A 72,089-nucleotide genomic window follows, 5' to 3' on the forward strand; every position below is an offset into this window, starting at 1 on the left:
CGTGGCCACAGCAGCACAACATGGACGACAACTAAAATGTTGCGTCGGTATGACAGCTTTTGGCAACAAAAACAGCAGCAACTCGTGTTAGACAACGTGTGTTGCCCTGACCGCTAGCTGAGCGAATTTCAGGCCGGCAACACGACAACACAGATAGCTTCGATGGCAGAGATAGTTCCCTATCAATAACGTCTTACTCAAATAAAGGCTTGGAAAATGTTAGTTAATAATAATTAAGGCTGGCATGCAGATCAAATATTTTTATGAATGTTTTTACTGTGTAATTACGGAAAGCGATTGTCGAATTGGTCACAGCCAGAGTCGTGAACGTTAAGACTGGTGTTGAAATTAGAACCGCTGAGAGACCAGGTCACATTAGTGCTAGTGAAATAAAGTGGCATGCTTACTCATCCGCTGATAAAGTATAATGAAGTAATGCAGGAAAGCGAAGATTAAAAAATCGAAGGCGTTAAAACGACCTCTGTGATCATGATTGTTGATGCTTGGAATTTGAAAACAGCCGCTACCAGACAACTGTTTTTTTTCAAAAATACCCAGGACGTTTTGGGGAATGAAGCGATCATTTAGCAGGGAGTAGGCAAATAGACAGCGTTGAAAAATATTTATTCCACCGATTGTTATGAAGGCCTATCGTATCGGTGTCGCAGTTTTGAAACGCTGTCAGTTCAGCTCAACACCACGCTACAGAAGACGCTTTGGGTTACTGCCGGTGGTTACTCAATTTTACAGTAAAAATATGAATTGCATGAAAGAAGGAACCGGGGAGAAATATTTCATACTGGGTGGCGTAAATCCCGAACATATACCAGCGATCTCACTTACCTCGGTTAGGGCTATCTGTTTTGTCAGCGAACGAAGAACATTTTGATAAAATGAAGGGCGGAAAATACTCCCCGTGACAAGTTTTCTAATCACAGTCACTGGTTGATGCCGTCCCGTCGTAATTTCCAAGCTTTCGAACGCACCAGCACTTTGCAGAACCACATTTCCAGCGACGCCGCGCCGCACACAAACGAAGGTAAACAATCAAGATGGCGGATTGTTCCCCGTGTTGTCCCCGCCGTCAGCGCGATGTGACATGGTTGTCGGACAACAAATCGGGCAACACGGTTGCCGGGCGGCAGCAACATGTTGCCCAACTGTTGTTGTTGCTGCCGCGATGTGACAGGGTCGCCGGCAACACGACTTCCTTATGTTGCCGGACAGAGTTGTCCAACTGTTGCCTCAGTGCTAACCAGGCGGCCCCGACATGTCTTTGCGGGAAGTGTCTTTCTGGTATTGGGCCTTTCAATAGAACAAAGCCCTCGGAAACGGCACGTAGACGAATGGGCTTTGTTCGCTGCAAGGGACTATTTACGTGGTACTTTATTGCTATAAACTATTGATTTGGTGATTGCTTTTCCTGTCGCCCGCAGGCAGACCAGCTTGTGCATAGAATCACATGAAGCCGTTATATAGCCAACCCAAAATTAAAACAGGGAGTCTCGTCACACGTACAGGATGGTCTGGTTGAAGAAGCAGGCCTTGTTTTGCGCACGGAAAGGAAAATAAAACGATCAAAAACAAAACATCTGCTCAGGATGTAGTACTGTAGTGGTTATAATAGCATGCCGATGTTTCAGCGCTCACGCGCTATTTCAATCCAAATTCACGAATGTTTGGGGGAAATATTTAATGAGTAAATATCCGCCAGCTGAGCCCACCGTTGCGGGGAGATTGGCGACTGTTAGCCTTAACTCCCCCCTCCCCTTTCAGAGTACCCTTTGGCTCATTGAGCATTTTAGAAAATCTCTATTACTTTTGAATTAGGTAGTGTGCTAAGCTCCCAAAACGTTGGGGTCTAATCCCATCCCTAACGCAATATTGGGGGCGGATTGGGCGTTCCGCTGAATGTAATTTATTTGCGCAGAAAAAAAAAAGAAAGACTTTTACTACGCCCTGTAACGCCGAATTAGAGCGCAGCTCTTGAGGAGGATGAGGGACGGGTACTGAGGGGAGGGTTTATGCCTCCTCCCTCCTCCTCACCTCCTCATCCTCCCTACTGCATCTCCTCCCCTCCTCCCTCCTCTTCCTCCTCCTCGTCCTCCTCCTCCTTCCCTCATCTCTCTAGCTCCTACCCTTCTCTCCTCCCTCCTCCCCCTCCCTCCTCTCCTTTTCCTCATCCTTCCTCCCTCCCCCTCCCCCTTTCCTCATACCCCTCTCCTTCCCCTCCTCCTTCCCCTCCTCCTTCCTCCTCGTCACACGTGACGTCACGAGTAACGTAACGGGGGGTGCGCGGTGCATTATGGGACATATCCCATAATGCACCTCGCGTTACGCCGACGGCGACGGCGACGCCGACGCCGCTCAAGCCGGAAAAAGGCGCCTAGGAGCTGCGCTCTAAAAAAGAAGAAGCTTGGTGTACTTTTTTCTACTTAAACCCTGTATACGGGGAGTCGCCCACACCTGTTGCGGGAGTTACACGCCTCAACGACGCCTTCGCGCGTTTACGGTTGCCGACGAACGTGCTCCGAAGTATCACGAACCGACTGAACGGACGCGACGCTGGTTCACACGGTTGCGTCGACTGCGTTGCACAGCGTTGCGTCCTGCGGCACGGCGCCTCCCCACTGGCTCGTCGTAAGGGTCGCCATAGCAACAGCTTGACGCGAGCAGTCTTAACACAGTCAAACGCAACAGTGTAAACGGGCCTTCAGTCGCCTGGGTAAGGCGTTCGCAACGCGTCTGCGACTGGCGTTGTTCACCGCTTCCTAAAAAAGTGCTCGGTCCCTCGATTTCCACCCGATGGCGTCATAAAAGTATCATGCTCTCGCCGGCCGCGACAACAGCCGTGGCGAATGTGGCAGACTCCCGTTCTGCCGCAGGTCGATCTTCAGCTCGATCTCCTGCTCGATCTTGAGCTCGACAGTCCATGAAACTTTCGGCAGCCAGGAGTTAAGGGCGTCGCGCCGACAGCGACACTCGGATTCGCTCGTACCTTTCGCCGGAACTTCGAGAACCAACCGCCAGGATGGCGGCATTCGGCGGCATGACACGACGGCTTCTGTGACGATGTTTGTCGCCACTTCGTGACAACTTTTGATGTGTGAGTTTGATAGGACGCTAAGCGGACCCTTCGAAACGCGTTGCAGGCATCGTGGCCGCGAACCTTCTTTTGTTAAAAATAGCTGAGTTCGAACATTGATATGAGGTTGACGCACTTTACGGTGGTATAAAAGTTGAATATAGCGTGTTTTTTTTTTTTGTTTCAGTAGTTTGCTTTTCAATCTCAACTTTTTCTAGAGCAGAAGAGAGTTCTTCCGAACGTTTTAAACACAAAATAGTGAGAACAGCAGCAAACATAACGACGAAAAAAAACCACACGATGCCAGTCGGCAGCGCATTGCGCTACTGGGTAGGAGCTTGCAATGCAGCTGTCAAAACCAGCTACGCGGTAGCAAGCCATGCCCAACTCCAGCAGACTCCAATTGGTCTGTGAGGTTGGAATACGGGAGAATCGTTCGCCGTACACTACGTGGCAAGCAATGCAAGAAGTTGCTTCGTGAAGCAATCCGAAGTCCCGGTTGTCGCGCTCGTCGCTGTTTTTTTTGTTTTTTTTTTCGCTGTGAACGCCACCGACGTTGATTTGTGAAGCAACGCCTGGTTCAGACAGTTGCGTTGGCTGCATTCAGACTAGCTGCAACGATAGAGTCGATGCGACACGTAATGTCAAAAGTAGTGTGTCTCGAAAAACTCTTTTTACAGTGCTAGTCTTCACCACAGGAAGCAAAATGCAGCGTTCGGGAACCGGACCAGAGGGCAAAATGTCAGAATGAACCGTTCCCTTATTCAAAAGTTCAGGTCATTTTTCGAAACTTGAAGTTGGAGAAGAGGACTCGTTCCCAAAGTTGACGCCATCCATCCCCATGAATTCGAGGGTTTTATCGGCCGCCATTTTCCCATTGAAAGTTTTCGAAAATCGTTTATAACTTTGGATACTGGTTCGTTTGAAACTCTAGCATCTCTCCCAGACCACTAGCGCTACATTTGGACGAAGGCTGATCGATCGGTGGCGCGTAATTTATTTTTACGGTCAAAGGAAAAATAAGACACAGAATAGTTTTCGGGAACAATATCGCTTCGTCAAACGATCATGTGTTACGGTTCTCCCGGGGGTTGCTTCCTGTGAGTGCAACCGAATTATGGCATTCGTGGAAATGCGGCGGCGTTAATAAGAAGTTATTTGAGCTTCCGTTTTCAGTGCATTCACCTCAATGGCTACTTCTCTGATCTAAAACAACTACAGGCAGGTGTACCACAAGGAAGTGTTTTGGGACCTATATTATTCAACCTATACATTAACGACATCATAAATATTTCACATAATGCCCAGATAATAACGTATGCGGACGATACAAGCATATTTTTTCAAGGAACGGACATAAATATTATTTCATATGAAGTGAATAGTTTTCTCAATGTGCTTAGTTCGTGGGCAACGGCAAATTCGTTAAAAATCAATAGCAATAAAACAAAGGCCGTTCTATTTCGCCCTAAAAGTTATGTCGGGCAAATAGATATACCACTTAAGCTAGATAGATCAACCATACAAGTTGTTCCAACGGTAAAAATACTGGGGGTGTTCTTTAACCAATATATGAGTTGGAACGAACACGTGGAACATGTTATGTCTAAATTATCAAAAATAACAGGTATGATTTATAAACATCGTTTTTGTTTACCAGAAAGGGTCAAGATTATATTATATAACACATTTTTTGCTTCACATTTAAAGTACTGTCAACTTGTATGGGGCAATACGACAAAATTAAACCTGGACAGATTATATATCCCACAAAAAAAGATCGTACGTTTAGTAGCCAATGTACCATATAGTAGTCATGCCGATATTTTATTCTCAAAATTTAAGGTAACAAGTATTTTTGACTTATATACACAGACATTAATAAAGAAATATAAAGCTAGTATTTATTATAATAACAAATCATTCCTTTCCTTAGCTTCGCTGGAAGAAAACTCTCTGTTTTATCATACGCGTAGTCCAGAGCACTGGAGAGTGCCGCATCCCAGAACCAATTACGAATTTCAAATGCTCCAGTATACTGTACCGTCTACCATTATTGAACTCATAAAAATAATATTTACATAGAAAATATGTCAAATAACCAAATTAGACAATTGTATTTTAACAACAAATAATATTTTAAAAGTGCTGTGCTGTTCAGCATATCAAAAGCTGTATAATGTTCTGTATGTATTCTTTTTTTTTTTTGCAAGTGCCGACTAATCTGCCCAAGTCTGTATGGGAGGCAGGGACTTGACAAGCTACGCAATGTAGCTTTTTTCCCTGTCTCCTTCTCCAAACTGGAGTCAATAAAGTTGAATTGAAAAACTAGGGATAAAAGCGCACGGAAATTTGCGTCATAGTCAGAACTAGCCAATGGAAACAACGCAGCGTTCTGAATCAGACTTGAGTCATACTTAGTCTTTGACATTTTAAGAAACGCAGAAGCGATCCCAATATCGCTTCGTGGCCAATAAAATTTCGGCATCAGCCAAGGCTGAAGAACAAATTTCGAATCAAGACGCGTGACTATAACACCTAAATGTCGATTAAAGTTTCTTTTTGAAATAATTGCGATCGCTTTCTTTAGTTAACGCCATTATAATAAATAACTTATTTTTTAACTAGCAGCTGTATTTGGTAGTTAACTAATTTTGAGGTGAAGTATTTGTGGTCCTAATTAAAGAGAAAGGTGGCGGAATTTCTCGCTTCAAACATTTCTCGCCCTCAAAACATCATCTTGGCAACAAAAAAAGAAAGAAAAAAAAGAAAGAAAGAAAGGGTGTTTGCTTGTTTTTTTTTTTTTTTATTTTGCTTAACGCGTTTCAATGCGGTAGCGTTATAGGGAGGCTGGTGGCATGCAGGATGACCCATAGTATTTCAGTGCCTGTTGTCGGTAGAGTTCTGAGTTCAGGTTGCGCCTAGGTCAGGGTTGTATACGGAAACAGATGACGTCACACCATTATCTGTTCGTGACGATGCGCGCACTTCCCTTCATCACCCCGCGGGTACAAATTGTTTACGTTGAATTTTCTGGGTCATCAAAAGGGGGGAAGCGCTTTTTTCTGCCTTTTTCAGTCGTCGTTCCGCGTGCTCTTTTTTCACCACTTGTTTCTAATCCTTTCTTATCTTGCCCTTTCCACCCCTTCCCACTACGCGCGCTTTCTCACGCCACCTGCTTCTGCTCCTCCCGTTCCTGCGTGCTGGGTCCGTAGCTCAGTCACACTCTAAAAAAAGCCCGTGCGCCTACTTTCCCGCACAACACTCGGAGAGCCAATCACCGCTACTTATGGAGGCAGCTCAGCGAACGACGATGCCGAAACATATGTTTAGACCAAAAAACGCAGTCTGAGTTGTGACATTAAGCAATGCAAAACGTCACGCTTGCATTGCTTAATGTGACAACTCAGACTACGCTTTTTGGTCTCAGCATATGTTTTGGCATCGTCATTCGCTGAGCTGCCTCCGCAAGTAGCGGTGATTGGCTCTCCGAGTGTAGTGCGGGAAAGTAGGCACACGGGCTTTTTTTTTTAGAGTGCAGTTTAGGTATCGTTTGACTTTCTTTTTTTTTTCAAGATCCTTTCGCTGTTCCGGTGTGACCGACCTGCACACTTTGTGCTTAGGCGGCTCCTGAAGTTGGTTGGCTCTTTAAGCTACGGTTTGAAAAGCCGCCGTGCTGAATTTTCCGCGTCACCTCAGGAAGGCCACCGTAGGCTGCAGGTTGGGGAGAATTCTGCATCTGTGTTCGGCGGTAACTCGTGTTCTCACTGCCTCCGCTAGATGTCGTAGACAATCCAGTATTGTTTCCTAGGAGGTCTAGCTAAGTCCATCGCTCAAGGTGATACTAAGTGCTGTGCCCGTTACGAAAAAAAAAAAAAAAAAATCGCGTTACTCGATTATCTGTTAAAATTAACGCGTTACTGCGATTCGTTATCTCTCTCTAAATGTGACGCATATCGCTACCGTTATTTCCATAAACTCACGAACGTCACTAGAAAATTCATCGTGTTTTGGCTGCGATGCGCCGCGGATGCGAACATGGACGACAATAATACCTTTACAAAGTGATTCCACAGTGTTTATTTTATTTGTGATAATAGTTGTAGAACATATTCTGTTTTTAATGTCTGATTGGATCGAATTTACCTTTTTCACGAATGGTTCCTTGACCTTCACGTGCTACCATAGGCTATAGCAATAAAATTTATGTTTTAATAAAGCATACGAGTAGACCCCGTCGCAAGTATATTACGGAAAGCGTCGCTTAAATTGCAAGCTTCACCTTTGTTGGTGTTATACTGGTGGCAGCTAATAAAACCCGTTTGCTCTACTGTCGTCTAGTCTAACCCCTGGTTAGCTCAGTTGGTAGAGCGCTCCACCTGTGATGGAGAGGTCCCGGGTTCGATACCCGGACCAGGCGGTTCTTAAGTCCCTCACCAGTCACCTAGCTGTGTTTGGAGGTTTGTGTTAGTCCTTCGTACCACTTGTTCCCCTTCTCCAGGGATTATTATCGACAATCAGGAGAAGGCGCTCTGACAGACTCAACTCGAGATTCGATCACCAATGTTTCATTTCCTGAAGGAGACTGGGTGATTTTATATGTGACGAAGTAATAAAGCATTCAGGTAGTGACGAATTGTAGACGATTGTTCCTTACCGCGAGGCGTCTTTATCTTTATAGTATGGCGGCAGCATTCTTATGGAAGGGTTTTACCAATGACGTTGCGGCTTCAGTGGTGTGGGGTGAACATTCCTACGACTTCTTTTGGCAACTAGCGTGGGAACATTTAACTTTCTTTAGCTAAGGATATGGACTTGATTACGCGTAAAAGAAATTTATTATTTTGTTTTTTTCGGCGCAGTTAAGTAAATTCCAATTAGTCTGTTCTCGAGCAAAACCGAACAAAAATATTGACGAAAAGTAACGAATACCGAGCAACGTAATTTGACAGGCGATACTGTGAAATAGCAAAAAAAAACAAAAAAACCTGAACATGTTAGATATTTAAAAACCTCACGGGTACGTTATTGAGTTACTAAAAATATACAACGCGTTACCAGCAACGTCGTTACTTGTAACTAGTAACTTCCAACACTCGTTTGAGCTGTCCTTGCAAGCTCGTTGCGTTTGGACGCCACGAAAAAGTGAAACATGACTTCATTCGTCGTACCTTTTTTATTTGCGGTTGAAAGTCTGATATTGATTGTTCCAATCGTCCGGCCACGCCGTTGGGACGCGCGAATCCTTTGCGTTCTGCGGTGGTTGTTTCTTTACGCAAGGAGAGGGAGGTGGGGCGACAGCGGCTCAGATCTTGTCTTCTAGATGACATTGCCGTCGCACGTTCGGCGTTTTCGTGGGTGGTCCGTCCGGAAGTGGGACAGCAGTCTTTGAGTTGGTGGCAGACAGGGTCCCAGGGGAAAGGGGAGAGGTTTGTTTTGACCCCCTTCCAAGGTGGACCTTGCGCTGCTTGGACGTATCTTGGCCCACTTCCGCCGCGCCCTGACGAATTCTTTCTCCGGATCGTCTCGTTGTGTGCGTGTCGCGTGGCACGCGACGTCGTTCACCGCGACCGAAGTTTGACGACTCTGTTCTTTTTTTGTGTGTGTTGATGGCGTTGACCGGCGGCTTGGGTATTTCATTGGGGGCGGTCTGGTATGTGCTGTCGCGGCTTGAAGTGGGGCATCTTGTCGCGACCGTAGGTTGGGTACGCGGGAATCAATTTCAAACGCTTTCGCTTTGCAGAGAGAGTACTCTTCTATGGACCCATGATCCTCATGATCTGCCGTGCTCTCCTCCGATATTCGTTTACTTTCCTGCTTTACTTTTTGTATGTTTTTATTAATTTTTAATTTGCTTCATAATACATTCTCCCAACGCCTTCTCTAGCAGTTTTTTTTTCTCTCATTATCTCTTTCTTGCGCAGTGTTCCAAAGCTGTCAAACTTGCGGGAGCGTGCGTCTTTGTTCGGTTCTCTCTTCGCACCGGAGCACATGCGAATGAGACGCATTGCACGGTTGCAGCGCTGTGGGGAATCTATGCCCTTGACAACATAGAACAAAAACGTTGACGCCGAATCTACGAGTTACATGCAGGGAGAGTTAGGTTGCTGAATCGCAGAAGCTCGCCTCGATCAAATATGCATTATGTTGATAGTTCTACGAAGAGTTCTGGAATGTATAGATTTGACTCTGACGGGTGACGTCATCATGTCATGCTGGTGGTCACTCCTACTCTTTCTTGCCGAGAACAATATCTGGTGGTGTGAAATCAGAGTTTGACGGTACTCGTTGCAAGTAATGAAATTACTTGTAATGAATTACTTTTAGGAGGGGTTTTGTAATCATTGAAATACATTTATTAAGGAGTAATCGCAAAAACAATTTGATTACTTTTGAAAGTACAGCGCTAAAGTTACTTGTAGCCCTTAGTATTTCCCCTCCCCTTTTCGAAGGCGCCCAGTGTTTCTTTTTACGAGTTTCCTTCCATGCAGTCCTCGATCGAACCAAGTCTCTGACAGGAAGATGGTTTATCAAATTTGGTGGATTAAAAAGATAGGATAGCTTTTAATTCGGCGATTCTAATTCAACATTGAACAGCGCAAAATAGTTTTTTTTTTAACCCGGCGGAGAAATCGGTCGTTCCGAAAATCGGAAGTAATCAGAACTGTAATGGCTCTCTTTTGCGTGCAATATCAAATTACTTTTCTTCTCGAGTAATCGAGTAATATAATTGAATACCTTTTAGGCGAGAGTAATTGTATTTGTAATCGATTACTTTCTTCGAGTAACGTGTACGAGATTACGCCATAGCGAAGCCATGTTTACGAGTGCTCGTCGCTAGAGGTAATAATGTACACCATGGTATCCCCGAAAAAAAAATTACAGTGTGTCTTCACGTTCAAATTACAGTGTGTCTTCAAAAACGAGGCATCACCGAACGCCCAGCTAAGAGCCAAATGTAGCGCTATCGATCTGGACCAAATGCAAAAGTTTCGGAGCTTGCCGTTCGTTGTTTAACTCAAAAGTTATAAGCGATTTAGTGAAATTTTCAATGAAAAATGGCAGCCGACGAGGCCTATATACGCGGGGCTAAATGGCGCAATCTGTCGCAGGAACAGTCCCTGGTTTCTCAATGAAAGTTTCGGAAATTCACTTCTAACTTTCGAATAGGATAACGGTTAGTCCTGAAAATTTTTGGCACGTGGTCACGACCGCTAGAGCTACATTTGGATGGAGATCATCCCCTTCTGCGATGTTTTGTTCATTTCTGCGGCAACATAAAAAAAGAGAAACACATTTGTTTTTTTCTGGGCACGTTGTGTTTGTAAAGGTACGCTAGCTTCACTGTCTTTGGTTTTACTCAGCAGATAATTGCGCTAACGCTTCTTTATCTATGTACAGGGAGTCACAAAAAAAATTACAGTTTTTTTTTTTACCGCAAAAATAAACTCGGCATCGCCGAACGCTCATTCTCCACCCAAAGATAGCCCTAGAGGTCACAACCAGATGCCAAAGTTTCAGCCTGATTCGATACCTTATTCAAAAGTTATAAGTGATTTTCTGAAAATTTCAATGGGAATATGGAGCCCATTTTTGCCCGTTTTCGGTTTCTGGTGCCCATAGAGCCCCATGTATTCGAAAACTCCATCGGCCACCATTTTCCCATTGAAATTTTCAGAAAATAACGTAACTTTTGATTACGTTATCGGATCGTACTGAAACTTTGGCATCTGGTTGTGACCTCTAGGGCTATCTTTGGGTGGAGAATGAGCGTTCTGCGATGCCTAGTTCATTTTTGCGGTAAAAAAGACCGTGTAAACTTTCTTCTGGGACACCCTGTACTTCGTTCCAGCTGTAGTCCATACGCAGCCGACGCTACGAGGTAACGGTACCGATCAAGCAGCTTCAAAAGTGCAAGTCACCAGGCCTTTTTTATTTTATGACTGGTTCAGGCGATGACAGAACACGTACGTACATTAAACGTGACGAACACCACGATGGCGCTCTTTTGATGCTGTCTGATTTGTCTCATGAGCTCGTAGCGTCGTCTGCGTCTGTACTTGAGGTGAAACCAGGTGTAGCAATTGAATATAGGGCGTAGTGCGTCCTGAGCTTATCATGATCGCTCAGCGAGCCAACGAGATTGCGGCATCAACTAATAAGTACGCAGAGGCCACTCCCCGCCTTTTTTAGTCACTCCGTTCGTGTCTTAAATTGCCGGCGACTGTAGGCACTTTGATAGAGGGAAGACGTATCGAAGCAACCTACGCGCTGAGCCTCTTTTTTAGATCATTGTTTCATCTCAAACTCGCTTAATTATCTTCGGGAAAACGTGCCCCGCAATTAACCGACGACAAAATCTTCCTAATGGAATCAATGACACGGGGGAACACACACAAAAAAAAGCGGAGTCTTTCCTTGGTTGATATCCTCGGCGTCCTTATCCACGTCGGATTTGATTTGCACCATCTCTCCTTCCTTCGCACGGCGACGACCGGCACACAATCGGCGGTCTTTACCGAAAGTCACAAATTAATGGGGAAAGACGATCACTTAATTAGACTGGCGGCGTCTCCTTCTTAAGCCTAGTTCACATGCAGCGGTTTTCGCCCTAGAGCAGCGCGATTTCTGCCGTCGCGGCGCTCTGGCCAGCACCAGCAATTCTGCGGCACGAGCGCCGCGACGGCAGAAATCGCGCCGCTCTAGGGCCAAAATCGCTGCATGTGAAACCCGCTCTACGCGTCTGCTTTTTGCGCCTCTGCTTCTCGCGCAAGGGTTGCGGTGACATCAGAACGCAGGGCTCTGATTCGCCCCGATTTGAAGGATAGTGGGAGGACCTCGAGGGCAGCCAGCATTGAGGTATACCCACTATCCTTCCAATCAGAGCTTGATGTTCTGATGTTACCGCAACCCCTGAGCAAGAAGCAGACTAACTTGCGCTCCGCATTATTGCTATGCCAATGAGAATGCGGCATTAGCCGATAAAATCTCCGAAGAACCAATCAGGAAGCAAGAAGTGTGAACATAATAGGCTTTACTCTGCGCTCCTGAAGCTCTCAGTGAATATAGACCATACCATATGTGACAAGAAGCGCCATCTTGTGTACTTAGGATCAATTATCGAGTCTTGGACATATTGCAGGACCCCGTACCGACAGTTTCGCACGAGGCTCATTGGCTCTGGCAGAGTGTGTGCCGTAAATTTAAAATATGACGACGACGTACTGTCAGTCTGTTCCGAAGCGCCTTCGATAAAGACAGTTCACTTACCCGGATGGCCCAGTTCATTGTTTCAAACACGAATCTGGCGACCTTGTGACAATTCCATCTTTTGTTTTCTTCGTTGCACTTAAACTAAAGAGCAACCCAATATGTCTACAAATAAATTCGTCTAATGCCTCTAAACCCGAGTTGAATGCAGATGCGCCTCGTCCACTGATGGAAGATGGCAAACGAAAAAAATCCTGCAAGCTATCATCATCAGGCCCCTCCGAAACCGCCATACTGCAACGCGCTACCTACTTGGCCAGCTGCGCGCGCGGCATATGGCGGTTCCAAAGGGCATGATGATGATAGCTTGCAGGAATTTTTGAATTTGGTGTTATGCGAAACGAAGTCTGCAGACACTCAGAGACTGTCTAAGGCGTGCTTCTTCCTTGTAATATGGTCCTATAGAGCGCGTCTTCGACCGGTGTGCTCCAATGCTGCCCATACATCAAAAGTGGTCCCGGAGTGGAAACAAATGACGTCACAGAAGCCGAATTGTCATGCCGTTGCATGTCGCGATCTTGGCGGTGGGTCGTAGAAATGCTAACGAGAAGGGCTGCGAGTAGCACGAGCGAACGCGAGTGTCGCTGTCGTCACGGCGTCCCAACTTCTGGAAGTCGAAGCTTCCATGGACTGCCACATTGGAGAGAGACCTGCAGCAGAACGGGCGTCGGCCACATACAGCGCAGCTGTTGGGACGCCTAGAGCATCGCGACTGGCGACAGCATGACAGTTGTATGACGACATCAGGCGGACATCGATGGACCACCTTTTGGGACGCGATAAACACACGAGTCGGAGACGCGTTCGAGGCACCATATTGTATGACGGTCACATTGGTCACACCGAAAATGTCCGCAAACAGGTTCGAAACATACGCCGGTATGAAGAAAATATGCTTGGAACCTGCTTGGGGCGTCTTCGCATATAATTCTGCTGTCATGTCTGTAGTGAACGCCGTTGTCTTTTGCATGATGTATGAGCAGCGTTACTGCGGCTTTAGGTTGCGCCAGCCCATGTGTATCATAATAACATTTAGTGTTTTCCAACGGGTGTTTTAACATTTACCGTTTAATATTGAACCGCAATATTTTTTAATGTATGATATATCTGAAGCGACCTTAGAGTTATTATAATGTACGCTAGGGGTTTAAGTGGCGCTAGTGTGCTGATGCAAATTGAAGCAGACAGCAAGCAGTGAAAAATTGACTTCCGGTAATGCATTTCTATGGGAAAAAGTGAGTGCATTTACTCCCTGCGCTCGATCAGAAGAGAAAATATCCCCAGGAATTCGTACGTACTAGGTACCTTGGAGCATTTCTCAGACAGGCAGACGAAATAATTAATCATGTAGGACATTTTTCTTTCAAATTCGTTTAATTAAAAACGGTGCTAAAACGGCTTTGTACGTGTATTTATGTGCACTGTCAGACACTGATAGCGCGAACAGGACATCGGCGCTTTCAAGCATGGGGGATATATGCAGTCTTGGGTAGTAACGCGTTACTAGTAACGCGTTACTGTAATTTTGTTACTTTTTTGGTAACTTGTAACTGTAACGAGTCACTTTTTAAAAATGTTACTTGTAACTGTAGTTCTATTACCCTTTTCTGAGGTAACGATGAAAGTAACGACGTTACTTTTGTTGTTACTTTCCAGTGTTTTATGAATAATATATCACTGAACGGAGGTGCAATTTAGCCATTCCTTGCACTTTCCAAATCGTCTATTCCGACATTTCGAGTGTCAAGCTGGCCTTGCACAAAGTTGTGATTACGTTCTTTCTCGCGAGTCACGACCCGAAGATAGCCACGTGTAAATTTTATGAAAAAAAAAAAATCTAGTTATCTTTAAGCACGCGCTTGTTCTTTGTGACTGAACACTTACATCTTAGTTTCTTGAAGCACTATCTATGTTGTGGTTTTTCTTTTTTCCGTGCAAACGCTTTTAATCGGGTGAATCATCCGTGAAACAACAATACACGTGGAGGGCACTGCGAATGTCTCGTATTTTGATTTGCGCCACTACTCTGGCATAGAAACTTTCAAACACTAACTTCGAGACGGAACTGCAGCAAAGTTACAATATGAAGTAAAAAGCGTACTTTTTAATTTTATGCAATAAAACGTCGTGAGGGGCGTTTTCTAGTTTTCTTCTCATTTTTTTTTTGTGTTATAGAAAAGTAACTGAAAATTAACGTCGTTACTTTTTAAAAGTAACTGTAACTGCAACGAGTTACTCTTTTGTTGCGGTAACTGTAACGGTAACTTCGCTACTTTTTTCTGAAAGTAACTGTAACTGTAACGAATTACTTTTTAAAAGTGACTTACCTAAGACTGGATATATGTGCCAAACGAACGAAGGACATCTGGGAACCAAGGGAGACGGCAAGAACTGCGCAGTAACACTGGATCAGTAACTACCCGTGCACGTACGATCAGAATGAATTGAAGGCCACGTAATATATTCCTATTTTAAATAAGTAAGTACCGCTTTATTCTTTCTGCTCTGTGCGAAGCTGCTTGTTCCACGTACAAAATATCCCCCGCACGCTCGAAATCTTTGAGAACAAGTGCCCGATAAAAGCTGCCCGGCAGAGAAAACCGTATGAAGAGACACCTCTCATAGCCCACGAACTTTGTTGTTTACGATTTGAATGTTTTTATCCGCTCATGCATGACGGGGTCATTTTCATATAGTGACAGGACTGGCATATTATCAATATATAAGCGTCACCGAAATGCTGACCAACCTTGAACACGCTCTATATTCCTTTCGATTGTTATTTTGCTTTGAATTGTCGCTTGTTTTTTGTTTTTGTTTTTACACACCTGCAGCTGAACACATGTTTGGGACTGAAATGTAGCGAAGTTAAACATCGTTCACTGATGAAGAAAATGGTGCTAGCTAAAACAATTACATTTTTACAATGTTAATCAAGGTACATACTATTCGGTACGACCCAAATAACCAAAGTGTTCCGTGTTATTTCTCGGCGAAAAGACAAAATGCACGCGCGTTTTCCCATAGGAATGCACAAGAGCACCGCAAAAGTAGACTGGTTGCTGTCTGTTTCAATGTGCGTCACGGAAGTCGCATAGACACTAGCACCAGTTGAACCTCTAGCGTACATTATGATAACTCTATGGGAGCGACAACCATGTAGCAGCCTTCACTGCACGAGGCGAAAACAGCTCATTTGTTTCGTAACAGCGACGAACCGGGGCTGCCGATAATTGCGGGTTAAGTTTTTTAACTATCGTTAACTGTGACTGAAATTAAGAGTACCGTTTTAACGGTAGTATTAGCTTTCGCTAGAGAAACTAAAAGAGCTACGGTTAAAGTATCGGCACCCCATCCCCCGATTTTCTTCCGGGCGCCGCCATCTTGGTGCTCATAGGTGCCGTCATCTTGGTGCTTGTGGGCACCGCCAGTTTAGTGCTTGGCGCCTGTAAGCGCCTCATCTCGGTACAGAGCAGAAAGAACTGGTGATCGTTAAGATTCGAAAATGCGGTTTCCTGAGATTTTGATAGTGTCAGAATGCCTCAGGCGATATAATTCAGCTCCCTCGCGAACTGTTTTAACGATTCAGGGAAACGGAAAACCGTTTCTTGCGACTTCTCATGGAGCTTTAGGTAAGTGACATCAATTATTTTTCGCACCAAGATGGCTGATGTGCAATTACTCTCAGGCATGGTCTATTTAGTGGTTCTGCTGTCGACAATGGATTACACTCTGCTGAGACTTGCATGGTACCTTTTACAAGTAGTCAAATTACTTGTAATTTATTACTTTTTGAAGTAATTTTGTAGTCATTTGAATTCACTGCTTTTTCCGTCCTTTCATTTTGATTGGCTCTCTATTTTTTTTTACATATTTTTAATTAAGTAATTTTGGAACCAAGTCTTTTGCAGCACGATGGCTTACTGAAATCGGCGGATTAAGGAAATATGTATAGTTAATAATTTGGTAATTCTAACCCTATAATGAACAGTCTGAAAGACCCGTTTTCAAACCGGCAGAAAAATTTGTCGTTTTCAGAATTTGAGGTGATTGGCAAAGTGACGGTTACTTTTTCAAGTAGCGGCCATTTAGTTTTCTTTTCAAGTAACGGCCATTTACTTTACCGTTCGTCTTAGGCAGTCGAGTAATATAATTGAATATTTTTATAAGCGAGAGTAGTTGTAATTTTAATCGAACACTTTTCTTGACTAGCGTGTGCCACACTGCCCTCTGCCCAGATTAGACTAATAACCTGAAAGAACCGGGCGTTGAAAGCGCGCATCGTTGACAGGTGTGGAAGGCGGAAGCCGGAAGCCTAACGCGTTCTGCTCGTAGAAGAGGTTAGGGATAGAACCATCGCTCGTTTGTTTACGTTGCGACGTTTTTGGAGTTCCAAACGGCCTGACAGCGACTAGTGCGGACTTTATAATGGGACGAGGAAAAGTCATTAGCAACCTTCGCGCGCTGGCTTTGAGTTGCCGCGTCCCACTCATCGCGTTGGGGCTTGTCCGTTGCAGGCCTGTGTGTCGATGTCGGCGTGGAGGTGATCGACTTATCGAGTTGGGAAGAAGTGTGGCTCGTATCCGGTTATAGTCACACCTTTGATAAGAACTTCGAAATGTGTTTGGCTTTCGTTATAGTCACACCTACAATAAGAGCTGTGAAATGTAACTTGTATAAGTTTATAGTCACACCTCACCTCCCTGCCAGGGGAACTGTGGTTTGCGTCCGGTTATAGTCACATCTCCTATGAAAACTTTAGTGCGGCTCGTGACCGGTTATAGTCACATATCCCTGTTTTGAGTTTCAAACACGCGAGACTGAGGGATGTGCGGCCATAAATAAAATGGCGACTAGAAAAAAAAAAAGAGAAAGAAGAAGAGCATATCGATGTTTGAAATGTTTACCCAGGCACAAAGCACTGGGCGGCCTCGGATACCACAGTAAACAGTGCAGACGCATTCTTTTGTTTACAGTTGCCCTCTAGGAATCTCGCGTTCGCGTGACATGTTAAATCGAGTGGTGCACAACACTGATGTACAGACGCAGTTTTCTAGATTCTTTTTTTGAAAACTGGAGAGCTGTCGTCGAAACTACCTTAGTGAATGACAGGATGAAAACGACAGGGTATCTCTGTCAGGTTCCCGGCCGTCTAGCAGCGCTAGTTGCCTTCCGTCGTGCTTTGGCTGCGCGTGCACGTTAGTCTCACGAGACGCCGAAGCGTTTTAGAACGTACGGTCTGGAGACGGGGCAGCTAAGAAAAACAAACTTTTCTCCCTCTCTCATTTTGTCACTGAATTTAGTAGTCTGACGTATGAAAGCTGAACGTTGAACGCCACACCCTGCGCGAGGAGAAACACGATCGCTCTTGTTCGCTTTCATTGGAGCGACACAGTTGATAGAGACAGGGACAGCTATAGCCCTATGGATCTACCGCCTAATCCCTCCAATCAGAGCGCGGTGCTCTGACGTTATCGCGCCCTCAAATCTCCTCCTCTCTCTCGGTTTCTTTCTGCATTGCCCATTCTTTTAATCAGATTCTTGGTGTTGTCACCTTTTGCCTCCTGTGTTTTGGAGCGCCTTCTGACAGCATGCTCAGTTGGTCTCTCTCCAGAACAGACTTGTACGTAGTTCAGCTACTTTACTCAAGTTACTGTAGTTCAGCTACTTCTCTGAATAGTTAAGTAACTTTCAATTACATTTTTATTTCGGTAATTAGTAGTTTACTTTAATTACTTTTTCTGAGTAACTTCTACTCAAGTTACAAATTACTTTCGATTTTTAGTGGTTGTTTTGCCTAATAACAAACATTCCTGCACAAAGGAGATGAGATGTTGGAAGATCAGCGGATATTTGCAAAGAGGGGGAAGCATATGGCGTGTAGAAATGGAGGGGGGGGGGGGGAGGGCGGGAAAAAATGGTCTGGAGAGCCCGAAACACCCCCAAAATTTTCACAAGCCCCCCCTCTTTGCAATAACACTGCTAACAGGCGCGCCCGGTGAGCGAACAGGCACGACGCAAGAGAGGCTGAGTAACCGCGTGATTACCGCCCAAAAACTGGCATTTCTTTGTGTCACGAAGCTCAAGGAGACTTGACGTATTTAAAAAAAGGGTTTATCCCCGCTTCTTTCCAACGTAGAAACTCTCGCCCACTACAGGAGGTGTACGGAATGCAGCCTCACTTAAAGGAGGCAACAAAGTGCAACACCAGCTCTGAAACTCATCTGGTGTTCCCGTAGTTTGTGCTGCACTCGAAGAATAGCCTGCTAAAGGGCAACGCAAAGATTACCTGTTTGCGTTGCCTATCCTCCCAAAACTCAGAATATGCAGATTTTCAAAGATTCAAAGATCGTTCGAGAAACCTGTAGTAATTCCCCCGACGTTTTTATATGAAAAATAATAAACAAGCAGGTGTTGGGAAGTAATCTATGTAGGTGGTGCTTCAAGTGCTACTGTTTAGAAAAAAAATTACTTTACTCTAAGTAAATTCTCTGAACATGTACTTGCATTTTTCGAGGAAACTAAAACTCCCGAATTAATGTTCATTCCCCGAATTTGAAAACAAAAAATGGCGCTATCGTCGTGTGAAAATGAGGTCTTTCGAGACGTCATCTGGTAATTTCTCTGAGCGAAGTAATGGCGGCTGTAAAACCGATGGAAATAAGTGCCTTATAAGTTGATTGTGTCAAATAGCTCGTCATTGAGTGTAAAACAACTACTCTGCGGCGACTTGACCTTATACAATATTTGCTGTCATTTCCGTAAAGCACTGATGCTCCTCCGATTACACCTGGAGCAATGCATACCAGTTAGAAAAAAAACTGTATAGGGAGTGAAAGGTCACCATGAAACATTGTGTTAAAAGTGCTTGAACTTTACCTTGAAATATATTTTATTTATATACGTTACATCAAGTACATGCATTCGGTGTACTTACTACTTTAGTTTAAGTACATAACCTCTCATTTACTTTGTACTTTACTTCAAGTTCTTTTTAGATGTACTTTTCGCAACACTGTAAACAAGCAAACACTGTCTAAAAAATCAAGCTCAGACAGTGCTATACCTCAAAGTAGAAATGACATATTCGCAGTACAAGATACATCACTGACCAAACAAACAAAAAAGTAGAAAACAAGTAGGCACGCAGAAGCAGTACCATATATTAAAGTATTTCTGTGAAAAAAACAAGGCCGATTCATATTTTGGCTAGCACAATTTAGCTAACAGATCAAAACCTCTGGACTTTCTTGTTGCAATAAAAAAAACATAAAAGTAACTTCAAAAGTAACTTCAAAAGTAATTCGATACTTTTTCACGGTAATTAGTAATTTTCTCAATTACTTTCCATTCGAGTAATTTCTACTCTACTCAAATTACTTTTGACGTCAATACTCAGTAACTTAACTTAATTACTTTTTTGAGTAACTTGTACATGTCTGCTCCAGAATATCAAGCGTTGCGCAAGCGCTCGCAACTCAGCGACTCCCTATCTTTTGCCCGGGCGATAAGCGCTAGAAATGTGTACAATGGCTTTCGTTGTTTAAGGCTAATGATAAACTAGGCGGAGTCACAGTGTGCTACCGAAGCCGGTGTCACTGCAAGAGGCTTCAAAGTGTTAAATCTTTCGGGCGCGCTCGCTCCCACACGGCAACCTCGACACGTGCGCAAGTGTCGGAACGCGGAAACGGGTTGATTCAGTTCGTCGGGGTGGGCCGGGGCTAATCGAGACCGGCGCCGCAAGTTCGCTCTCTCGCTTTGTCTATGGTCACCGCCCTGCTGTGAGTGCTGTCCCTTTCTCTTAAAAAGGCCGGTGGGTGCTAAGTGGGAAGCAAGGCCGACTGGACGCAGTACCTCTTGGACAGCAAGGCCGAAGGCCTGGATTTGTCTACGTCATCTCTCGGAGGCCAGCTGGGCACACAGAGTGGAAGCTAGCGCCACTTTAGTGTTGGGCCGGGACACGCGCTTATGGTGCATGGAACGAGCCTCCAACCGATGTTTAATTACGTATGATCGAGTTCTAAATGATGACGTCATAAAATTGTCGTGCAGTTGCCTGCCGCGATCCTACCGGCGGCTCAGCAGCGCAGCTGGAGGCGACAGACGCCTGTTCAACTGCGATTGCCGCAACAACAGCGACACTCGCGCTCTCTCGTCCATTTTGACGAAGCTTGTACTACCAACCACCAGGGTCGGTACATCCGACCAGCACGACATGTTTGCCCCCATGACGTCATCCGCTGTTAATTCTGGAGCACGTTAGATCCATGAGCGGGATAGGAAGGTAAAGGCCCCAGTCGAAGACGCGCTACAGGCCTTGTTGAATTCGTGTTGGATCAATGAGAACACTAGTCCAAGCTGAACGTCCGACGCAACGTTCGTGTGCAGTTCGTAGTTCGTTCTGGCTTCTTGTTAGTGACGTGGAAAATCGAGCTCCGAGGCCTTGTATACTGAATGGCTTTTGGCCGTCTCCTTTCGAATCGAATTTGTTCGAGAACTTTAGGTCGCCCTTGTGTGCTGTCTGCCTGTTTAATCTCGTTCTGCTGCGTTACAACTGTCTGACTCGGCGTAATGCTTTCCAAGCAGTTTCAGACTGGTTCTTAAGAGGCGGAGAGGTGTCTGTGCATTGTCCCGCTTCCGACGCCGGTCGATGTTGGGTCGTCACGTGGCACGCTCGTGAGCTTGGCCGCGAGTGCCAGAACGAATAGTCCGTTTTTCCGCCTTGTGTACATGGTTCCCGTCGCCGCTTTGGCGACGTGAGCTACCAAAAGCGTCGCCGTGGCCGGCCTTATAGGGAGTATTCACTGGCGGCCATAGCTGTGTGTGCGAATGCTGAGCGCGTGCTGACGGCGAGCCTCCACAGTTCTTTTGCAACGTGCATTCCGCACCATCAAGAGTGCCCGTCTTAGCAGCCTATTGATGTGAGCTCGTTCTGAGCATGCGCTCTAAACTCTAAACAGCCCCCACAAATATGGCGTCCAGTGAATACTCCCTATAGGATTCTCCAAGAACTCGCCATGACATGTCTCGGGGTATTTATTCCACAACAGGTATAGGTAGAGTGCTGAAGAAATAAAGGACGGCTGATTTATTCGGCTTCTATAGACGGAGGAAACGGGTCCGTGCTTCTATAATGTTTCGCTGGAGTGTACTATCGGGGAAAAATGAAATACGAACAGAGGAGTGAGTGGCTCGCGGTACAGGCTGCGCCGCCTGGAAGTGAGCCTAGGGGCGAGGGTACGTGGGGCCTACCCTGATGTGTATACCAAATACTTTACTAGGGGGAATACATTCCACTCCTCTTAAATACAATAGCCTCGGCGCGGACAGGTTTTCTAGGCTTGGCGAGAGCCATCTATCGCCGTGGAGGTCTCGGCTATCGATGATATTGATGTTCTACATGCGAAATTCATTGTTGTGGCAATGCGCGAGACACGTGCCGCGCGCCGCTTCTAAGAATAACATGGCGTCTAAACTCTAGCTCAGTGGTGCGCTAAATACTTTGCTGCGCTGTGCCGCCATGATCTTCCCAAGGGTCGCACGTTCCACGTGCCTCGTGCGTCGACGCACCTTGCGCTACTTTTGAAACATGAAGGGCCTTTAGGTGGAAGCGGAGACGACACCGCCGCAGCCGCCGCGAACATTCACGTGCACTTGCGCGTGGACTGACGCGGACCTCCAATCGGTCAGGGCTGGATTCGGCGCTGTAGGCGTTCTGTCTAATGCAAATGAGCAGAGTGGAATGTATTCCGTATAGACGCTTTACACACGCGCCAAATTACAGCCGCCACAGCCGACCTTCTCTTGTCTTACCGAGATGCCCAGCAACTGAAACGGTAGTTGACGATCCTCTACAAAGGCCGATGCTTTAGAAAAGGACACAGTTGAATATAATGTGGCAATAACCTGGCCTGCCATGGTAATAATGAAGTGAAATAAACGGAATAAGAGAAAACAAAAACTGAAGGTCAGTTATGGCGGCGTCTATGCACAGCTGCTGCGAAGCGTCTATACGCCCTTCGCTCGGCGCTTCCCAAGCTTCGGCATTGCGCCTCTTAGTGCGCTGAAAGCTATCAACGCTATCGTTGCTCGCTCGGCGCGTGCGGTGCGAGGAGGCTCGCGGCTAGTACCAGCGCTGGGCGCGCTCCAGCGCTGCCACTAGCGGCGAGCTTCCACGCACGACACGCGTGGAGCGAGCAACGATAGCGGTGATAGCCTTCAGCGCGCTAAGAGGCGCAATGCCGAAGCGTGGGAAGCGCCGAGCGCAGGACGTATACACATTGAAGTAGGCCACACTAAAACCCCTTCATGTTTCAAATGCAGCGCAAGGTGCGCCGATACATGTTGCACGTGCAACGTGCAGCTCTTGGTAAGATCATGGCGGCACAGCGCAGCACTGAGCTAGATTTTAGACGCCATGTTCTTCCCAGAAGTGGCGCGCAACACGTGTCGCGAGCATTTCCACAACAATGAATGGCGCCAAGGTTTTCAGGATAGAGGGGCTTTAGGACAGACACCCTCGCCCCTAGGCTCACTTGCAGGCGGCGCAGCCTGTACCGCGAGCCACGCGTTCCTCTGGTCGTATTTCATTTTTCCCCGATAGTTCATCGATGTGCGCTAGTATTGCATTTCTTCATTTAATGACGTTCCCTGCAAATTAAGTTCAGGCGAATTATACAGCCGGTACCTTGATAAGCATCGAATGTCGCAATTAAAAAAAAAATGAAGATGCTTTATTTTTGTATCTTTACTGGTTCACACTCTAAAGAATATTGTAGGCATGGCGACGGCATATGTATTTCTTCTTGTTCTAATAATGCAGAAAATGGTGTAGACGTTTGTGCAATTCACGGTCCCATAGCTTTTGGTGTTAAAACATGCTTGCATTCTTCGGACTCATGAGCGACCATGAGAGGCTCTCAAGCCAGAGGCTTGGGACCATGCTTCTGGTGTGCACGAGTGTTTCCGACCCATACCTCCCGATGCGGTGATTTCGAAAAATTGATCTCAACTCCTGATCGAGCGACTAGCTTTCGGTTACGTAGGAAGTGCCTGCATGTGTCAGTAATTTGTGACATAAATAAATGTTTTTCTTTATTTTTTTTTTTTTTATTTTGTGAGGGGAGTGGAAAAAGCGGCTATCCCAGGCTGGAGAGCCAGAGATAGCCAGGGGAATATACTGGATTTTGCCATCTACGAAGATACCCTCGTTCGTAAGTACGACGAATAGGTTTCCTGCATAGATTAGAAGACACTATCTGAAGGACAAGAACAAACGACATTGTTTGGTAAACGCACTTTGAAGCACAAGTTCGCTAGAACGGAGAAAAGAAGACGACTGTTATATGGCCACAGGAAATAAAGTAGGCAAAATGGATCACACGAGTGGTGCAAATCTTTAGGTTAGCTCTAGGATTGAATGGAAAATGCGTAGAGCTAAGACCGTTGGGCAATGAGACAGGCCGGGTGGTCAGGCCTTTGAGTATGACACGGTGAACACCTGGAGGTATTTGGCCAGAGCAAAGAAGGCGGATGGCCATGGCCGTGATGAAGTTCTAAATCGGGCGGGTTGTCAGTGTCTCAGTGTCTTCCAATAAGCACAACGATGATGCATGGCCTTGGACGTTCTGTAATGCAAGGATAGTGCAGAGGGTAAGCCATCATAGCTGTGTAAAGATAGCCGATTGCGATAACTGTTAGATTGGTGCAGAGATGGCTGATAGCGATGGTCATTAGATGGCTGATAATCTGGAGGAGGAGGAAACTGGGAAAAAACGACATCGGCTAGTCTAGCCACTAGCCAGAATAGATCCAGCCTTTCTGAGATCCGCCGGTACAAACGGGTTAACCCTAAATCGAGTCCAAGCCAACCTAGATGCGGGGGACTCTAATTCTTGTAAATAAACAGCTGATATCGATGGAGCAATACTTGGGCAAAGAGAGCCCGATTGTGATGGCTTTCATAACTGTGCAAAAATGGCAGTTTTTCGCTGTGTTGGTGCAAAACGTCCGGCTGTTCCAGAGTACCTAACAGTGGTTTGAAAGTTGAAATATTGCGTCTAAAGTTATTTCTGGTCAAGGTGGTACTCCACAAGTCTGCAGTTGGTGCAGTACCTCCACAACGAGGAAATGAAAAATAATTGATTTCCACGAAAAGGGATGACTAGGGCGAGAGCACAGACAGATATCGTACCAGCTCATTGGTCGGAGCTCGGCGTCAAAACTGTCTCCTGTGCAGGCTGTTGGTCGGGAGCTCCTACTATGTTCTGCGACAGTTCATCGAGTGAAGCAGAAACACTGTACGAGAGGCTTTTCAACAATAAGAACAAGTAATTTATTATCCTATTTGGGGAAGGGGGATGCGGTGGAGCGCTGGAACGATGACGTCCGTGGTTGTGTTCACACTCCGAGCTCCGTCATCCCATACCGAGAGCTCGAGGTCGCTTCGGGGAACTTTTGCCTGCAAGTTCCAGAAGGTCCCAGCTTGCACGTGGCTGTTGTCTAGTTTAGTACTTTCCGTATCCGTGGCCGTAACCAAGACCGAGACCGTAGCCGCCGTGTCCGTAACCACCGTAACCACCGTGGCCGACGGCAACGACTGGGGCGGCAGCGACGGCGACCTTGGCGACAGCGGGAGCAGCGACAACTGCGGCACCATGTCCGTAGCCTCCGTAGCCTCCGTGTCCGTAGCCACCATAGCCTCCGTGACCGACGGCAACGACTGGGGCAGCGGCGACGCCGACCTTGGCGACAGCGGGAGCAGCGACAACAGCGGCGCCGTGTCCATAGCCTCCGTAGCCTCCGTGTCCGTAGCCTCCGAAGCCTCCGAGGCCGTATCCGCCATATCCGCCGTAGCCTCCGTGGCCGGCGGCCACGACTGGGGCGGCAGCGACAGCGACCTTAGCGACAGCGGGAGCAGCGACAACAGCCGCGCCGTGTCCGTAGCCTCCGTAGCCTCCGTAGCCTCCGAGACCATATCCGCCACCATAACCGCCGTAGCCGTGTCCGACGGCAACTGGCCTGCTGACGGCGTGTGCGGGGCCGAAGCTGTCGCTACGATAGGTGAAGGAGCGAGCGGGGGCGGAGACGGCGACCTTGGCGACTGGGGCAGCGACGGCGACTGGAGCAGCGACAGCGTAGCCTCCGTGACCTCCGTATCCTCCGTGGCCGAGACCTCCGTAGCCGAAGCCACCGTAGCCGTGGCCGAGGCCAAGGCCGTAACCGCCGAGGGCAACGCCACCGGCATGAGCGCCGTAGGCGACGGCAAGAAGAACCAGGGCAGAGAGCTGCAAGAGTGCAAGAGGAGCAGACATCGTGATGAGCACAGTCCCCGTTGTCACATATCGGTAATAGAACCTCTTGTATACCTTAAAGTCGCATCCACACTGCTCGTATATAATCCAAAAGACACGGTGTTCGCTGCAGGCATGATGAGAGAACAGTATGCAAACATGCCTCGAACTTCTTAGGAGCGCTTTAATGCATATGCACGCTTCCAACATACCTGCAGACAGCTTTTGTGTGAGTGACAAGGTGTTTATGCAAGCAAGAAACACGCCGGAGGCAGTGCCTGCAGATCGCCTTTTGTATGATGTGCTTGCAATGTCACCGCTGCTCTAGTCTTTCTTCCCAGCTAACTGTAGGATTTTATTTTTCTGATGAGAATGAACGTTTGGGCGCGTTGGTAGGAGTTCACAACGAAAAGCAGCGCGACTCGGACAAGGATAAAGAAGAGAGATACACTGGATAAGCGCTGCGAGATACACGGGACAGTGCTTTTTTGTGTATCTGTACCTCTCTTCTTTATCGCTGTTCCAGTGGCGTTGTGCTTAACTGGGATTTGTCTCGACTAATACCAAACGGGGCCGAGGGGCCCCTGTCCCGTGCTCAGGCTGTGATGAAATCTCAACTCTGTCACCCTCGCATCAGTCACTCACATCCCGAGAAACAGCGCATCAATTATTTAAGTTGAGATCCCTCGGTTTTTGGTATTCAATTCTTCCTCATTTTATCGGCCTGTGCCACATTCTCGTTGGTTTCAAACCGACATTGATTGTGGCAGGCGTAGTTGCTTACAGGGTTGCTGAGATTCTTCGTTATCAATTAGGGATGTGTAGAGGATGACTCTTTAGTTACAATGCCCCTCGTTCAAACCCGTATGGTCCTCATTACGAGCGATAAAATTAGTTGTAATCGATTACTTTTGGAGTGATTTCGTAATCATTAAAATATGTTTATTAGGAAGTAATTTCAAGATTAATCTGAGTACTTTTGGAAGTGCTAGGATGACTTGTAACCGCTACTATTTTTTCCTCCTCTTTCTAATGACATAATTTGTTTGCACAAGATTTCCTCCCAAGAAATCCTCGAACTAAGTCTCCGACAGGGAGGCATGGTTTGCCAAAATTGGTGGATTAAGAAGAGAAGTAGCTTGTGATTCGTTAATTCTAAACCAATAATGGACGGTGCGAAAAACATGCTTTGAAATCGGCAGACAAGTTAATCGTTTCAAAAGTGTGAAGAAATCGTGAAATAACAGGTTACTGTTTTTAAGTAACAACCACTTTTTTTTCCTCTCAACAAATCTAGTAATCGAAATAAATACTTTTAACCTAGAGTAATTATAATTATAATCGATGACTTTTTTAAGTAACGTGTTAACGACTGCTCTCATCTAAACTCTTCGGCGCTACAGATTCACGGAGCTACATTTTTGCCATTAATTGTACCAAACTCCGACGGACGTCGCCTGTGATAGTCCACTTTCAGTGCCACGCTCAAGTGCTTCTTCAGAAAGAGTCATCCACTGGAGTGGCTGTTCGCGATGAAGTTACATTCTGGGACGGCAGCCATAGCGCGGCCACCCCACTAAAGAAGGGGGTCGTTTGCCGCGGCGGTTACACGAGTGATGGATGATGCAATCCAGCCAATCTTTACACCACCCCGATGGCTAGTCAGAGCAGCCGTGCATCCGTATAGCCTCCGTGGCCAGAGCCGCTTGCACCGTGCTGTTGTCGTACACAACCGAAGCCGCCGAGATACTTACAGCGTTCATGGTTGTTGTCTCGTTGGAGCTGTTGTCCGAACTGACTTGACGTGCATCCGCGTCGAGCTTTTATACCCCCTCACTGGTGAACGAACCCCCCCCCCCCCTTTTTTTTTTTTGTCTTACTTCTTTCGCTCTCGTTTGAAGGGTGGAGGTAACTCGTTTTAGGTTATCGGTCGCCCTGGGATTCCTGAGCTTCCGTGACTATGATGCCACACTCACGCGTCCGGTTTCAATGGCCAGCGGTGGAAAGGAAAATCATCATAATGGAGGCCAAGCTCCTTGCTGCGATTGTGTGGAGCACCTTGGTTAGGTTAGAACCGCTTTGACTCTATCAAACGGGGGGCCTTGACCTAAATTAGCCTTCTTTTTTTATGCCATGGGCGGCGCCAGAGAAGCCGACGGGATTTACCAGGCTCAATCGTGCATATGAGTCATGCCCCAGTAGTGATTCGACTTATGTACTTTTGGAACTGTAATTTTTTAAATATTTTTTTAATTATGCGGTATTGCATTAGAAATTGTTTCTTGCCGAATAATTTTACTTGCACTTTGGTAATTCAAATGTAATTACTCTTCGAAGATTCTTTACTTCTGATTCAGTAATTTTGACTAAAAGTAATTGTAGTATTAATTTAGTTTCGATTAATTTCTATCAAGCAATGCTTTTTAGTGAAAGGAAATATTCGTTTGAGTAATGTTTACTTGTAACTTACAATACTTGACTGAAAGTAGCGGTACTCGTATTTTAGCCATATGTCAACGTCAGGGCTGAACATATGTATCGCGACTTTTGCAATAATTTTGCAGTGCTCGCGCTAATTTATTTTGAGTCATTAAAGAATAAAGCGCTAGATGGCTGCCTGATTTTCCCATCCGCCTGGGTCTGGACTGACTTTGATGGAATGAAGACTTTATTCGTCCATAATAATTAATTAATTAGTTTATTTATTCATTAGGGTTATTCAGCTTTCTGTGGTTGATTCTCCCATTCATTCATTCATTCATTCATTCACTAATTCATTCACAAAACAGTTATTTAGCCTTGCGTATATATGGGGTTGGCTGTTATTCATTTATTCATAAACAAACAGTTATTGAGCTGTGCGCATATGTGGTTCACTCTCATTCATTCATTGACAAATGCAGTTTTACAGGTGCGCGTTTATATGGTTGATTCTTACTCATGTACTCATTAATTTATGAATAAATAAATGAATAAATAAAAAGGAGCAGTATGACCCATATACGCAAAGAAGAATAACTGGGTTTGTTAAGAAAATCATCTAAATTAGTCCCATCACCCGAAATTCGGCAGTTGTGCACTACCGTCATTGCAGCGGATATCTACGTTATTAGCTCAAATGTTTTCGCATTTAAGTTGTCCATGTTTGATATCTTAACTTGTTCTGGTGCATCATTGCTAAGGCGTATAAGCTGTTCATAATCATGTACATTAAATGATGAATGAATGAATGAACGAAGTAACCTTAGAAGCCACAACACACGCTGTCTTCTTTCTGTTAAGCTCAATATAAAAAAAAAATGAAGGAATAGTATGTGTGCATTAAATGAAAAGCAGATTTAAGCGGCCGATTTCAAGGTGATATCATTAAAAGGAAGAATATTGCGCAATAAAGCATGTCCAAACGCATACTTTGTCCTAGGATGCCCAAATATTTATTGGCTGCCAATCAATCGAGGAAGTTGGGCGAATAACGACACAATAAAACATTAATTACAGTCACCTGTAAATAAAAAAAAAATAAGAAAAGAGGCGTGCATAGTCGCAACGAGCTTGACACATCCAATCAATGTTTGTTTGATGAAGCGAAAAAAAAAAAAAAATGACTGTGACCGGCTACTTGAAGTCAGGGAGTGAACACAGAACATAGGCCGGACCTCTCGATTTACAATTTATTGCTTTCCTGCGGATACCGGCCACTGAGATGTCCGTATATATGTTCCCCTTCCCGACAGATTCTTCCTAGAGCCGAATGCACTTGCATCACCGGTTTGGCAGCCTTTCAATGCCTTGACGGGGAACCACGTTTTTGAAGTGCATCGCGCCCACAACTGAACAGCTGCTTCCAGCTCGACAATGACCAGGATTTGTACACACTTAAAGCAGAATATATCGAAGTTTGCATAAAGTATCTCCAAATCAAAAGCATTGGTACAGGCTATCATTATTAGGTATGATCACCAAAAGAACTCCGCTAAAGCGGTCTGAAGCAGGTGCGAGGTCGCTTAGACCCTTTCCCACGCCTTTTTTACATCCTTCAAAAATGAAGAGTGCTCAACGCAACGCCACTCTATTTTGCGTTGAGGAAGGATGCATGCGGAAAGAAAGTCGTCTGCTTCTTTTGCATGAGTTGCAGTGACGTCAAAACGACGTCGAGCTCTGATTGGCTTTGATTGAAAGGATAGTGGCTAGACATCAATGCTAGATGCCTCGAGGTCTACCCACTTTTTTTTTCTAATCAGCTAATTAAAGCTCGGCGTCTGACATTATCGCAACCCCTGTGCTAGAAGCAGATGAACTTGCGCTTCGCATTACTCGAACTCGCGGGCCTGTAAGAATGTAGCCACGGGTCTAAGTCTCTAGAGCACCGTTGAAAATCGGGCGAGTTGGTTAGGCAGAGTTACGAAGAGGGAAACAGCGCAAAAAGTACGGAGGAGAAAGAACGAAGAACGCACAGACCGAGCGAGCTCTAGAGTACCCATTTTTACACCCTTAAGGGTCTAAAAGTGGGAGATCAACATTTGCACGGCGGCGGTGGCGATAAAGACACCAACAGGACGTTAACAACTGCTTTTGAAAACTGCAGACTCTGGCCAACACGGATTGCTGACTCTGATGCCAGGAGGACATCGCCATCTTCCAGCCCGCACTACCGCCAGCAAACAACCCTGAGGTCGGGACACGTCACCACAAGCCTTGGGCGCCTGGCGGACATCGTTATCTACCCGCCCGAGCTGCCACCAGCCCACAACCTTGAGCCCAGGACACGTCATTCTAAGCTCGATAAAACGACAGCGCTCAGCGAGATCCGTCACACTTGCACGGCGGCGTTGGCGATAAAGACACCTGCAGGACGTTAACAACTGCTTTCGAAAACTGCAGGTTAGTACAAGTACACGCCATTTATTTTCCTTTTTTTTATTTACTTGTCCAATTGCCGCCGCCGCTGTGACTGTTTGTGTTGAATTGCAGCATTATTTTTCTACTGAAATGAGTGAGTCTGATATGTGCCTGGTCCTGCAATGAAATACTTCCTGATAATGATGCATATCTAACGTGCTCAGAATGTAATTATGGCTGCCATTTAGGTACTTGCTCGGGTGTAAGTAAAACAAGCAACAAAAAAAAAAACAAAAAAAAAACGGAGAGGCGTTAAAGAAAAAGTGTCTGCCCAACGTGCCAAACATCGAAGACACGTGGAGGAGAGGGTGTTGCAAGCCAGAAACCCAAGTTGGAAGCTACATTTGCTAATGTACTCGCATAAATAAACAAAAAATTAACGGAAATTCCGGAAATAAGAAACAAAGTAGACTCCTTGATATCGATCAAGGAGACAGTATGGAATTATCTGTTCAGCCTATGTCAAAGCGATATGACGAAGTATTAGCCGAGATGAAACGACAAGCGACGGAGATTGTGGACCTAAAGAAAAGAATGGCGAAGGCCGAGGCAAATCAGGAAATACAAAAACTAAGGCGACAGATCAATAATCTGGAACGATATAGCAGGAGACAAAACATTAAAATACACGGCTTACCACTTAGTAATAATGAAAATCTAGTCAGTAAGGTAAATGAAATCGCATAACAGCTACAGCTTTCTGATTTATGTGAAGACAAGAATGAAGACCTTCACCGATTGCCCGCTAAGCCAGGAAAAATATCAGCTGTGCTTGTTCGATTTGTGTCGCGTATTACGGGGGCGAAACCACTCTGCACCTGCTTGACAACTTGGCACCGGAAGCTAAGAAACTTCCTTGGATGATGACGACGAAAGTTCAAGAGAACAACTACCAGTACGCTGGGCAGAAGAACGGCAAGTGGTTCGTACGCAAAGCGCATGGAACGAGCTATCGGGATCCAATGCGATGATGACTTAGAAAAAATTATCTGAAAAAGTTACCGTCATCTATCCACCATGCCAGAACTGTATGAAACTGGTTATGATCATACATTTTCCTTGAGCTCACTTGTGCACAACTCTACTTTTGTTCAAAATGGCAGTATGTCGGTCTTTTATGTAAACGATAGAAGTTTGAGAAACAAATGGCTTGAAACTGAGACGTGTTTGGGTTCACTGGATCACAAATTTGATATATTGGCATTTTCAGAAACGTGGTTACTGAGTGATTGTGATATAGTCCATTTTACAAGATATAAATCTGAAGGTGTGCATAGAACAGACCGCAGGGGAGAGGGAGTTTCTCTTTATCTTAAGGATAATCTTTAGTTGATCCTCTCTGAATTTTCATACGATAGTGATCATTAACATTGGGCACCTTAGGTAAAAGAAGGTCTATTCGGGATGTTCAGTTTTTACATAGGCTAATTCATAATGCAATAAACAGCTCTACTCTCCTCACCTGTGTTCACTTTCGCATCCCACTTAGAACGAACTCTAGAAATCCTATAGAGTCTTTTACCCAGACCTCATTCGAAACGCATCACCGGTTTCGCGTATCCAACATGTTTTAAACACGCAATTTACTGACGTCGATATTTTTAGTACAAACCTGCCTTTTGGAGAACGATCATTTTGATGCATGTGTTTTTAATTGGCATATATACACGTTTGTGTGCTTGCATGTTTTTTTTTTTTTTTTTTACAACTCTTTATTTTGTCTGCTCTGTATTTTGTGTGTATTTCAATTGTGTGTGCTTAACCCAGTAGGCTTTCGGGCTGTTGGTTAGCACAAGAGAAAAATAAACATTGATTGATTGATTTATTGATTATAAATCAATCGTCGTGAAGTGTCTTGATACACTAATCGTTTCAATTTATCGCCCTCCGTCGGGTGGAATAAAAAAAATGCAATATTTTTACGAGGTTCTTGATTACGCGTCATCTTTAAATTTACCGGTCGTTATAGTCGGTGATTTAAACATTGATACGCTATCATCAAGCCCTGCATGCCGACACTTCCGCGATATTATTGAGTCTCTTGGCTGCGCAAATGTGATTCATTCACCAACCAGAATAACTCTAGAAAGTGAAACTCTGATCGACGTATGTATTACCAGCTATGACTCGATTGATGTTTTGTCCTGTATTTTGACTTTTGATCTAAGTGATCACCTTCCAATATTTAGTTTTTTTTTCAGCAAGATAACAAGGAAAACAGACGCACTTCGGATACGCCCATATTCCAGCGGAGATTTTGTATGAATGCCCTAGCTGCTTTTCGTTCTCTAGTTGAAGGAATAAGTTGGGATGATTTTTATACTGAAGGAAAACCCGAATTTATCCTATGACATATTTCTACGTAAAAAAAAAAATAGCTACGGCAGTGCATTCACTCTACGTCTTGTAAGAAGGCACAAAAGGTCTAGAAAACTATGGATCAGCCGTGAGCTTTATAAACGAATTACAGAACGAAATAAATTACTTGACAATTTTATCCCATCAAAATACCAGATAATATTAACTGAATATAAACAAAAAAGAAATATAATAAACGCAGATCTGAAGAAAGCACGGCTAGAATACTACAAGAAGAAGTTCATTGCCGTATCGGACGACTCTAAGAGAATTTGAAAGGAAACGGGAAACCTAATTGGTAAATCGAACAGCAAGATCCCCAATACTCTTAATTTTGAAGGTCATCAGTATAGAAATTCCTCATTAGCGGAGAAATTCAACTCTAATTTTTCGGGCTCCGGCGCTGCATTAGGAACAGCGGATTCGATGCATGACTTGGGCAGATATGTTTTTCCTAGAGTCTCAAGTTCTACATTGTTGGTCCCATGCAGCGAAATTGAAAAATTTGTCTTTCTGAAATCCTTACGGAATAATACTGCGGCAGGAGACGATGATATCAAAGCTGTCGCAGATTTACTGTGTTCCCCTTTACGTCATATCTGCATTAATGCTTTGGCTACAGGAACTTTTCCAGATGGCATGAAGGTCGCCAGAGTAGCTATCCTGCACAAAGGAGGCATTCTTGATAACATTAACAATTACAGGCCCATATCTGTCCTTCCATTGTTTTCAAACGTACTTGAACATGTGATCAAAACTCGAATGAGTAAATTTCTTGATGAAAAACGTGTATTTGTAAAAGAACAATACGGATTTCAGAGGGACAAATCTACGGAAATGGCGCCAGTAAATAATAAAGAACAGTTGTCAAATAATTAAAAAAAAATCACTGTTGGAGTATTTCTTGACTTTAAAAAGGAATTTGATTCAATAAAACACGATATCCTGTTTCACAAACTTCCTTTTTATGAAATCTGAGGTGTGGCGCTAGAACTGCTCCGTAGCTATCTATCGTATATAATGCACTATACTTGTCTAAATGGCTACCGTTCAATGCCTGAACTAATCACGTATGGGGTTCCTAACGGGTCTATTTTGGGACCATTGTTCTTTATTATCGATATAAATGACATTGTAAACATTCCACGAACTCCGGATATAATTTTATATGGGCACGATACGAGCTTATTCTTTTCTGGTAATCATTTGCGGGACCTTGAAACTGCGGCTAACATGTGGCTAAGGAATTTATGTTCTTGGCTGGGATGAAATCAGCTACAGTTAAACGTGAGCAAAACCAAATATGTGATTTTCAAGCCACAAATTAAACTTGATGACTGTAATATAATCTTAAATTTACAATACAGTGTAATTTAACGAGTCTCCGCTTATAAATGTTTAGGTGCTCTTTTTGAAGAAAACTTATCATAGAACCCCCCTCCCCCCCATACAAATACGACTCATAATAACATCTCTCGATCCATTCGCATCCTATACAGAGTTAAATCTTTGATTCCAAATCGGTTGAAACTGCAATTGTATTACTTTTTAGTGCATTCTCATCTTCATTACTGTTTATTAGTCTGGGGTTCGATAACTAGGGCAAACCGCGGAAGGCTTTTTATCATGCAAAAAAGGCAATACGCTGCATAGATAATCTAAATTTCATGGGCCATACTGCCCCGTACTTTTTAAAGCAGAATTTGCTTAATGTTAACCAAATGTTTCATCTAAAACTTTCAATTTACATTCGGAACGAGATAATTAACGACCAAACGACATTTTTTGAGACATTATTTTGGAATAATACTCAATATGATTTAAGGCATGAATCCTAGAGGATACCTTGGTTAAGAACAACTTATGGAAACCAGAAATTAGAATACTTCATACCTTAATTTCTAAACAAACATCCAGATGGTATGGGAATAATACTAAATAATGCTTCACATTGCATGCAACGTGAAGCACTGCTCAGTATTATTCCCATAACATCTATGTTGTTCGGAATAAATCTGAACGTCAATTTGTTTTTACAAACACTGTGTATAGTATTGTGAACAGGTCTATTTTACGTGCTGTACAAAACATGACGTGTAATTTTCATTATTGTGGAGGTAATGGTACCAAAGATATTCCACTGCTGTTTCTTGATGATGTTTTGTATTTGTTTTTTTTCCATTGACTGCTGTTGTGGCGTACTGAGGGGACTGGGCATCGTCAGGCAGAGCCTATCTGCGTTTTGTCCTTTCACCTTGTGACCCTGTATCCGAAATAAAGAAAGAAACAAGTAAGTGTTTAGTGTGCCCCCAACGGAATTGCACTGAGTGTGTTCGAACGGCACCCCAATGGCATCACACCACGAACAAGCGCTTTTTTGTTGTTCAAACATCGTGAATCATTTTTAGGTCGCCCAACTCTCAATGCTCCTGTATTCCGGAGAGCTAGGCTCATGGACCTGGCCTGTTTTCTTACTGTAGGCATTTGTGAGATGAAGTAATGCCCGATACTCATCATTGCATTCTGCATGAGTGCAGCATTGGTTTTTATAAGCAGAGCCGATGTTGCGGTTCATATATTGAAACGAAGTATACTGTCGGTCCAGAATTAAACAAAATGGAAATTTGGTTAGGACATTTTAACCCTGGTTTCAAGTTGGTGGCCATGGCGGCGACAAGAAAATAGGCGGAATGGGTTAGTTAGTTACATAATCAACTAGAAAGTTTTATAGAACTGTTTACTTTTTTATTTTGAGTGTGTAATGTATTTGGAAAAATGGCGCTCGACCTCGACATAGTCTAGCAGTGCTGTGAAATGTATAAGAAATACAGGGCGAAAAATTTCACCCGTGTGTTCGACTTCGAACCAAAACCAAGTGGGCAAAGAGTGCCACTGACTTCGTTCCCTCTGCTCAACGCTTTACGTCACGCTGCTGACGAGGCCTGCGGCACGGACACGTGGTCGGCCCTTTCGCAGACGGCTTCGCTTGCGGAGCCGGCGGAGGGTGGATAGATAAAATGGGGGGATATGCGAATAGTAGTTCAAATTGAAAAGCGCTGCGTCATTCGTAGCCTTTACAGTGCAAGAGAAATCCATTACGCCAACCGGTTCTATTAGCAGCGTTGAAGCTAAGGGTGACACTGCGCTTCGATTCGGACCACTACTGGCACATCTCTAATAACATAAAACAAACGTGACCATGCAATTATCAAATACTTCTGTAAAGGCTCAACATTTGTAATCATATAAACCCTATACTTACATCAAAGAAATATAAGCCAAGTATAAAGTTGCTTTTTTCCTAAATTAGTTAACTCATTAGTTTCTTGCGCCAGACCATGCAAAAAAAAGTCACGTATTTCGAATTTTATTTTGATAAACAAGACGCCATCAAAGCTTGTGCAAATTTATTTTGTCACTCGGGTAACAGGATATAAGTTGCGACAAGGAAAACACAAAAAATGGGGCCCTGTGTTGCCTCTTTATGGTTCTTCAACTGATTTTAGAATTAGCAGCGTAACCGCTCACTCACATTGGAAGCGGATCCGCGTTCGCAAAGCGGTTGCGAACGCGGTTGTATAAAGATCCAGAACAATTGCACGCGCACTTGATGTCATCGAGTGCGCGTGCAATTGTACTGGATATTTATACAACCGCGGCTTCGCAACCGCTTTGCGAACGCGGATCCGCTTCCAATGTGAATGAGCGGTAAGGTTGAAACCAGAGGCCGGCTGGCTGAAAGCAGCGTCTCAGCTGGGACTGGATGAAAGAAAGCATTGCAAAGGGTCGGGCACGCGAGTGTCTTGAGACGCGGGTTGAGTCTCGCTCCGCTCGTGAACTGGCTTTGCCATTTTTTTTTCGCCCAGTCTCAACTGAGGCGCTGTTTCTAGCAAGCCGGCAAAGGATCATTTCAAGATCCTAGAATTTGTTCTTAGTGAGCGAGATGGTAATGATGTAGGCTTAGAAAGAGTTATATACGTAAAAACAGGGAATGTGTTGTCCCGTCCCCTGTTTTTACGTATATAACTCTTTCTAAACCTACAGAATTTGTTGTGGTTCTCAAGTAATTCTACGACGCTGCTTATTAATCCACCACTTATCCTCAAGGAAAACAAAAATGCTGTGTCACAGGGCTGAGGACATTGGCGGCGTATGACATTTCACAGACTAGAACTATTTACTACGCATGCGCACAACGCGTTCCAGGGCCCAGTAGACAAAGATGGCGGCAAGCATAACGCGATTATTGGAATGGTCTGCAACCCCGGCACCATTTTCATAATAATAATTGGGGTTGTGGGTCAGCCATTTCGAAGTTGCGACGAGTCACTCGCTGTAGATGAGCAATTTAGCCAGTGCAGTACAACCGCTAGCCTGGGGTCTTTAACGTGCACCACGCAGTAGTGATACACGACCGCACGCCGCTACGATGCACATCCAGATCGAAACGGGCAGGTGTAGGGATTGAACCCAGGATTCCTGGGTTCTGCAGCGCGAGCTTTCGCTCCACGTGCTCCGAGCTGGTGTGCGGTAGCCCACTCGGCCACCGATACCCCGTACAATGCCATTTCTAGTTTCGACGATATTAGGCTTGGTTGGACGTCAGCTCATAGAGACGATTCGTCTTTTACAATATTCTTTTGATTCAAGAAACCTCATGTTCTGAAACTTTCGCGTTTTATTCCAACCGCTTGCATCGCATTCTCACGGAGTTGAAGCATTTGGCTGCGTTTTACTTTATTCACGCCAACCGTAAAACACGGTTCACTTTGCTCAGGAATGCCCCGGTACATCATCACGTGCCAGAATTCAAGATATAATTTTAGCTCCTCCGAACGGAATATGTTACCGACTCGCCGAAGAGCGCAGAAGTCTTGCCGCGCGTGTGCTTCTTCAGCCTCCTTCGCCCAGTCCTGTACTCCTAATACAATCGCTGCCAGCGTGAGCTTACCTAATAACCGGATTTCGGGGACTGACATAAACAGGGTGTCCCCAAACAAAATTTACATTTTTTTCTCACCGCAAAATTGATCTACGTATCGCCGACCGCTCATTCTCAACCCAAATATGGCGATGGAAGTTCGAACCCTGGAGGCCAAAGTTTCAGCACTAACCCTTGTCGTATTCAAACGTTAGGTGATTTTCTGAATATATCAACGAGAAAATGGTGACTAACGGAGCTCTTAAACACAAGGAGCTCTAAGGCGCCTGAAACCGAAAACGGGTGAAAGTGGGTTCCATTTTCCTATTGAAATTTTCAGAAAATTCCTTATAACTACCGTGAAACACCTCGGAAGTGCCCACCAAGCGCCCACTACTCGCATTTTCCAAACTTGGGAACTGTGCAATTTATACGTCAAGCGCCTGATTGAACCGGACAAGCGCCCATGGCTAGATTAACTTAGTCTTGAGTGAAAGTAGGCTGGGCGCTCCCCCGGAATTTTACGGTAGGGCTTGGCGACGATTAAAAATCTTAACTCGATTCATCCCCACTCTTTAATCGATTAATTGATCGATTAATCGGGTTCGTTTATTTCTATGCATACTATTATAAAAGTATTTTTTTTGCCTTTCCTGGATATGTGATAAACAATGCAATATGCAACTTGGACTATGAATTAATCTTGATTCGAAGACACTAACGCTCACAGAGCGTAAGTTCAGCTGCGTAAGGCAAAGAGGTTTGCTGACATACTTCGGTAGAAGCGACCTCCTTTGGTTGTTCCCAATAGTCTCTGGTGCGCTGAAGAAAGACTCGAACGACGTTGAAGTGGATTAGACGGGTGTCGTAATATTTTTCACTTGTCTCGAATTACAAATATCGCCCTTACAGTTTACTTTATTCTAAAATTTTACCGAACATTTGCCGTTCATAGAGGCGCACTCGTCAGTGCGGTGAAAGAGTTAAATTTTTACTTTCTTTTGGTTCGTCCACATTGTACCGACTAACCGGTTAAAAAATTTCATCGCAATTAAAGCGTGGATGGATTGTTCAGAAGGGAAATCGATGGATCGCCCAGCCCTACCTATATAACTTTCGAATAAGACTTCGGTTCGTGCTGAAACTGTGGCATCTTGTTCGGATCTCTAGTGCGAATATATTCGGGCGGAGAATGAGCGTTCGGCGATGCATATTTTATTTCCCCGGCAAAAAACAAAATGTGGTTTTGTTTTGGACATCCTGTAGGTAAACTTTTCGAACTACAAGAAATCACGCATTTACTGCGGAAGCACAGCGAGAACACTGCATACACGCGTGTTCATGCCTTTTTCCAGAACAAGTTTTGGACGAAAATTTAAAAAAAAAAAGTCGATGATGATACAATAAAAAACAAAACCCATTTCAATTATTCAAAGTTTATCACTTAAGTTGGTGCCACACGTAAGCGCATTCGACAAACGCGGGGCATGGCGATTTCCGAGCATCTCAATATTGATCCGCAACCAATCAGATTGTGGCCTTTGCCAAAAGGAACTCCGAATTGAACCAATCACGAAGCAGGAAGTGTTCAACATAATCAGCCGCTCCCTGCGTTTCCTCTTCTGTCGGCTCTGCGCATGCGCAGAGCCGACAGCTCTCCGACGTCACGCCGTTGCAGAGCCGAGCAACTCTCTGACGTCACGCCACTGCAGGGTGGCGCTGCCATCGGCTCTGGGCATGCGCATGCGCGGCAACCACGGCTCGGGCGAACCGTGGTTGCCGCGCATCCGCACAAACCGGATGTGGGCGTTAAGTCACCTGGTGTGGGCTGACAGGGGCTTCTTTATAGCGGTGTCCACGATAACACTGGAGAACACCTGCAATTTTGTGTTTGTCGTAAGGGTGTTGCGAATTACACACCCGGGCTAACGGAATTTTTTTTTTTTAAATATGGGTGCACCCGGTCTATTTGTTTTCAGTTTCGCTTATGCGTGTTGCGAATGACTGTTCACTGCACCTATTCTATGTTACGTTATATATTTTACTACCTAAAAAACGCCATTAAATTGGGAGAAAGATGCTTAATGGAACACTAACCCCCCCCCCCCCCCCCCCCCCCCCCCCTCCAAGACCCCAATGGGTTTTCTTTTTTTTTTGGAGAGACTATTTAGTATGGTGTCGGGAGACTACTTAAACAAGATTTTGCTTCAGAGCCGAAACGGAACTACGAGCACGGAAGCGCTTGGCCGTAATCACGTAACTACACCCGACCACGCTTTTTTTTTTTTCTCCGCTTCTTTGTTGTGTGAAGCAGACGACGACGACGAATTTGCGTGCTCCGTTTGCCTCGCGATTATTTCGTACTTATATCCATTCCGCTCGATGTTCTGCCCTTGAAGATCGATTGGCCGGTAAAACGAACGGCAGTTCCCAAGCAGCGGCGCCACGTTCGTCACAGCGTTGGTCCGTTGCCATACTGAGACTGACGTGGATATGTACTTCCTGTGATCGGCGAAACATTTTATTTTTTCGATTGGCATGTTTGCAGTTTTTGGAGGCCACAAAAATTAGGTTCTTACTATTTTCTATTTTTAACATTGAATGTGTGCCTTAGACTACCCACTACTTTGAATATATTTGGTGCACATTTTTTGAACGCTACATGACCATAGAAAAGAGTGAGCGCGACTGAAACCGGCCAATTTTCGACCGGCTGTTTTCGGGCGGAACGAAGACGACTTTCGAGCCGCAAATTATATTCTGGGTAGTTGCACTCTTATAGGTTATGTTCAAATAAAACCCTCGGCGATCATAAATGCTCTGTCAGTGTCCCTTTAAATTAGAAAATAAATGAACACTATATAATAAAATATATTTGTTTGGTGGAGGTTTCAGCAGTGGGACTTGGGCTGCCCAGCGGGAAACAGAATCGAGACGTCGTGTTCTGCTTAAAAAGGGCTTCGTGTTTTTCCGCTGTCGATGAATAACATTGTCAGCGCAGTGCGGCTGCTCTAAAGGGGGCTATACGGCGTAGTTTTTTGAAAAAAAATATGGTGGTCTCTTATAGTTAATGGTCCAGCACCAAACTATCCGGTAGTTGATCGAGTGGCCTCCAAAACAGGAAAAGAAAAAACCGATTGAAAATTAATTTGATGGTTAGGGCAAAATCACAGCCAAGCTTAAAAAAGAAAGTGTGATGTATGTGTGTTTATACAGCTTGAAGTTAGTCTGCCTCAACGGGCAACTTGTCGCTCAGATGTAGATGAGCAATCTAACCAGTGGAGTACAAGCGCTAGCCTCGGGTCTTTAACGTGCACCACGCAGTAGTGACACGCAACCGCACGCCGGTACGATCCTCATCCAGATCGAAACGGGCAGTGGTGATAATTTAACCTAGGATTTCTGGGTTCACGGATCCCGGGTTTCAGCTTTCCACTGCCTCATTGACCGGAGTCTGCTTGAAAAGGTCAATTACAATTCTAGGTTGATGGCTCATTTTTTTGTTTTACTAGATCCTGCGGTGCTCAACTGAGTCCTGAGACATACACTTGTAACAAGAGGTTTCGATGTTCAAGGCAAGATTTTTTTTTTTTACTACATCTTGCGAATATTCATTAGGTCTTGAGTGAGACATTTGTGACGAAAGGTTTGAGTGTTCAGGATGGGGACTTTTTCTGTGTCCTGCGACAGTTCCTTCCACATTAAGGAAGACAGTTTCAACAAGTTGCAGCGTTTAAGCCTGGGAGTGTCACTTCGTCGTCCGACAGCTCATCGAAACCCGAGAAAAAAATGCTTGTGACAAGGGGTTTCAGTTTTGAAGTCGGGAACTCTTGCTTCGTCTTGCAACAGTTCATCGAGTTTTGGGAGAAAAAGACATGCAACAGGGTGTTTGTGGGCGTGAAGAAGGAAATAATTTATTGTCCTATTTGGGGGAGGGGAAAGCGATGGAGCGCCGGGACAACGGCATCCTTGGGTGTGATCATCCTCCGAGGTCCGTGACCCGGGTCCGAGAGCTTGATGTCGCTGCAGAAGTAACGAAAGAAGAACAGAACGAGAATGAATGTAAACACTTGTTCCCATTGCATTGCGATCTAGTCTACAATGACACTGTTTGAGTTACTCTCGATCTGCTTCCCCCTACGCTTAAAACACGAAGCTAGTTAAAGGTAGTACGAAGAACTTGAAAGCAACCCAAAAGAAAGCTCAAGAACCTTGTGGCAGTTTAATTGGGGCGTCTTGGGGGCTCATTCTAAACATTTCCCAGCTCTAACGGCTTAAGAAAGAGATTCTGTTGAGGGGTTGAGGGTACGTATATGAACGCATAGGATGCGAACGAGCTTCCCATGATAGTGATCGGTGATCGTTAGCTCCCTGCTGGGGCTTGGAGCGTACGAGCCGCGGAATCGCCCCGTAAGGCAGCATTCTGGGTGTCCAAGTGGTTTCCGAGAACACTATTATCGTTTTTATTAATCAGTTAGAGGCTGTCAAAGATCTTTGAGTACTAGTTTTTGCCGCAGGTTAAGACAGTAAGTTAATGTTTTACTTATTGAAGATAAAGACATTAACTGAGAAGATGTGCGTGTGCCTATCCGAAACAATTTTTTTTTTGTGGTGCGAAGAGGATGAAAACAGTAACCATACACACTTAGAGCCTATTGGCGTACGAAATAACCTCAGTGTTCCCTGATTTTTAGAAATCGTGCGGGTTGTTTGGCTGACCAGATCACCGAAATATTCTATCGTCATCTTAAAATTTGAATTTGATCAGCAAGTTTCTAAGCTGCGCGGATTAGTGTATATCTGTTTCACTACTGAGGCGACAAAAAGTACCGAATGAGCTCATACTTGATTAAAAGTGAACGGTGCCCGCGCGAGTAATTTTCTTCCGTAATGCTTGCCCATGAGTTCCAGGGTGCTCACCTTGCACGTTGTTGTGTTTAAGCTTATTACTTTCCGTATCCGTGGCCATGGCCGAATCCACCGTGGCCGAATCCACCGTATCCGAAGCCACCATAGCCTCCGTGGCCGACAGCAACGACTGGGGCGGCAGCGACAGCGACCTTGGCGACTGGAGCAGCGACAACAGCGCCGTGTCCGTAGCCTCCGAAACCTCCGTGACCGAAGCCTCCGAAGCCAAGACCGTATCCGCCTCCGTATCCGCCGTAGCCGTGTCCGTAAGCAACTGGCCTGGTGACAGCGACGGCAGGGCCGAAGTGGTCGCTACGGTAGGTGTAGGAGCGGGCTGGGGCGTGGACGGCAACCTTGGCGACTGGGGCAGCGACGGCGACTGGGGCAGCAACGGCGTAGCCTCCGTGGCCTCCGTAGCCTCCGTGGCCGAAGCCTCCGTAGCCGAAGCCACCATAGCCGTGGCCGAGGCCGAAGCCATAGCCGCCGAGGGCCACTCCGGCGTGGGCGCCGTAGGCGACGGCAAGAAGAACGAGGGCGGCAAGCTGCAAGAAGAATAGACGTCGTGGTTAACACTGTCCCGGTTGTCACATGTAGGCAATGAGACATCTTAGATACGTTTCTGAACGATTCTTAGCTAACTCTACGGAATTGCTTGACTAACATCACTTCGGTCCAAGCTGCACGAATCCCTGGCCTTCCACAGGCTGCGCTGCATGGTATCTCAAATGTGCCCTGTCCCCCTTTCTAGCAGGAAATGTTGCTTGCGGTGGTGCTGAGTTTCTAGATTACCATTGACAGAGGTTTGCGGTACTGTTGCTTGGTTCAGTCGCCTCTAATCCGGGACCTTGGCAGAGACAAAGTTAGAAAACTGGATTAACTAATTAATTGTTGGCTACTAATCACTTTGTGATCAATTACCCCCTACAAGCATCACGATCAAATGAGGCGGTCATTCACGGGTGGGGTCGCCCAGGATGAAGTCACATTCTGGGGCCGTTACCCTAATGCGGTTACCCCCCGCAAAAGGGGGTCATGTGCAGCGGCGGTTACACAAGGGGCGGGTGGTGCAATTCGGCAGGTCTTTAGCACCGGGTGGCTGCTGAGAACCATACACCCGTAGCCTCCGTGGCCATAGCCGCTTGCTCCCGTGCCTTTCGTCGTAACCACCGCGGTGAGGAGGAACCAAACGCCGCTGCCGCGATACTCACAGCGTTCATGGTGGTTGTCTCGTTGGAGCTGTTGTCCGAACTGACTTGACGTGGGTCCGCGGCGCGCTTTTATACCTCCTTTCTCCGTCGCTCAGCAAGGAGGGGAGGCAACACGTTTTCGGTTATCGGTCGCTATCGGATGCCTGGGCGTATGTGGAATGGGCTGGCGGATCTGGTTCAGGGAGAAGGCGGAGGCCCCTCGGACAATGCGGCCCTACTGCGGCCAGCCGGCGTCTTCCCTTTCACTCGACCCCTTGGCCGGTCCGCTCGCCGCTACCCGCGGTGTGGCCTTCCTTCTTGCGCAGCTGGACGGCTAACGGCTTTTTTCCGCCGCTGCACCGTCCCGCGCTCTGGGATGGGCCGGTCTCCCACAGGGCGTCCAGGTCGGGATGAGGTCCGTCTGAGGAGGACCTTGACGTCAAGGTTCCGTTGGATGGAGGTGGCTGGGAGCGGGGATGCGCCGGCGGTAGACGGGGGAGGTTGGAGGCTGTACGGCGGTGTGGAGTTTGCGGTATTCAGTACGTTTAGGTGTGTGCTCTGGGTTGACGGATTTCGCTGTCGGGGCCTTTGTGAGATTGGGGTCATCAGCGGAAAGACGGTGTTTGTTTGGTGTCGTACCGGTAGGCTGTGGTTGACATGGCTTGCAGGCGGCGTGGTTCTGCGGTGGCAGCCATTCTGGTGGCCTTCCAGTTGAGTGCGAACGTTGTGCTGCATGCACTTCACATTTGCAAGAACAAGTAGGAATCCCCTTCAGCATTTTACCGTGACGTCATGTGCGAGCTGTGTATTGCTTTCTTGAAAGGATCAATGCGATGGTGCGATATTACAATGATATCGGGAACGGTTGTGGTAGGTAGACCACCAGCATGGTAATCCGAACCACGTCGGAATTACAAATCAAAGACAGACAGTTCGTTGATTTACATACACCACTGGTGTTCCTGGATAATTGCTGATTTAACTACTTAACTAAAAAATAAAGGCGGGGAGAGAGTTCACCTTGCGAAGGCTAAGCATGTTGACAAAATCCACGCTTTTCAATCGTATCTTACAAAAAAAAAAACAAAAAAACCTTCCCGTTAAAGGGTCTAAAGACATGCTGTTGCAGTTCGCGTCCCCGCGGACTTCTGGCCAAATGAGAGAACATACAATCCCCACCATAACCTCGCTCCTTGCAATTGCCATTAGATATTTGATCAGCCATGCTATAGGCGATTCACTATAGAATCGGTTAGTGAAAAATATTGTAGGAAAGTTTTAAATGCTCCTTTAATTAGGCAAACCACATTGGAATGATGTATATACCGCTCACAGCCCAGCACGTGAACGTTTGTCGCTTTGGGAAGTGAGCAGAGCATGCATATGCACGAACGCTTAAAATGGCAGCGGTCAGAAGCCCGTAATAAAGTTAACTTTATTTTGAAACACACCAAAGCACCAACATCCGCTTCTACGTAAAGCCAAAGTAAAAAAAAAAATCATGGTTTTTAATTAGAAAAGTTTATATTTATTTGATTTTAATCGGATTTTCTTAAAATTAAATATATTTAATTTATATAAGGTTTATTTGACTTACATGAGATTAGTTTAATTTAAATAATTGTAGGTAAAACAAAAGTGATTCTATATCACAAGATGTACTTTTAAATATGGGAGATTGGTGATTAATCCGTTTGATGACGGATTAATTAACATAAATCTTATTAACATTTCTTTATTGATTTAAATCCCGCCATTTTACAAAAAACGCAGCTTGATTTTAGTTTTGTTTGTGAGAAATATTAATTTGCTTCCTTTCCCGCGCTTTGATTTCCTTCCAATATGTCATTATTTCCCTTGTACTTGTTTCTTCCTTTCGATTTTTGATTTTTTTTTGCAATAGGACATTACGTGATTGACGAATGAATTGTAAGGCAACAAAGTCGGTTGACACTCCGATTCGCCCTGATGGGCATTGATAGTTAGCCATTTTCAGCCGGCCCTAAATATTTCGTGCTTGATGATTATTTTATTTAAATATGAAACAAATGCGCATAGAAAGAAAACCTCAAATGATAGACAAACTGTAAGCTCTTTTGGGGAGTATTTGTAGAATACTACCGAAAATACTTCTGACGGGTGACTCGAACTGCGGATCTTGCAACTCAAACGTCTTCTTATTAAAATACACTCCATATCCGCTCCACAAAGTCAGCTGTGTCTGTGAAGTTAAGATTGACCTAGATTTCATATAATATAATTGTACCTCCAGCGGTTTTATTAGCAACGTACTACTGCTTGGGACTAACGCACTTTTAGTTATTTTGAGTCAAAGTTACCCCCACTTTTCGCATTCTCTAGTAGAGCGCTTTAGAATCATTTTGGTGTTTCGAATGACTATAACCAGAATGAACTCTGCAATCACGCATGGTAGGGTATTTTTATTGTAATTATTCCGTTGGTTACTACTACATAGATACATTTAATATTCTAAATACGCTTTTTAAAGAATAAATTACTTCTTATTTTGGCGTAGAACTACGTCTTTCTCGGCACTTGGAAGGAGGTTTAAAATTTAGAGTTGATTTAATCGAAAAATTAATTATGGAAATGACGTCAGGTAATTTCGGGTCCCGTGACGTCAATTGTAACGCTAAATTTAGCAGGAGAAACTAAATCAGGTCACGTCAGGTCACGTGACATCGATGTCACGTGACCTGACGTCACGTGACATCGATTTGCTCGCCGTTATAAGCGGAGAAATTGAATTGGTGTATATACCACGAACGTCGGCTCACGTGACGTTAATTGTTTCGCCAAATTTAGCGGCGAAACTGAAGTGGTGCATACGTCACGTGACATTGGGTCACATGACATCAATTTCCCCGTCAAATTTAGCGAGAAAAACGAATTGGTGTATAAGTGATACGTGTGAAATACTCAAGAACCAAGTTTGATTAGGAGAACATTGAGGTATTTATAATTGATGACTTGCTCGACACGTACAGTAAATAAAAATATTTCAATACAGTCAGAGCGCGTTTACACAAAAAATGAATAAATTAATTTTTGACGTTAGTTTATATCTTACATAACTGCCACTAAGACTTGATTTTTCCAAGGTCATTTCCGAGAGCGCTACACTCTGCCTTATTAGTAATGCTAGAGCGTAAAATACTATTACCCTTAAGTTATGTCATGGTTGCGTTCATACAGTTATATAAATAGTCGACATAAATTCACAAATAACTGTCCCAGCACGGTTCTCTGCTGCATACCTGATTTAATTTGAATTAAAACAAGAGCCTGGTGATGTAAAAGAATATGCGGAGCACAAATTCGTCTGCTTCTTTTGCAAAACTTGCAGTGATTTCAGAAGCCGAGTTCTGATTGGCTCTAATAGAAGGATAGTGGGTAGACCTCAAGGCAGCTTGTTTTGAGGTTTACCCATCATCTTTCAATCACAGCCAATGAGAGCTCGGTGTTCTTCTGACGTCACCACGACCCCTCCAAAAGAAGCAGACGAACTTGAGTTCTAGAGGTTAGACATATGAAAAATGAGAAGTTTCGTTTTTTATTTATTCAATATGAAATATAATCAAAGGTTTTAGAAAAGTCAATAAAAATTGCATGAATATTTGTTCTGGTGTGTACGTTTTCATGAATCTCAATAGTTAACTCAAGAAAATGCGATTCGGATTGGAAAGGCCGTTGAAAACCGTGCTGGCTTACAAACAGAAAACTATTGCAAAAATAAGCTATTCAAAATTTGCCAAAGCGTAAAAGGTTAAAGTAATCGGAAACGTGTTTCGTACACTGATACCGCCTAAGTCTCGATATCGGAATAATTAAAATTGCCATTAAGTACAATTGTGTTTGGGGGAATTAGTTAACCAGGGTTTCTAAGTGATCTTGTACAAAAAAATAATAACATCATATGACAAGCAACAGGTCACCACGAAAAGATGTTCAATAGCTTTGGTTAACCGAACTGAGGCACCTTCAGGGCTAGAGGTGGTATCGGATTCTAGAAGATTTCATCAAATTTCTAGAGGGATAAGTACTCTTCCGTCCCCGTTTCTCAGCCTGTAAATTCTTAATAGGCTCTAATAGGCCAGTGGGTTTTGCTAAGCATTCAGTGTGTCGGAGTTTAACCTTGACCCAGCTAATAAAATGAAGTCATCAGAACTTATATGCATAAGAGAATATAAATTCATTTATTTAAAATAAACGTTGCTTTCATTTATAGTTACAAGGAAGGACATCGAAATAGCAGCGCGTGTGCTGATAAGCCCACTGCTTTATTGTTAGGTTCGTGCACGTTAGACAACATTTGAAGTAATGTAAAATTTGTAGTATTGAATGTTTTCAGCAACATGTTTATTATGAGACTGCTTAAATTCTCTCCTGTTTTTTTTTTTTTTTTTTTTTTGCAAAGGATGCACACGCTTTCGTTTCTGTTCAAGTTTCATCCGAGAGGTTGTGGAAATCTGTCATCAAGTGCCGGTAGCTTTTAGAGCACAAAATTTTTTTTTTACCTTTGCGAGTCTGAAATTTTACTGCATCTGGACGAGGGTTTGCTTCATCTCTTAGGTAATGCCCTCTTTTCTGCGCGTGTTTTATAGGAAATAGAGAAAAGAAATTCTGACAATCTGACTTTCCAGACGCTGATAACTTTCTCTTCCGGTTCTTTTTCAAGATTCCCCAGAAATGTTGGGGGTTCTGTAAAGCAGGAGGTTAGTTCGTCTAGACTGGTTTCCAAGGTGCTCACACCCTTGCGTTACCAAAGTGGGGCCAGCAGCAGTTTGCCCAGTCCTCGCTGAACCCTCTGGCCTCTTCTCTAACGTCTTTGAGCATCAACTCGCGCTTAATTGTTTTTTTTTTTTTTTGTTTGAGACTTTAGAGTGGCCTGCACCTCGTCAGTTTGATTCTGCTTTGCCGTGTGAACCTAATTGTATTTATTATGACGTTGCGTCCTTCGCACAATTTGTTTTCTATTTTTTTTCTGGCTTGATCCTTGTTTTCTCTTGAAGCAAAATCAAGGGGTTGAGGTGCACGGATTTTTTTCAGCATGATTGCACAACAAAAAACTAGTATCCTACAGTCCATTTTTTCTACTCTTAACAAGGGAGGCATGTTCATACATTCCACGAGAGCACAGCAGGGCTATGACGAAGACATTGTTGTCAAGAAAAGACAGCCACTGAGAGACCTGTGAGAAAAAAAAAATGAAAGCCGTTTACAACTCCCTCTAACCCCAGATTAGAGTGCAGCTCTTGAGGAGGAGGATGGAAGGGTACTGAGGAATAGGATGGAAGTTTACTGAGAGGTGACTCCCTGAGGTCACGTGACCTCAGAGGGGGGGTCACGTGACCTCATTGGGGTCACGTGACCTGAGGGGGAGTAACGTGACATCAGGAGTCACGTGACATCAGGGGGTCACATGACCTTGGGGGGTAACCCACATGACCCTCGTGAGGGTAACCCTCTTGAACCTCGTGAGGGTAACCCTCGTGAACCTCGTGATGGTAACCCTCGTGACCCTCGTGAGGGTAACCCTCGTGACCCTCGTGGCGGTAACCATTGTGACCCTCGTGAGGGTAACCCTCGTGAGTGTAACCCTAGTGACCCTTCTGAGGGTAACTCTCGTGACCCTCGTGAGGGTAACTCTCATAACGACCGTGAGGGTAACTGTCATAACCCTCGTTACCCTCGTGAGGGTAACTCTTTTGAGGGTAGCTAACCCTCATAACCCTCGGGAGGGTTACGAGGGTTACCAGGGTTACTCTCACAAGGGTTACGAGGGTAACCCTCGTGATCCTCGTGAGGGTAACCCCCGTGAGAGTAACCCTCGTAACCCTTGTAACCCTCACGAGGGTTACGAGGGTTACGTGTGGTTACGCCGACGCCGTCGCCGTTGCCACTCAAGCCGGAAACGGGCGCCTTAGAGGTGCGCTCTAAAAGCAAGTTGAGTTTTTTTATTTTATTTATTGATACTGCCGGCCGCTAATACGCAGCCAAGGCAGGAGATATACACAATAAAATGCACTTGAAAATAAAATACATAGGTGTGGTGGCGTTACAACTCGTAGAGGAATAAAGGGCCAACAGATGCCCTTGATAGGATTCTTCCCATGCAAAGAATGACTACGCAAAAGGATCTTTTACAACTACCCGTCACAAAAACACACGCAAACATTAAAAAAGAAAATACAGTACAAACCTATAAAAAAAAAGAAATATCTAAAGCATGACTAGTAGAAAAGCACAATCACAGACAATCAAACCAAATCATACGCATGTAATATCAAACAACATCCGATTCCTTTAACTTAGCTGTGAACGACAATACGCAATCTGTGGAGGCGATTTCTTGTGGGAGCAAGTTCCATTCATGAATCGTACGTGGAAAACAGGAATATTTGAAGCAGTCAGTTCTACACCTTATTTCAGTGAAAGATTTGCAGTGCTTGTTCCTTGTTGGCCTACTAGTATTGAAATGAAGGTAATTGCTGTAGTCTAAGTTGAAATTGTTATTTAATAGGTTGAAAATGAACTTCAGACGGCTAATTTTTCTACGTTTTTGTAAAGAAGGGACACCGCTCTGGACATAAAGTTCTGAGATTGATGTGTTTCTACCGTATGTGTTAAAAATAAATCGCAGCGCTTTTTTCTGAATTCTTTCCAACTTATTAATATTTGACTTTGTGGGAGGATTCCATACCACATCAGCGTATTCCATCAAAGACCTGACGAATGTCTTATACGCGATTAGTTTTGTATTGCTGGAGCAGTCTTTTAGTCGCCGTTTTAAAGTCGCCGTTTTAAAGAGTTCAAGTCGCCGTTTTTTAGTCGCCGTTTTAAAGAGTTCAAGAAAGATGTTAAAAAACATGGGGGAAATACGCGGTTAGAAAAAAAACTACTCATTAAAATAACCCAAACGTCCGGTAGGCGGCCTCTGGCGAAGCTTCTGTACTTTTAGTTGTTTTTAGAGCGCAGCTCTTAGGGGCCCGTTCCCGGCTTGAGCGGCGTCGGCGTCGGCGTCGCCGTCGGCATAACCGCAACCCTCTTAACCCTCGTGAGGGTTACGAGGGTTACGAGGGTTAATCTCATGAGGGTTACCCTCACGACGATCACGAGGGCCACGAGAGTTACTTACCCTCGTAACCCTCACGAGGGTTACGAGGGTTAGTTACCCTCACGAGGGTTACTTACCCTCGTAACCCCCACGAGGGTTACGAGGGTTAGTTACTCTCAAAAGGGTTACCTTCACGAGGGTTACCCTCATGAGGGTCACGAGGGTTATGAGAGTTACCCTCACGAGGGTCACGAGAGTTACCCTCACGAGGGTCACGAGAGTTGCCCTCACAAGGGTTACTAGGGTTACCCTCACGAGGGTCACGATGGTTACCCAGGTCACGTGACCCCCCGGAGTCATGTGACCTGGGGATACCCCCGAGGTCACGTGACCCCCGTTGACGTCATAGCCGCTGATGACGTCATCAGTGACGTCACTGATGACGTCACCGGCATCCGCATCGTCATCGTCATCATCACTGATGACGTCATCAGTGACGTCACTGATGACGTCACCGGCATCCGCATCGTCATCATCATCATCACTGATGGCGTCATCAGTGACGTCACTGATGACGTCATCGGCATCGTCACGTGGCCCCAGGTCACTCGACCCCCGACGTCACGTGACGCCCCAAGGTCACGTGACTCCCCCAAGGTCACGTGACCCCCAAGGTCACGTGACCCCCAAGGTCACGTGACCCCCCGCCCCCCGAGGTCACTTGACCCACCCCCAGTACCCTTCCCTCCTCCTCCTCAAGAGCTGCGCTCTAATTCGGCGTTACAGGGCTTTCATTTTTTGTTTGACATGTTAAGTCGAACATGAACACAGATCAGGTTGGCACAAATAACTTGAAACATGTTAAGTTGGAGTAAACTTTTTCGACACTCGGGAGGACTTATGAGCTAGATAAAACTTTATATCGATGAGGTGTAGCTACTTTTGTAAAAAGTAACACCGTAGAAAATTAATATATATATATCTTTTTTATATTAAAGTAGATGTGGTGATTTTTATGTAAATTTGGCGTATTTTGTGACGAGCAGTCATGTCGACTGTGGTGATTTCAGGTGAGATCAACTAGAGGGTAGCAGGTTGCCATTTATACTTAATTTTATAATTATATGTCATTACCTTTGGCGTGACAAACGGATCCACAATTAATTTGGTCCTAAAGATAACCTTAGAGCAGAAAAAAATCGATAATCTCGTGGATACGGACAATCGCATTTACGCAGCCTGGCGTTTTGGTTATTTTAATGATGGAGAATTTAGACGATATTATCAAAACTTTAATAATATACACGAACACGCTACGAGCGCAATAATGTACGTTCGTAATTTATTTCAATTTTATATTCTATAGCATGAAAAAAAATGATCACACTGCATATTGATCACTTTCTCGTGACCTGGGCAGGTTTTATCTTGCACAAATTGTGAATCGCAAATGTTAAGGTTGGATAAAAAAACCTCTGCTCGCGCGTTAAAGTAATAACATGATACAAAATGATAACAACAACAACAACTATGTCTAGGGTATTGTTGCCGAGATATTGACGCACAGGCGCAAAGAAAATTCTGAGCAATGAAATCTTCTGGTTACAATGAAACTAGCTTATATCTTACTAAGTTTGTGTCAGTTTCTCTACTTTTTCGCGTGTTCATTCCAGTTAAATTATAGTGCATTTTTATTACAAAAAATAAAGCTCTTTTAATAAAAGTTTTTAGATGTACACCTGCAGTGATTACGAATGCCAGTTCTTTTCAGCAGCACACATTTTGGTTCCAGTTTTAACAATGATAGTTAAAAAAATAGTAAAAAAAATATGGTCAGAAACTCAAGTAGTAGTTTTGCTGAGTTTTATGTTACTGTTTCTTAGCTGTGCGTTTTCACGAAAAAGTTGCAAATCATAATTTTGAAGTCTTTGGTTTAGGAAAATATAACAAGATCATTTACGAAACGCCGGACATTTCCTACAATGGATACAATTCAATGTTTATCGAATGAAACGATTTGTGACATAATCTGGTACTGGCTACTTCAAGCCAAATCATTCAGTGGATTTATGCTGTGCGATCTACAACTGGGATACCTGCGCATGATGTGTGATGCTTTAAGGTATTCACGCAGACACCCTTAAATTATAAGATAGTACACCTTACGTAATAATAGATTATTACAGGCTAAAAGTGCAGGCACGAGGATGACACAGTTTGAACAGGCGCGCGCCTGTTTTCACGGGTTTCTCTCAGAAAATAAAATACTAATATAAAAACCTACAGTGTGATAGAAAGTTTTTATTTAGGACAGCAAAGTGGTAAATAATATATTATATTGCTTGTCAACATCTGTGTGCATAAAATCCAATATGAAGCGCCGGGGTATTGCGGGAAAGCTATGTCGCGCAGTGTACAATAAGCTTAGAGTAAAATAAATAAAAATCCAATGAAGCGTCTATTTTCTATGTCGAGCAGTGTACAATATGCATATACCTATCTTGAAATGAAAATACAAATGCAACAAAGCGGCCATCTTGTTTTCGTAGTAACTATGTCCAGCAGTGTACAATAAGCTTAGAGTAAAACAAAAAAAAAATATATAAAGCGGCCATGCTCTTTTTGCAGTGACTAAGTCGATCGGTGTACAATAAACTTAGAGTAAAATTAAAACAAAAATGCGACGAAGTTGTCTTGTTTTGTTTTCGTGGTAACTCTGCCGTGAAGTAAACTCTTGCAGACAGATGGAAACAAGTTCAATAAGGCTCCTATTTTGTTTTCGAAGTAACGATGTCGACGAGGGAACATTAAGCTTAGATTGAAACAAAAATGAAAAAAAAACAAAACAATAAAGCGGCCGTGTTGGTTTTGCGGTAACTATGCTCAGCAGTGTACAAGTTTAAAGAATAAAATATTTAACATACTTTTTGATGCTTTAAAACTCCATAACTTATTTTTGACCTTCATGAAGAGGCTCAACGCTTAACCGCTAATTTTGTGCTGTTCAAGATTTTTTCAATAATGAGAAGGTGTAATCGGTTACATTTACTGTGTATCCATTGCTTACTTGTCTTCTTATGTTTTCTGCATAACCTGTGGCAGGGATGGGCAGAATTTCAAATACAAGTATTTGAAATACCTATTTCAAATACTTTGTGTATTTTGCATTTGTATTTAATTACGAATTGGGTAATGTATTTGACGTGTGTATTTAAATACTAAAACGTGGGTATTTCAAATAAAATTGTAATTAAATACAATTTTGTGGGCGAAAATACATCCCTTAAATTTATTGTCACTGTCCAGACCAGGAAGAAAACTACGTTCTGCACCGAATGCAGTGTCTCTCAATAAAGCACAAGCGTTTAGTGAGTTTGTGATTACGGTGCTAGTCCAGGGCAAGAATAGTGACAAAATCGACGTTCACAAGCAGACTGGCTAAATAAGTGCCTGTGACAACTTGTTATGCTTTCCAGCCTGATTTCCATCTATATTTTTGTCTGGAACATTCTAAATGCCGCGGGTCGTCCAGATTTTCGTAACTGGTGCGAGTTGCAAGAATAAAAAATTCTCTAGCAAGTGCTGCGCGTCTTGGTTGTCTCGGTTCTTTGTTGGTTTATACCAAAATGTAATCGACAAAAAAAGCTGCTTGGAGCTCTGTACTTTTTGCACCTATTACGTCCAAGCTGATTACATTTTTTTATAATTATATTTTTATTACGTTACTAGGGCCCCGCACACTAACTCCCGAGTGTGCGATGCAAAATTAAAATGAGATACCCAGAAACCCATTGCAGGTGCCCTGAAGTCGCTGACGCAAATTTTGAGGAATGTATTTGAAAAGTACTTGGAGGAGACCGAATATATTTGGTTGTATTTTTATCTTGTACTTCAATGCTTTTCTGGAAATGTAATTAGATTTGTAATTAAATACATTTTTGACTAAGTATTTGTATTTGTATTTCGATGCATATTTGCATGTATTTTGCCCATCCCTGACCAGTGGTGGTGGTGGTGGTGGTGTTTGCCTGACGTGAGATTTTTTCACTGGCTGTGGAAAAGTTTCACGGGCTTGGGTTATGGCAGTTTTGATGAGAATGAATGCAGGGGAAAGGAGGGGGAACAGATGGCGTTGAGAAACATAGGATGACGAAACAAAAGTTAAGTAATTAAAGTAAAAAAAAAAAGAGTCGGCGAGAAATTAGTCAAAAGTGAGAAAATGGGCACATCTAGAACGCGAGTATCACAAACTGTTCACAAAATTCCCGCAGGAAACTTTACGAGAAAAACAATCACTGGCACACAAGCACGAAAAGAGAAGTGGGCGGTCGTATTTTCTCACTCATGACAGCCTTGCCAGAAGCCCACAGGCATCCAAGAAGCTGAACACAGTCTTTCAGAAACGTGTGTACGTGGATGGTGGACCCTTGGGGAATAGCATACTCACGAGGGTGGGTGAAACACCGAGGCTCTTCAGTAAAGCTAGGAGCACAGTTCTTTCTGTATGGTAGTGTCCACATTCAAAAAATATATGCGTCAGCGTTTCTGGCTGATCGCAGTGCTCGCAGAAGGGGTTGGTTGTTTTTTGGATGCGGTGCAGGTTCACTTGCGTGTACGCGCAGTCTGCTCCTAAGCGGTAGAGAAGGGAAGCGAACTTCCGTGTTAGGCCACGCGTACAAGCTGGAGAAAGAGGTTCATCAGACGCCATACTGGAAACGGGATGCTTGTGTTGTATCCGATTCTTAATAGCCAATCTCGAGGCAGAGTGGCTGGGGAGATTCAACGTCACAGTGAGCAGTTTTAGAGTGGCTGAGGCCAGATGGTCAGCCATCTCCTTTCCGGGTAAGTTAAAGTGCGAAGGGATCCACTGTACTCGCAGGTTAGAGCCATGGGAGACAAGTAGATTACCCAGACTAATTATTTCACGAACCATATCAGGATTGGCGCCTTTGCTGCTGAGGATATTATGCACCACACACCGAGAGTCTGTTGCCAAAAGCCAGTTATTTGGTGGTTTCATCGTGATGTGAAGAAGAGCTGCGTGGATTCCACTGAGCTCAGCTGTAGTTGACGACACGGCATGGTCGAACCGTCCTGACCATGAGCAGGGTACTGATGGGATGTGGTAATCTGCAGAAACGACATCATGAATGAAATCGACAGAGCCATCAGTATAAACGGCCGTAAACGAGGAATGTCGAGACCTCATCACATCCTCTGGCAGGGCTCGACTAACCACAGAGGGGTGTCGTGATTTTCCGTGGAAACCAGAGATGTCCTCGTAGATGGTGAACGGTTACTTGCTCCACGGGGAGTCAACTGGAGGAGAATGGACGCAAGGTATGAAGCCGAGAGCCTCAACTAGAGAGGTACAGTGACCGGCATATTGTGAAAGACGACGCTGTTGCATGTCACTGAACAGCGATACACCACTGGTCGACTCAGCAAGCCGAACCAGATGTTTAAGAGCACGGTTCACAGCGTGTAAAGCTAGCGGCACCTATCGGCCCTCAATCCACGTTGCATCGATTCGAGAGTACGAGGCAAAGCCGAGGGCCATTCTTATTCCGGCTTAGTGGCATCGTTCCAGCTGATTCCATAGAGATCGCGTAGGCGGCAAATATATCGCCGCATAAAGAATGCAGGAAAGGTTAAGCGCCCGGTGCACGCCTAGTAAGGCATTAGGGACCGATCCCCACTCAAGTCCAAGAAGTCGACCTATAAGAGATTTAATCATCGCCGTCTGACGTACAAGGTTCGTAACGTGCCGACGCCAACATAATCGGGAATCAAGATCGACTCCAAGTATCGATAGTTACGCACGCGCGGTACTCAAGTCCCACATAAAGTAAGCTGCGGAAATCCATGACGGGAGGGCCGGCGGGAACAAGCGAGCACCGTTGTTTTTTGCGCTGAGACGGAAAGTCCGAGGTCTTCTAGCATGTCTGCTACACGCGCGAGGGATGTCCGCATAAAGGGACGTAGAATGCGTCGATCAGAGTGGGAAGCCCACAAACATATGTCATCTGTATAGATGATAATACCACTAGGGTGTGGTGATTTATGCATGCATAAAGGTATTGCCGTCATTACGGTGTTAAATAGCACCGGACTAAGGTAACTACCTTGAGGTAAACCACGCAGCAGTGGATGCACGGCTCCCGTAGTCTCGCCCAAGCAAACACTAATTGTCCTGTTGCTCAGAAACTCGTAGAAATATTTTAGCATTCCTCCAGTTACAACAAGGTGATCCAAGCAGGCAAGAACCACATCATGTGGAACCAAGTCAAAGGCCCGTTCAACATCAGAAAAACACTGCCAAAGCAGTGTCTCCTCGTGACCGAGCGTCTTCTAACGCTGATGTAAGGCTCGCATACAGTCAGCAGTGCAGCGTCCACTTCTGAATCCCGCAATTTCAGGTGGCAGTGCTTCGATGTCGTCTAGGTACCACCGGAGACGCGTAAGCACCAAGCGTTCCAGACGTTTTCCATCACACGAGGTCAGAGATATTGGGGGGGTACGATGACAACTCCGACGAAGGCTTGCCTCGTTTTAAAATGGGGCTTACTACAGCATGCTTCCACTCTTGCGAAAGAATACCAGTAGTCCACGCCAAATTTAAGCGCTCGAGCAAGACGACGCGTGACTTGTCACTCAAGTTACGCAATGCTTGATAAGTAATACCATCAGGCCCAGGAGGACTGCGGCGTTTGCATTTCCTGAGAGCCGCATCTAGTTCCGACATAGTGATAGGATAATCCATACTCTCCGGACTTCATGCATGACCAGTCAGTGATCGAGGATATGAAGATCCAGAAGGGTGTTGGGGTACAATGGAGCCAACCGCAAAATCATCAGCAAGTTGTGGTAATTCAAGGCCAGTTTTAAGACTGAGGGTGATGAGCACATCTTGAGGTGTTGGAGAGCAGCCCTCACCTCTCAGTACTTTGCAGATCTTTGGCTTAGGTGTACATGGAGTTAATGACGAGGCAAAATGACGAAATTGTCGACAACGAAGTACGGGAGTAGGACGGAGTAAAGCTGCCGTAACACGACGACAGTCTATCCAATGTTAGACCTTACCAGGTCGGCGCGCACGACGCTGAGTGCGGCGGCGAACAGCTCGTAAGCGTACGAACTTCAAATCCGAGGACGGCTGAGATATCCTTAAGGATATTTTATATGTGGATTAAACGACACATGCAGGAATAGCTTTTAGTATATCCTCTGACGGCTCGAGAAAGCGAAAAGTTTCACGGAATACGTCCCAATTTGTTACACTGAATTGACGACGTGGGAGGCGGGTCACTTCGGGTATATTCATCAAAATTGGAAGATGATCGCTTCCACGTGTGTCCGCATCCAGCGACCAGTACACGTCCAGATTTGGGGAAGCGAGAGTAAGGTCCAGCACGCTAGATTCTTCGCGATGACCAAAAAATGTAGGAGAGCCGTCATTCAGAATATTCAAATCTGTTCATTCAATCTCATCTGCGAGAGCCGTACCCCGAGGCGTCGTACGTGTACTACCCCAGAGAGGATGGTGTGCGTTAAAATCTCCGTATATAAAGAGACGAGCAGGAAATTGAAGGTGTAGGCTACGAATGCACTTCGCATCAAAGCGACCTGTAGGATATATATATATATATATATATATAATAAGTCAGAGATCCGTACTTGCGGAGTTGCTATGCTAGGAGTTTATTGCATGTATTTCGACAGTTTCGCCGAGAGGCTCGGCTTCGTCAGGAGATGCCATCTCCTGACGAAGCCGAGCCTCTCGGCGAAACTGTCGAAATACATGCAATAAACTCCTAGCATAGCAACTCCGCAAGTACGGATCTCTGACTTATTACATTTTCCCGGTCCATTGTTCTCAAGCTACTGTGCCTCACCTATATATATATATATATATATATATATATACAACACGGGCACTTCACACCATCGTACGTGGTCTCCGCGGAGGATATAAACGAAATTGTGCAGATGAATGAACCGTACTTAATCCAATGAATTAAAGAATCCAAGTTTTCAGGAACCCGCCGCTTTCGGCGGGTTCCTGGCTCCTGGAATCCTGGCTCCGCCAATTTTTGGCTTTCGGCGGGTTCCTGGAAACTTGGATTCTTTAATTCATTGGATTAAGTACGGTTCATTCATCTGCACAATTTCGTTTATATCCTCCGCGGAGACCACGTACGATGGTGTGAAGTGCCCGTGTTGTATATTCAATAACGTGGCTCTTGATTCTCACAGATGATGATGATACCGTGTCTCTAAAAGCTCATAAAAGAAAGACGACTACTACATGTACACGGGGCGAGACAAACAGTGGGAGGATTTCTGGAGCACAAACGAGCACGTACCACGTGACACTAAGCGTCGTACCGCGTTCCACGCGGCGGCGTGTGTTTCCAGAACACCTCCGATTGGATACATTTCGTTTCTTGTGCATTAATAAGACAGGTAGGAAAAGCCAGGAAGCCAAGGTGGAGTGGTGTAGTGGTTAGCACACCCGACCGGACATTGGGAGGCCCCGAGTTCATATCCTGGCTCCGCCAATTTTTGGCTTTCGGCGGGTTCCTGGAAACTTGGATTCTTTAATTCATTGGATTAAGTACGGTTCATTCATCTGCACAATTTTGTTTATATATATATATATATATATATATATATATATATATATATACAGACACAATGGTCAGCTTAAAGCAGCGAAATATGACCGTGCATGCTGCAAATTCAGCTGTTTCTGTACACAGATAGGACACATCCTCTGCAGCTTGATGCACACTAGAGTGAACAAAGGGTAATGCCCGTGACGAGCTTTTAGGCGTGGCCGCCGCGCTAGGGTAATAGACATAGGGATGAATTCGAGAGCCATATCTGAGGCGGAATTCTGAAATTGCAAGTATAGGTACCGGTTGAGATGAAAGGCAGTACTGCAACTCTGCTAATATAGAAGGTATGCTGCGGATGTTCCATTGTAAAATAGATGGGCAGGAAGCCATAAACATAAAACTGAGTAGAGTAAAAACTTTCATCGCAGAAAACTTTCGACCAGAGGCTCTATAACTTAGTTCGACGCGAGCGCGTTGGTGAATTTAAATAAAAACAGAAAGAATAAACATAGGGACGAACAAAACAGCACCTCTTTCGAGGTGCTGTTCTGTCCGTCCCTATGTTTATTTTTTCTGTTTTTATTTAGGCTCTATAAGTGCGATGAAATTCAGGAGCTGGTTTGCCCGCGGATACTGTAGAAACGGGAGAACTTTTTTATTTGGCGTACGAAGCTGCCAAACGAGGAAGTGAGGGTGCTTGGGGAGGGACGGTATCGCCTTCTGTCCAACACTTAGAGGAGCTTGAGTGGCTGGGAGCACAGGTCCTGCTTGAGCTGGTGGTGACGACGATGGGGACTTGTTTTGCAGCGCTGCTTTGTAGCTTTGTCGCGTGGACAGGTGCTTTCTTAAACGGAGGCTCTGTGTCCATTGGCTTCGGGGCTTCGGCGGCAAGCGATGATGATGGGTCTTGTTTGTCTGCAATAGGTTGTTCCGCCTGGCGTCGTCGAAAATGACGTCGTCTCTGTTGGGGTTTTTCAGTTAGAACAACGATCTCAGTTGCAGCTTCGGCTCGTGGAGCCGCGCGCTCGGTCCAACGTTTGTCAATTTGGGTTCGTGCTTCTGTGAAGGACATATTGTTCTCGCAGCGATAGCGACACACGGAGCGCTCAGCTTGCCATAATGGGCACTGTTGTGATGCTGTTTCGACGCCATGTCGAACCAGGCCGACGTAGACGTGCTCAGCAAGTGTAGGAGAGGCAAACTCAACATGAATAGTAGTGGACTTGCCGATGCGACGGACGTTGCGGATGCCTACTGTTGAGCGCAGAACTCCGAGTATTGCGGAGTCAGAAAGGGTGCTGTCAATGTCGCGGACAATTCCAACGCTGAAGACCTTCCACGAGGCTCGAAAGCACGCACTTTCATCCCGCAAAGCGTAGTGTGACCAAGAAGAGTACGTGTTGTCTGTCCATTCCGCGAGTCAATCGCTAGAGGATTCTTCCGCCTGTCATAGCGCACCTGAATAACACACGAAGGCACGAGCGTCTCCAGAGTGGACGTGAGGCGAATCAAATTGATGGAGTCAATTCTTACATCTCCATCCAGAGGAGTGGAAAGAACTAGGAGACCGACAGTGGGCTCTGTTTGGGTGATCGTAGTCTTCTCGCTTGAACCAGAGCCTTGACTTGGGGAGTGTATCTTTGTTCCGCAGACGACGTCCTGAAACGTACCTTGATCGTCGTGGGCAATTGAGCCCGACACGCTGGCGAGTTCTTCGTCGTCAGGCGGGAGCGGTTCCGCCGTGGCGGTCACTAAGGAAGTTGAAATTTGCATGCCTTGCCGGCTGGAATGCCGCGCAACGGGCCAGCCAGAACCTTGCAAAGCCAGCAAGAACTGCTTATGATGAAGTCAGAAAAAGAAATACTCACTGGCGGTGGGCAACGTAGTAGCAGTAAGCAGAGAAAATAGGAGCGAACGGAATACACGTCCGTTATGTGGTTTTCTCTTCTTTCTTCCCATTATCTGCATCTTATTCAGTAATGAACACTCTGTTACCTCTCACTCTCACTCATTAATCATGTTTGCTCGATCCCCTCATACAATGCACTTAATTAGAATTGCCTTTAAGGAATAATTAACTGAATTTAACTTTCCAAAGCTGACGCACGCGCTTTCTTTCTCGGGTTAGGCCCTGGACTTAAAACTTCGAACAAAATATTTCAGTGATTGTCGAGTAATCCAATTCGTAATCGTCTTTGCCACCGATCGTATCTTTGGAAGAGTTCATAATGATGTGCTCACAGCGACTTCCACTGGATAGCTTCTCGTGAGAGTCCGTGCTTCCACCTCTAGAATGCGGCACAGAAGAGCCGTCGGTGTACGCAATCTCAAATTGCCGACTATGTGTATTATTGGCTTTATTGATACCTTCGAGTAAGCTTGTACTGGAAAACAAAGGTTCACATCAAAAAAGGGTAGTGATATGTTTTCTGAGATGCGGTCGAGTGACTTGTCGGGGAACATTCTTCCACACGTATCTGTTGGCGTTGCTTTTTTTTTTCTTTTTGGTATAAGAACAAGATGACACGCTCCGTCTTCGAATCTTCAGAGAGCAATGACGTAACTATTCTAATGAATACGAACACATCATTCTTTTTGACGTCACGTAAGGGGAGGGGCACACGCAAGAACCTTTTTTTTTCTCTCTTGAAAATATACGCTCACAATAATAAAGGTCCGCCTAATAGCTTCAACCCAATAGGCGGAGCCTAATCTGTTGAAGCGCTTTAAGCGCTTCAGCACAGGAGCTTCAGCCTCAGCAAGAAACGCAAGGCGTGACTGGGTCCCAAACATCTCATTACTGCATCGCAGCTAATCAGACTGCGGCATTAGCTGATGAGTACGTCGAACAGCCAATCACGGAGCAGGAATACTTGCACATTATAAGCTTCGCGTCGCGTTCTTTGAGCAGTCAGTAACTACGTGGCGCGCAAGTTCGTCTGCTTCTTGCGCGGGTGTTCCGGTGACGTCAGAACGCCGAGCTCTGATTGGCTCGACTGTAAGGATAGGGGGTAGACCTTGAGGCAGCTAGCATTCAACTCTACCCACTATCCTTCCAATCAGAGCCAATCAGAGCTATTCCTTCTGACGTCAACGCAACCCCTGCGCAAAGAGCACACGAATTTGCGCGCCGCATACTACCGCTAACCGTCTGGAAAAAAAAAAAGAAGAAAAAAGAAGTTATTTTAAAGGGTTGTGGACTCATGCGCGGCATTTGATATTTGCGAATGCTCAGAACGTGTTCCACAGTCCAGTGGAGCAAGATGGCAGCGCGCAGAAGGCGGTTATGCGGAGCGCAAGTTCGTCTGCTTCTAGCACAGCGGCTGCGATGATGTGAGAACGTCGACATCTTATTGGATGATTGAAAAAACAAATATAGTGGCAGACCACGAGGCACCTAGCGTCGAGGTCTACCCGCTATCCTTTCAATCAAAGCCAATCAGAGCTGGGCGTCATCCTGACGTCACCGCAACTCCTACGGAAGAAGCAGACGTCTTGCTCCCTGCATTGGAATGGTCACTATAGCACGGAAGAATGCTTCCTCGGAGATGTCACTGCAGGACGGTTGTGGTGCCCCGGTTAGACAGGAAAGCATCATTTCCGCAAAAACGTAACGTGTCGGTCGTCCGTCGCAACCTCGGCACAAAGTTTTGGGTTCTCCTTCTGGCCGTCATTCACTCTCGTTCGGGGACGAAGACGAAAGCGGTGGAGCGGAACTTACCGGTCACTTGACCCATCTCACTCGCTTGTCTCGTCGTGACGGTCTGGATCCTCATCTGTACTCCATTTCGCATTACGACGAAGCTGACAGCGCGGTAAAGGCTACGTTCTTATTGACCAGTCCTACATCTATCTTCCGGCACGTGATCACGCTTCCGCCCCTTCCCACGCACAGAGAGCGAGGCAAAGTGGTGAAAGGGACGCGGTCGATTGGTCCGGCAAGCACGTCACTCCCACCGCACTGTCAGATTAGGGGGGCGGGGGGGGGGGGGGGGGGGGGGGCTGCGAAGTGTAATGTGAGCTCGTGGTGGATTATTATTATTTTTTTCGGTTAATGGGAGTTTCTGAGGTTTTCTTTTCTTTTCCTTATATTTTCTAGACGATGAGGCAGACGGTGGCGCGTGCGTCACGACTTCTTGTGTGTGGGTGTTGAGCCGATTGAGAAAGGGGGGGGGGGGGGGGGGGGCGGGGGACCACATGGAAGGCGGAATTCAAGAGGAAAGTTTTTGACACTGAGATGCCCGTTTTCATTTTATGATATCCGGAGTGTAAAGAAAGAAAACCAGGTGAGAAAAAATAACAACTAACACAACAAAAGAACTAGATGATGCCACGACGAGCGGTCTTTGAAGCATCGCCGAGATCTTTCCTTCTTTTTTTTTCTCGGTTTATCCGGAAGTCATTAACTGTCTACGAATGACGCAACCTCGTGTCTTTAGCGTAACAGGACCATGAAGGCACGCTTTGTTTATATTGCGAATCTTGAACTTAGGATTTTGCGTCACCTGCTAGAAATTATGAGATAAGTATAAGATCTTTCTCGTAACGATACCTTGAATCCTTATTGAGAACCGGATAATGAAACTCGGTCTTGTACTTTGATAGTTTAGCGCACGACCATTGAGCGTAAAAAATACTGAATTAGGTCATAATGTAAACCGGTATGCATTGATTTTTTGCGATATCATCGAACTCTTCGCAAGCAGCCGTAAAAGGAGTTTTGTTTGTTTGCATGTTGTTGTCCATGAGACAGGGGACAGCTGAAAAACGTATAGGCCTCCTTTACGCGTATTCGTAAAAGCTTGTGGAGTATGTCAACAGTGTAATTTCTGCACTTCGATTCACTTTTTTCATTAACGTTATATCCGTGTGTTACGTGGGTGCGAGGCTGCACCTCAGTGATTCCCGCACCACACTTAGCCGGCTTCCAGACTTGCCCCGTCTACCAGGCCGGTTTTCCGGAGAAACTTTAAAATGGCTTGGAAGGCCCCTTGCACAAATCCGCCTGCTGCGGTAGTGAGATGAAACTCTTGATGCCCGCCCTTCGGGAGGTACCGTAAAGCATATCGCTTCACCCGCACGAACTACCTGAAAAAAGCGCCCCGCTCGCTTCAGAACTGCTCAAGAACCCTCCCCCCCCCCCTTTTTTCCAGCTGTAATTCCTCCAAAGCTTCCACGAGATCACACGATCTAAGTACATCGCTTGAAGTCCAATCGCATCGTCACCCCGTCCCCACTTCGCAAACTCCAAAAGGTGAATGACCCTAACTGCCGAGACTTTAAGGCACGTGGAGATGTTGGCCACGACCTTCTTTCCTGCTTGGAATATTCAGACGAGCGGAAGGACCTCTACGATTGGTAAGCATTCAGTGGTTGTGCCTAGTCGACCATCGAAAGCTGTCGTAGTTTTTCGTTTGTATGTTCCGCATTCACACCAAGCGGCCCCTTAAACTTGCGGTGTTCGCTATACCCTCCCCTTTCCCATTTTTTAGTGCATGCCCCCTATATCTCTTGAATGCTGATCGGTGGCTGGGCGGGCTAGCTCGCAGTACGTTGAGCAAAAGCTCGCGCTACTGAACCCAGGAATCCTGAGTTCAATCTCCACCCCTGCCCATTTCGATTCCGGTATGATCATCGTATCGGCATACGGTCGTGTATCACTACTGCGTGATGCACGTAAAAGACCCCAGGCCAGCAGTTGTACTGCACTGGCTAAATTTCTCATCAACAGCTGAGAGAAAGGTCGCCCGTTGAGGCAGACTAATTTCCGGCTGTATAAACATGCCCACGGCATAAGTTTTACATTAAGTGCACACTCATCGGACGCCACATGCTGAGGAGACCGATCAGACAGCCTCAAAAGCTCACCGCCGTGGCATTCGTCATGTATCTGCACGTGTCCTATCATCGCTAAACCGATCATAAAAAAAGGCCTTGTGACTCGCGCTTTTGACGCTGCTTGATGGGTGTCATTAGCTCGTAGCGTCGGCAGCGTCAGGACTTGAGCTTAAACGAAGTATATAAAGGCCGGTTCAGACACTTGCGTTTGAGTGCATTTGACAGCATTGCGTCGAGAACCGAAAGCGGGTCACCGGCGCATCTGTGCTTCGTATGAAGCGTGTAATCCAAATCAGCGAATCGTCTTGGCACGCCATATAAGCAGCGAGGATGTCCTGGTTTCTCGCAGCCGCAGCGCTGTCAAACGCAGTCAAGCGCAGTTAAACGCAACTGCCTGAACCAGGCTTAGAACGTCCAGTGCACCTATTTTCCCGCGAGGCACCTGGGAGAGCTAGTCGCTGGGGTCCACGGGGAGAGGTCGGCCAACGACGGTGCAGAAGATACGTTTAGGCCTAAAATAAACAGCCTTAATTGTGGCGCTAAGCGCGGTGAAGCGTCATGCTCAGAGCCACGGCATGCACAGTCGGCGTTTTAATGCGAAAGCATTAACTGGGTCCCATGGAGCGAAGCCGGCGTTGTCTGCAGCTGCGAAAACGGCACCTGAATTCCCATTGGGCAAAAGCACAGCACCACAGATGCTTTGTCTTAGAAGCCGGCGGGACGCTCAAGGTCAAAGCGGACGCGTCTCAGAAATAAAACACAAAGAAAAGCACAGCAACGCAGATGCATCGTCATGGAAGCCGTGGAGCCGGCGGGGTTCGACGCGCCAGCGAAGTGGGGGAGCGTCGTGTCACCGCCGGAGCAACGTGTGCAAAAGGAAGACATGGCGCGCTGCTTGTAGGAATGCGCTGCATGTAGGAATTCTTTCGCATTCCTACATGTAAACAGTCTTAAGTGTCTTCGTTTAAGTTTTAGGTCTATAGACCAACGCGCTGCATACAAACGAGCCTGCGCGTGTCCACATAGGGTGTGACCCATGCGACGCAAAAAAACAAATCCACGTGAGAGGAAGCGTCTGCGCATGCGCAGTACTTGCTGCAGCGCCGCCCCAGCGGCGTGACGACAGAGAGTTTAGTACTATATGCATTTTTTAGCCCAGTTATTTGCCATGCTATCTTCGTGAATGGCAGCAATTGGCTCTTACAAGTGCCTTGTGGGAATGTAGGCTTACCGTATTTTTTAGAGCACACTTTAAAGAAAAGGGTAGTTAAAATATTCTGAACGCAGCAGTCACTACCTCTCTATGTCTCTATACTAGCTATTTTTCAGGCTGGCCTTTTCTTAATAATCACGTCAGCAATAAATAATTTTAGAAAAATCATTTTTTTTACTTACTAATGGCATTCCTCAATATTGATTTTGAATGGTTAAAGTAATGAATCGCTTTGTAAAAAGAAACCTTCCACGTTGTAAATAATTGGGACTGTCATTAGAACTACTTGTTCATCTGCGCTTCCTAGCCCATGGTTTAGCTTCTCCGCATAGCTCCATAGTAACACTATACTAATTATAACTTTGTTGCGTGTATGTTTCTACAGCCGGAAGTTATTCAGCCCCAATGAACCTGGGGTTTTTCAGCTGTAGATGAGAAATTTATCCAGTGCAGTACAACCACTAGCCTGGGGACTTTAGCGTTCATCACATAGTAGTGATACACGAAAGCACGGCGATACGTTGCTCATCCAGATTCGAAACGGGCAAGGGTGGAGATTGAACCGCATCACTATGCTACATCTCACAAATGTCTACAATAAAGACAAAAGCAGAGGGCGTGAACATAGCTCGACAAAAATGCTTTTGTTCTTACGAGAACTCGTGCATAGGAGACCTCTTCCAAAGGCACGAGGTCACGCCCGTGCCTTTGTCTGCACTGCAGACGTTTGTGAGATGGAGTATATACCAGACTTGTACGTAACACGGTACTAGTAACGAGTTAATTCTGCCTAGTTACTTTTTTCGGTAACGAGTAACGTATTCAGTTACTTTTTTTCTAGAAAAGAAACGAGTAACGTACTTAGTTACCTTTAAGGCACAGTAACGAGTAACGGTATCCTTTTACTTTTGAGGAGCAACGTGTACAACAACGTTTAAACAGTCTCGTTTTAATTCTAAACCGAGTGTGCGTCTCTTGCGACAAAGGTAGATGGGCAACCCGAAAAACAACTGAACGGTATGACAATAGAGCAACGTTTATCGCTGAACATGTCAGTCGAACCGTACAGCACCCTCACGCAGAGAACACAATAGGCTCCTTGGTTGAACCTTCTAGACTTATGTATAGAACGAATGTACATGGAGGTTACCAACACGGGAAGGCACAGAACCCATTGTCAACTTCGAACTTTACAAGCAGAGAGAACAAAATTGAGAAGGGGAATCCCAGATTCACCGGGTATCGCTGAAGCACAACTCTACCGTTCAATCGAACGCGTCAGCAGGACTACTCTTCAGCGACGTCGGACATGTATCTTGAAGAAAGCGGGGAAACATGACCGACGGAATCTTCGAGAGGCAGCTACTGCTTTCGTGCAACCACTACTAAAAATAAAACAATAATTCACGAAACAAGGGCATACAGGTGTGCATTTGGTCGAGGTAGAGTAATGCGTTCCTTTTGAGCATCGGTCACGAGTAACCTATTTTTATTTAACGTTTGTAACGAGTAACGGTATTTAGTTACTTTTTGGCGGTAGCGTCTACATGTCTGCTTAAAAGAAAACTAATTCCAACGATAAAAGTGACATCATCTGGGCGCCCTTATTTTTTTCCGTGGTAAATTTTCAGTAGCGTCCATGTCTTCAGCTCTAAAAAAGATGTGCCAACATTTTTTCTTACAAGTGCATTGCATTCTTTCAACGATGTGAACATTGGTGTCCCGTCACACGATGGGCAGCACTTGCTGGAGTCAGATCATGGCCGCCATGAACCGACGCCGGCATCTGATTGGGCACCATGACCGAACAGCACACGACAAAACAACACGCGACAAAACAGCACGGTCAAAACAGCAGGCGCCCAAACAGCACAGCGTCAAAACAGCACGTGAGTAAGTGCCTGCTGGTCTTCGTTGTTATATTTTGTTACCTATGATGTAAAGCTATCCCACCCGATGCCAATGGAGTTGAAACCCTTGTCGTTTTCTTGCGATTGATTGTTAATTCGTCGGCTGTAATTTATAAACCATAACCAAGCAAAGGCGGGGCCCTATTTACCGACCGCAACTGAACGAAATGATAAAAATCACAACGGAGGAAATTAGAGGAAAATCAAAACAAACGGTTTATTTGACATCCTATCTGGTTTTACGTATACCTTACATGGAGTAAGAAAAGCCACAGCCTAAAAGCGTGTCGATAAGGGGCTGCCGCTCGTGTTGCACGAAGAATTCACAATCGCTTACTATCGAGGTGTTGCCTCTCCGGATGTCGAGGATCAGCAGCAACCCATGGAAGTGGGGACAGCTTGGTGGTGGAAAGGGCACGTTTTACTGTTTTCATAATTCATATTTATATTTCACACACGCAAGAATTTTTATTGAAACGTAGTTTCCATTAAAAAAAAGCAAAAAAAAAAGAAAAAAGAAGAGAACACTGGATTTGTACAAGGATATTATTTAAGTCGCAAAATACTACGACATCAAACTCTATTGAAGGAGCGAGTTTTACAATGCGCTCATTACCTCCAACTGAAACAAAATATTAAAATGAACTAGGTTTATTATATTCACAATATCTGTAATGTGGCTTTAAGGAAAGCTATTAAACGTAGTATAAAAAAGTTGCAGTGTCTCGTGCGAAAAAGAAAGTACTATACATTGATATCTTATTTTATTATTTTTTATTCGGCAATACAGGGAAGCATCAGCAATCTGTCAAACATGGGAAAATATGTGGCAGCTTCCGTGTTGCAAACAATAAAGTTGAAATCTGCCACTTCCAGCGCCAACGAATTGAGAATCGATCGCGAGAAAACGGCAAGGGATTCAAATCCATTGGCATGGAGTGGGAAGGTTTTATATTATAGGAAGCAAAATAGAACGACACCGACGTGCTGTTTTGACGCTGTGCTATTTTGGCACGTGCTGTTCTGTCACTGTGCTGTTTTGACGCCGTGCTGTTTTGACGCCGTGCTGTTTTGACTCGGGCTGTTTTGACCGTGCTGTTTTGTCGCGCGCTGTTTTGCCGTGTGCTGTTCTGTCGAGTTCCAATTTTACTGGTCTTCCAATCATACATCATTATCTCATTGGTCTTCCGACGAGACGTCAGTATCTGATTGGTTCTCATTGCCTTTATCCGGTGCTGGAAGACGCCGCTTGATGCTGACGCCGGTAAAACACCGATAAAACGCACAATATGGTTGGGCTTTAAAGCGTACACGTCGAAAGAAGAAACAAACGACCTGAACATTGATTGAAGCAGTCATACGCTTCCTTGTTATCGGTTTTTGACACTGTGTGCGAGGTAACGACCTCACGAGCAAATTGTGAAGTAATGATCCACGCGTGTTCCGTTTTGGCAGTTTGCGTTCCCCCGAACGGCGTCATAAATGGACGTGTTTGGTGTCTCTGTAGAACGCGTCTTTAGAACACGCCGTGGCCGTGACGGGCTGACATTTCGCACACCGACGTAACTTTTTGCGATCTCGATCCCCGTCGGTTTCAGAGATCCTTCAAACGTCCAGGACGTTGCATAAACATGAATTTGTGTGATATGCCGTTCTAGGGTTGGGTGTTTTTGGTGAAGACCGACAAAGCCCCAAGATTAATCTCCAATTTGGTTTCACCAAACTTGGGAAAAAACGAAAAAACCCGAATTAAAGCTTTTCTGGAATAAGAAAAAACAAAACAAAAGTACGAGTTTCACGGAAGGAAGTATTGGATCACTGCTTCACTTTGTTTTAAAACTGAACTGCCCGCGAGGTCGCTTCTTTCGTCGGGGTCCGCACCTCTTATCCCTCTTCTTTTTCTTATCAGTAACGGGACGATTTTTTAGATTTCTGATCACGTGCACTGGATTGTGAGAGGATCGTACGCCAACTATTTCCTTCGACATCAGCATCCTTAAATGAAGAGCTTTGCCGGATACCAATGATTGACACCGAATAACACCGAAACTGTAGAGAGCGAAAAAAGAAAACGATACAATAAGAACCTCCTATTTAAAAATACAAACCCTTAAAAAAGGAAACCATATAGATATATCTATGCTTTTCTCTTTTCAACTTTATTTTTATTCTTCGTATTCGGAGCTGTTATTTTCGGGGGTGAGCTTTTCCGCGCAAATGATATGTTTTTCGGTGCCAATTCTAGGTGTGTAAAACAAAACATCGGTCTTCATTTATCGTGGCTCGCGTTGAAGAAAACAGGATACGGGCATCGGACTCCATGAGTCGAGGTAAGGAGTGTGGCTTCCTAAGATAGAAGCAACCTCGCGAGAAGTTCAGTGCCGGCTTTGTTATGAACGCAAAAGATGCCTGCAGATGAAGATTTCTTCCCCTGAAACTTAGTTTTCCATGTACAAGTACAGCTAAAATTTTGAGTTTTCTCGAGTTTCTCAGATTTTGAGGAAACCTCCACGGCGGCTAATTTTCAGGGTTTATCGGTATTTTACAAAACACGGAATCCTAGATACAGCTATGCTCATAGATACCAGCTTTAAACACGATATTTTTTTTACGCTTCAGGAAGTTTTTGTCCGCATATATCGCCTTATCATTTATGCGCATAGCATTTGATATGTTTTCGGAATCGCAAAATAATATAGTTGTATACATTTTTTGGTTATTATATGGATTTCGAGATGACGATGTAAAAGCAAGACACTTTTAAAATTAATTACAAAAATTCACAAGGCAAAAGTCAGAACTTTTTTTTTTTTTTGTGAATGGAGGATCTCAGTCTTCTTTGGGCGTGCGGCCCCGTATAATGTTTCGACTCTTTACATGGGGCTAAGTTGGAAGACAATGACGTAGTAGTGTTGTACATCAGTATACTGGTTCTAACCTCAAGAACCGTAGTAAAAATGTCCGGTATGCCAAACTTCGTCAGTACGGCTACCAGGGAATCGTGTTGGACGCTGTCATACGCTTTCTGGATCCAGGACGCAAACAGCTCGTTGTTCTGCTTTTGGTAGACCACTTTGTCAAGGAGGGCTTGCTCGTTGGCACCTTGGCAGCCTCTTCGAGTACCCATCTGGTTGGCCTAGATCACCTCATTCACCTCCCACAGGTCCGTCACCAGGACTGTGACAACCTTGCTCAGCAGCTTGTAGATGTTCGGGAGACAAGTTATGGGACGTAGGCTCCTTGTACTGGCTTGCTCGTTCCGTCTTCACGATAAGGTACGTCGTGTCCACGTACAGTCGCTCGTCAGTCTGTTCGGGGTCATCAACTGCTTTGACTAGAATGTAGGTGAGACGAAAGTGGAGTGCAGTCAGCTTTTTAATGAAGAATATGAATACACCGTCAGGCCCTGGTGTCTTTCAGGTGGGCTGGAACTTGATCTTCTCCTCGATGATCCCCTTGGCTCCTTCCTCCTCAGCTTCAGTCTGAAGCTCCAGTGGGTCCAATAGGTG

The 72,089-nt window shown here is 45.1% G+C and overlaps 1 protein-coding gene across 1 annotated transcript; it reads right to left on the reverse strand.

Moving 5' to 3' along the window:
* Positions 1-24,700: 24,700 nt before the first annotated feature.
* On the reverse strand, positions 24,701-43,968 carry LOC8026505 (cuticle protein 64). Its single transcript, XM_042288154.1, has 4 exons — positions 43,942-43,968; positions 25,372-25,641; positions 25,078-25,254; positions 24,701-24,975 (listed from the first exon to the last, which is right to left on the reverse strand). The coding sequence occupies exons 1-4, from the start codon at positions 43,948-43,950 to the stop codon at positions 24,862-24,864; spliced, it is 570 nt and encodes a 189-aa protein (XP_042144088.1). The 5' UTR covers positions 43,951-43,968; the 3' UTR covers positions 24,701-24,861.
* Between the last annotated feature and the right edge of the window lie 28,121 nt (positions 43,969-72,089).

Source organism: Ixodes scapularis, unplaced genomic scaffold (genome assembly GCF_016920785.2).
Source record: "Ixodes scapularis isolate PalLabHiFi unplaced genomic scaffold, ASM1692078v2 ptg001192l_1__unscaffolded, whole genome shotgun sequence".
Lineage (NCBI taxonomy): Eukaryota > Metazoa > Arthropoda > Arachnida > Ixodida > Ixodidae > Ixodes > Ixodes scapularis.

Bases quoted from the DNA above. Each gene is read 5' to 3' on its own strand.
- LOC8026505 (XM_042288154.1), bottom strand. The intron at 25,255-25,371 runs GTTGCCGTCGGA...GCTGTCGCTAAG, and splicing joins CACACGCCGTCAGCAGGCCA to GTCGCTGTCGCTGCCGCCCC. The intron at 24,976-25,077 runs GTCGTTGCCGTC...GCTGTCGCCAAG, and splicing joins TCGGCGTCGCCGCTGCCCCA to GTCGCCGTCGCTGCCGCCCC.